Below are 72,089 nucleotides of genomic sequence, written 5' to 3'. Positions count from 1 at the left end.
TATCTGGTGGTGAAAGGAAAGTCCGATGCTGTAAAGACTTTTTCTCCATAGGAACCTGGAATGTAAGATCCATGAATCAAGGAAAGCTGGACGTGGTCAAAAAAGAGATGACAAGACTGAACATCGACATCTTAGGTATCAGTGAACTAAAATGGAAAAGAATGGGTGCAAGAAAGCAAAATGGCTGTCTGAGGAAGCTTTGCAAATAGCTGAGGAAAGGAGGGAAGCGAAAGGCAAGGGAGAAAAAGAAAGATACGCCCAATTGAATGCAGAATTCCAGAGAATAGCTAGAATAGATAAGAATGCCTTCTTAATTGAACAATGCAAAGAAATAGAAGAAAACAATAGAATAGGGAGGACCAGAGATCTTTTCAAGAAAATTGAAGCAATGAAGGGAACATTTAATGCAAAAATGGGCATGATAAAGGACCAAAATGGCAGGGACCTAACAGAGGCAGAAGAGATTAAGAAGAGGTGGCAAAATTACACAGAACTATACAAGAATGAGCTTAACGTCCCTGATAACCACCATGAGGTGGTCACTGACCTCGAGCCAGACATCCTAGAATGTGAAGTGAAGTGGGCCTTAGAAAAGCTGAGCAACAACAAAGCTAGTGGAGGTGACAGTATTCCAGCTGAGCTATTCAAAATCTTAAAAGTTTTGCCAGTAAATTTGGAAAACTCAACAGTGGCCACAGGATAGGAAAATATCAGTTTACATTCCAATTCCAAAGAAAGGCAGTGCCAAACTACTGCAACATTGCACTCATTTCTCATGCTAGTAAAGTTATGCTTAAAATCCTACAAGCTAGACTCCAGCAGTATGTGGATCTAGAATTACCAGAAGTACAGGCAGGATTTCAAAAAGGCATCGGAACTAGAGATCAAATTGCCAACATACGTTGGATCATGGAGAAAGCTAGGGAGTTCCAGAAAAACATCTACTTCTGCTTCATTGACTATACTAAAGCCTTCGATTGTGTGGATCATAACAAACTGTGGCAAGTTCTTAAAGAGATGGGCATACCAGACCATCTTATTTGTCTCTTGAGAAATCTATATGCGGGCCAAGAAGCAACAGTGAGAACTGGACACGGAACCACTGATTGGTTCAAAATTGGGAAAGGAGTCCGGCAAGGCTGTATACTGTCGCCCTGCCTATTTAACTTATATGCAGAGCACATCATGAGAAAGGCAGGGTTAGAGGAATCAAAAGTTGGAATTAAGATTGCCGGAAGAAATATCAACAACCTAAGATATGCAGATGATACCACTCTAATGGCAGAAAGTGAAGAAGAACTAAAGAGCCTCTTGTTGTGGGTGAAGAAGGAGAGTGCAAAACTTGGGTTGAAACTTAACATTAAGAAAACCAAGATCATGGCATCCAGTCCTCTCAATTCCTGGCAAATAGATGGGGAAGAAATGGAGGTAGTGACAGATTTTATTTTCCTGGGCTCCAAGATCACTGCAGATGGGGACTGTAGCCAAGAAATTAAAAGACGCTTGCTACTGGGTAGGAAAGCAATGGCAAATCTAGACAGCACACTAAAAAGCAGAGACATCACCCTGTCAACAAAAGTGCGTATAGTCAAGGCTATGGTCTTCCCAGTTGCAATGTATGGCAGTGAAAGTTGGACCATAAAAAGGGCTGAGCACCAAAGAATTGAGTCCTTTGAACTCTGGTGCTGGAGAAGACTCCTGCGAGTCCCTTGGACTGCAAGGTGATCAAATTGGTCAGTCCTAGAGGAGATCAACCCTGAGTGCTCTTTAGAAGGCCAGATCCTGAAGCTAAAACTCAAATACTTTGGCCACCTAATGAGAAGGAAGGACTCACTGGAAAAGAGCCTAATGCTGGGAACAATTGAGGGCAATAGAAGAAGGGGACGACAGAGAATGAGGTGGCTGGATGGAGTCACTGAAGCAGTAGGCGTGAGCTTAAATGGACTCCAGAAGATGGTAGAGGACAGGAAGGCCTGGAGGAACATTGTCAACAGGGTCGCGATGAGTCGGACACGACTTCGCATCCAACAACAACAACATTTTGATTAGATGTTAGCTTTAATAAATACAGTAAAAAACAGTAAGAAATAGAAAAAAATATGTTTTTGGACTTTTTTTCCCTAGAACAGTGCTTTTTTTCTGATTAGCAAAGAAAGATTTTCACATCACCCAGAATCACCTGGCCAGATTGCATTTAGGACTGATATGACATCTTTGACTATAACCATCAAGTCTTTTCTGATTTAGAATTTTTTATGTTTTATGGCTCCAGTTCAGTATCATCAATCATCTTTCCATTTGTTAGGTTTACTTTGGAACTCTGCAAAAGTGCTTGTTCAGGTGACATATCCCTCTGACAAATTCAGTTCACATGGAAGAATAAGCCCTCTCTCCTGTGGAATCTTCTTCATGCTGTATATACAAAGGCTGCCTGCTAAGCCAAAATTCCCAACATATTCATCTCCATTTTTATTTTGAAGTAAACCAATGTTAGTAAATAATTATGTTTAGAAATATAAATTTAAAAATATTTTGGGGAAAAAATTATATCAAGATACTTTCTTATCTGAAATGAAGATTATTAGCTGCAGCAGCAGCCCCCAAACTATCATGCTCTGTATGAGTTATTCTGACACCTGAGATAGAATAACCTTCCGTAGCAGAATTTTAATAACAATTTTCTGTTCTTTAAAGGAACCTCCTTAGTTACTTAATTATGAATTAAAACCACCAGTGGGATGCTCTGGACTCCAATGGTTTAGTGTCCTGCCTGATAGTTGATCTACTCTGGTGCTGCATTATTTGGAAGAATATCCTAAAACATTTGACTGATGATTTCAAGAAAAAAAAATAGTCAAAGGAAAATTGCCAAAATCTTTTGGGAATACAGGGATAGATATTTATTGTTGTGTGCATGGTAACTGGATTTTGTCTAATGAAAGTGAAATATAAGCTTACTAGTTTCTATTCTTTGTCAGTTTTGTCCCCTTTGAAACAAAAATATTTATGGAAGACTTTCAATTTCACACTTCTGTATTTAAGACGTCTCTGATAAAGAACCGAAGTTCTTTTGAATTCACATATTCTATATCCTTTTTTTGCTTTTGGGATCAATATCTTCCTTTGTTCGGAATAACGACTGTTGAAAGGGCTTATTGGAAAAATGATAAAAGGACAACTGTTCAGGATTAGAAAATGTTGTCTGGGACAATAGTGTCTTTCATAATAGCAATTTCAACATACTTTAAAAATATCTTTTCAATGATATGTTTACAGTATAATTTTCTCTTCAGGAAACCATATTAGTGAACATAAGTAAAGTAATATGTTGGAAATAAAATATGATTGAACATTGCTAATGTACTGTGATCTTTTTTTAAAGTGTTTTATTGATTTTCTATTATTACAAATCATAAATACTTAGTAAACAAACGTGATGTCCGGGTACATTTATTACTCAATGTTGTATCTTAACTTTACTATAAATCTATTCAATGTTACACAATCCACTGTTTTGGTTTTTTTATCCCTCTTCTTCTCCTGATGTTTTCATTTTCTCAACATTAAACAAATACAATTCCTACTACTATTAATATATACAAAATTAGATATACACATCCTCTTCATGTTTATCTAGTGTTATACAAATAACAATAGTATCAATTTATAACCTCTTTTCTAACCACTTTATATTTAAATTGTATTTGCAAACAAAGTCTCCTTATTAAATCAGTGCCCTGTTTTTTGAGCTCTTACTTAAGTTTAATTTCCCAACAGTATTCAAAAAATCTTTGTCCTTTATGATATTCTAAAAGTTAGTTACATTTGTGGATTGAAGCAAATATCACTTTAATATGGAAAGAAGATTCTGATTTGACCCAGATTAAGAACTATAGACTGATTTCATTGCTCAATGTGGATTATAAAATTTTAATTCAATAATGGCGGAGAGATTGAAAAATATTTAGTTGAATTGATACATTCAGATCAAAATGGCTTTTTACCAAAGAGACAAATTAAAAATAATCTAAGAGTGATAATAGATGTATTAGAATATTATGAGCTACATCCAGGGAAACAAATGGCACTAATATTCTTAGATGCTCAAAAGGCATTTGATAATCTTTCATGGCAATTTATGATTCACCAATTACAAATAATGGACTTTGGACAGAATTTTATAAATATGCTAAAAACAATATATAACAAACAAACAGCCAAAGTGATTATGAATGGAGATTGTACTGAGAGCTTTGAAATAAGAAAAGGCACAAGGCAAGGATGGAAGTTTTATATCGAAGTATCAGACAAGATACAGAAATTAAAGGGTTGGGGATAAAGGGTGAAACATATAAATTACAAGCATTTGCTGATGATTTAGTATTTATTTTGGAAGAACCCCTGGAGATGATTCCCAAATTGTGGGGAAAGATAGAACAGTACAGAGAAATAGTGGGATTGAAAATAAATAAAGAAAAAAAATAAGATAATAGTTAAGAATCTCACGGATAAGCAAAAGAGCTGATTGTCAGAATCAATAGAGGTACAGATAGTGAAAAAGGTTAAATATTTGGATATATATTTATCAGCCAAATGCTCAACAATAAAAGAAGACAATTATATAAGGCTATTGAAACAAATAAAGCTAGATTTGGAAAAGTGGAAGAACCTACAATTGTCACTATTAGGAAGAATTGCTACAGTTAAAATGAATATATTGCCTAAGATCTTATTTTTATTTCAAACAATTCCGATAAAACTTGAGAAAAAATTCTTCCAAGAGTTAAATTCATTAATTTTGAAGTTTGTTTGGCAAGGAAAGAAAGCTAGAATAAAGATGAAAATGTTGAAAGATGCTACCCAAGTTATCAACCATCTGTATTAACATGGGTGAAGGAATGGATAACTCTTAGTAATAAAAGGTTGTTATATTTGGAGGGACATGACTTACAATTGGGGTGGCACACTTTTTTGTGGTACGGGAAAAACAAAATTCATAAGTATTTCCAAAATCACTATATTAGAAATGCTTTGATAACAGTATGGGAAAAAATCAAAACTAAAATATATGTAAAAATTCCAGGGTAGCTATCAATGACAGAAACTTTTTCACATCCAAATTTGGTAGATTTTGAAAAAAATTGGGCACATAGAGATATTTTAAATACTGATGGGACATTAAAATCAAAACAAGAGCTGGAAAATCAGGGCATCAACATGTCATGGTGGGTACAGTTACAAATACAAAATAGATATGAAAAAGATGTGAAACTGTATGGGTTTTATAAAGAACAAACTGTATTTGATAAAATATTGTTAACCTCTGATGAGAAACTAATGAAGAAAATATAATATTTTTGTTAATTTTGGAGATTGAAAGTGAACAAACTAAAGAGTGAACAAACAATGACAAGGTGGGCGAAAAACTTTTGTTATAATATAGAACTAGAAAAATGGCAAAAGTTATGGGAGAGAAATTATAAACTGACAATGGCAACTGCGTATAAAGAAAATTTATATAAAATGTTTTATAGATGGCACCTGCCACCAGCAAGATTAGCAAAAATGTTTAAAAATATGTCAGATAGATGTTGGAAATGTAAACATAATTCAGGCACATACTATCATATCTGGTGGATATATGATAAAGCAAAGACTTATTGGGAAAAAATACATGCTTGGTTAGAAAAAATATTGGGAGAACAGGTAGTATTTAATCCTGAATTTTTTTCTATTTGGTATAATACCAGAAAAGATTAATAAGCAAAGTTTACATTTGGTTCTACATATTGCAACAGCAGCAAGAATAATCTTCGCGCAATACTGGAGAAATGAAGGAATACCACTAGAAGAAGAAGTAATTAAAAAAATACTGGAATGCGCTGAGATGGACAGACTATCTATGAGATTCAAAGATAAAGAAGAAACAGAATACTACCAAAGCTGAAAATTATTCTACAAATGGCTAGAGGAGAGAACCAAAGAGTAGGATTTGATTATATATTAGCATTTTTGAACCCAGACTGCACGCTGGTTGAAAAATTAACATATGTATGTAAAGAAAAAAAAGAATTAATAAAAAAAATTAATAAAAAAAATTAATAATATATAGCTTTTTATTAATTCTTTTTTTCTTTACATATATATATATATGTAATATATATGTGTGTGTGTGTGTGTGTGTCTGTGTGTGTGTGTGTGTGTGTAATTTTTTTTAGATTGCTAACAAAAAAAATTTACACAAATATGAGCTGTCACTGTTGTGACTACTGCCTGTTAATGGCCTTCGGTTAGGCTGAAAAAGGAAATAAAGATTTGTCCCATGTTTGGGGCCTAGCAAGGTAATCTAAATAGTTAACAAGCATTTAACACACACACACACACAGACACACATACACACACACGTATGTATGTATGTGTTAGAATATGTTGTTGAAAAAATGGTTTGTTTAACAGAGTATTAGTAATACACAGTGGAAGTTGTACTGGGACTCTTAGGCAAACAGTAATGCACTAACATGAGTTTTATAACTTATTTTTACTCAGACAACAAAAAGAAACACAGTAAGAAATAGTCCAAATATCAATCCAGTATCATGCACATAAAAGTCAGTCCATAAAAACATAGTATCAAAATACAAAAGCTGCTTACCAATATCAAAAACAATATACACTGTAGCAAGCAGTTGATTCTTGAGAGAATAAATATCAGGTTAGCAAACAAGAGAACAAGAGGTATCCAAACACTAACATCAAACACATATGCAAGAGCAAGAGAGACTATGTGTAACATCTAACTCTCTTTTATGTGGAATAATTACAGCCACACCCTTAGGCCATTTAACTCCTTAAAGGTGCTTTTACTCCATTATATAATATTGTCACCCAAACCAAGTTTAATCTCTAACAATCTCCCCTTTTTGGGTGGCATATTATACATATATTGTTACAATCTCAAATTACACATATCACAAACAGATTTATGCTTTATAGCACCCTGAGCTTTAGTAAACTGGTCAGCAATATTATCTTCAGTTGCACAATATTCCAGTTTAATCAAATTATCTTTAACACATTGTCTGACATTTAGATACCGTAGATCCGTATGTTTTGATCTAGCATTAGTTGCTAATTACCCTACCTTACTTTCTATTCCTGATGGAACTTTCATATATATATCATGGTTTAATGTTGCATGCAAATAAGCAGTTTCAATATCTACATGTTTTATACTATAATTCTTATTTGCTGCCCAAACTAAAGCAGCCCTAAGAGTGGAAGCTCTTAACGTTGGGGAAAATACTACATCATAATCACTATTATTCTGTGCAAATCCTTGAGCAACTAATCTTGCTTTATGTATTACCTCTCCTGTAACACTTTCTTTCAGTTTAAAAACCCATTTACATCCAATTAACTTTTCTGTTTTAGGTATTTTAACCTCTTGATAGACATTAAGATCTTGCAAAGATTTTATTTCTTTATCCATAGCTACTTTCCAATTCTTTCTTTCATTCTCAGGATACATTTTTATTTCTTCAACATTAGAAGGTTCAATATCTATTTGACAAATTAAACCTGCCTCAAAACGATCAGGCTGTCATCTTTCCCTGTTAGACCTTCTGAGAATTATTGGACTTATAGGTACATTTACATTATTATCTTCTTCCTCTCCTGTCTCCCCTATCAGTGGTTCTTGTTTGATCTCTCTAGCAGGTTCCTCCTCTTCTTTATCACTTTCATTTGAAGAGTTAGTTAAATCTTGTTGAGGAATATATACAATATCTTCTACCCTTTCCCAGCCTGACTGTTCTTGAAAAACAGCGCTAGAACTACAATAAATGTTTTTAGTACCTTTCTCCCAGAACCGATAAGACTTATGGTTTAACTCATAGCCAACAAAAAATAATTGTTTAGCTCTATGTTCTCCTTTATTTCTTATTGAACTTGGAATATGTACCCAAGCAGGTGTCCCAAATGTGTGAATATAACTAAGATTTGGTTTTCTCTTATACCATAAGGTATAAGGAATTTTACCTGTAGCTGAACTAACCACATTGTTTAAAATATGATTAGCACATTTTGCTGCTTCTCCCCATAAGCTATCAGGTAAACCAGAATCTTCAATCATAGATCTAATCATAGCTTGCAATGTTTGGCCCCTCCGTTCAACAAATGCATTATGCTGAGGTCTATAAGGAGCTGTACGTCTATGCTCTATTCCCTCTGAAACTAACAGCTCATTGAACTGTTTATTAACAAACTCAGTTCCATTGTCTGTTATTATGGTTTTTACATTTAACTGAGTTTTCCTTTGTACAAACTTGAGCCAATTAGATATTGTTTGTATAGTTTCAGTTTTTGACGTAAGGAGATAACAGAACCCATATCTGCTATAATGGTCTAGAATATTTAATATGTAGCAAGCACCCCCTAAACTGGGTTTCATAGGACCTATCAAATCCATAAATACTAGTTCTAATGGAGTTGTGGTTTTAAATCCATCTAACCTATTAGCTGGTGCTGCCCTGCTCTTTTCTCTACCACATACATTACACTGCAGATATTTCTTACAAGCCTTTAACTTCAACCCATTAGACAAAGCTACAGTTCTTTTTAGTGTATTAAAATTCACATGACCAAATCTTCTATGTAATAAATGAATACATTCATCATGTGGTTTTTGATTTGTACAAGTAGTAGCCATTATTATAGGATCATTGCTAATTACAAACAAACCGTCTTTCATCTTAGCTATTAAATTCACTTCATTCTTTTGAATAAGACATTCCTCCCCTTGGAAAGTAACTTTAAAACCTGCTTCCAATAATGCCTTAACTGATAATAGATTATAATCACATCTGGGAACATATAGCATTTCCAAATTTTGTTTCAAAAATGAACAGTAAACCTTACCCTCTCCAGAGACCTTGACTCTCCAGCCATTAGCCATAGAAATATATTTTTACTAGACCTTATATTATCAAAATCCCTTTTTATTTTTGAAATACAGTGTGTAGCTCCACTATCTACCACCCACCAATTGTGGTTATTAGTAGTTCTATTAGCTACAGCTACATTAATCAGCTTTTTATTCTTTCTATGGCTTTCCTTTCTCTGACAATTACTATTCTGACAAAACTTAGCAATATGTCCCTTTAACCCACAATTAAAGCATTTCCTTAAAATATAAGCAGATTCAGTCTTCTTTATTTCTTGTTGCAATGGCTCTCTCAACTGTTTTCTCTCCATACGACATCTTGACTCTTCCAACAACCTTCCAGTTATTGAAGAAACAGTTAGGTCTTCTTTGGACAAAACCTCCAAGGACGATACAAAGGCATCGTAGCTCTCATCCAATGATGATAAAATGATGTAAACCTGGTGAAGCTCTGAGAAAATAAGTTCTTTTTCTTGCAGTTCCAACAAAGTTGCTTTTATAAAGTTAAGGTGAGCTAACATATCACCATTCTTTTCCAGTCTAGCTCTAAATAGCTTTCTGGTAAGATTTATATGAGCACCAACACTGTCCCGAACAAAAATCTTTTTCAACTTAGCCCAACATTTAGCAGCAGATTCTTCTCCACGCACATGGACTAGCTGTTGGTCTCCTAATGTTAGCCCAATGATAGATAAAGCCTTATCATTGTCTTTATTGAAGTCTACAATCTTCTTGTTATCTTCTTCATTAGTTGGATCCCAGGCAGTTACATCAGGAGGATTATGGACTATTTTCCAAAGACCTTGATTTTGTAATAGCAAACTACATTGTGTAGACCAGGATATGTAGTTTGACCCATTAAGCCGGGTAATGCAGAATGGATTGAATAGTCCTTGTGCCATTGTCTGAATTTGAAAACTCAGTTAGGAAATATAAATACAATACTGTGCCTGTCCTCAGCACCACACTGGATCTGGGCCCATAACCATTGATAGAATATGTTGTTGAAAAAATGGTTTGTTTAACAGAGTATTAGTAATACACAGTGGAAGTTGTACTGGGACTCTTAGGCAAACAGTAATGCACTAACATGAGTTTTATAACTTATTTTTACTCAGACAACAAAAAGAAACACAGTAAGAAATAGTCCAAATATCAATCCAGTATCATGCACATAAAAGTCAGTCCATAAAAACATAGTATCAAAATACAAAAGCTGCTTACCAATATCAAAAACAATATACACTGTAGCAAGCAGTTGATTCTTGAGAGAATAAATATCAGGTTAGCAAACAAGAGAACAAGAGGTATCCAAACACTAACATCAAACACATATGCAAGAGCAAGAGAGACTATGTGTAACATCTAACTCTCTTTTATGTGGAATAATTACAGCCACACCCTTAGGCCATTTAACTCCTTAAAGGTGCTTTTACTCCATTATATAATATTGTCACCCAAACCAAGTTTAATCTCTAACATTAAACATTTGATCTAGCATTGTATGTATGTATGTATTTCCTTCTGAAAGATATTTACTTCTTCTTGAGGTGTCACACCTACAAATCCCTTGTAAACCTGCCTGGGGGCTTCAGATGGGAGTTGTGGTTTTGTTTTCCTACCATTTTTGGCTAGATATAAAGAATCCATTTTCCCCCCTCCAGATATTCTGTCAGAACTGTTGTGATCTCCACATACTAATGTTGTCTTATACCACCAATCTTAATGTCTATAAAACAAAGTCTCATCTGGTTCTTCTGGTCTTTCTATTCAGCCTTTATAATCCAATAAGTTCCAGGATATAAGTCCAACACTGAAAGCAATATTTGATAGTAGTCCTTCTGCTCAGACATCCAAAAATTGTCAATCAGCCAAAATTTATAATCCAAAATATTCAAAGTGTTCAAAATGTTCAACCACCCTAAGAGCAATCAAAAAACCTCCCCCAGACAAATGCAGCCAGAAGTCAAAAAAATTTCTCTCCAAATACTTCTTAAGATTAAAAATCAGAGCTCGCTGTTTGTTTATAATCCAAGAAGGTCAACAGGTTTCAAAACAATTAGGTTCTTACACTGTAGTAACAATGTCAAAATATATTTCTCTGTTGCCAGCTGTTCTCTGTCGAGTTAAAAGTCACCAAACAAGAAAGAAAGTAGGTTGTTATCTGTTTCTAGGTTTCTTCCCAAGACTGTATCAGTCATTGCAGCTGGGCTGTTATACTCTAGTCAACCACTAGATGTCATTCAATATCCATTTTCTGACTCTTAAAATAGAAGGTTGATTTCTTATATTTCACCCCAGTATTTTTTGAAAGAGAAAATCTTAACAATTTTCTCAGTTCTCAAATTTGTTAAAACTATAGCTTTATATTACTTCCACTTGAGTGTTAAATGTTTCTGTCCCCCATTAAAAAAAAATCTAAAATGCTGCTTCTGTTTCTCTAGAAGAATGGGGCTGCAATCCCCTTCCTTCTCATGTTTGGAGGTTTTTAGCTTCTTGGGAGCCTTTTCCAGGAAATCCAGTTGTAAAATAGTAAAGAAAGGATCAATAATCTCACCCAGTTCCAAACACACTGTTTACAATTTGCTAATTAGTACTTCTTTCTTCGGTTGTCAGTAGCTGGAGGCTGGCTGCCAGTTTGGAGGGCTTGCCTGCTGTCTCTCCATGATCGACAAGGCATCCCTCCTTCTTCATCTCCTGTCCGGGGTGATTTTAGGTCCTTTTAGGGCCCTCTGCAGGGCGAAATCAGGCATGGAAAGCAGAGCCCCATATGCTTGCATCCATGTCACTACGATGTCAAACTGGAAGTTGTATTGTGATCTTGTTAAAGTTTTATATTGTTCCTATTATCCTTGGTCACAAAATAACTATTATAAGAGTATTATAAGAGTACCTTGTATAATGCATGCCTGGCTGAAAATAAGGCTCAGTTTTATCTCCTTGTGTCCCTGAAATGCTGAATAACATTATGCCTTAAAGTTATCTAACAAAGGAGAGTATCCTCAACCACATCTCTATATAACTAGCTTCACTGTCAAATTTCTCTTATAGCTTGTTATTTCTCATGAGTATAGTATAAAATTTGCTGAGTTCAGGACAGAACAAATTAATAATCTGAGACATCAGATTGTTTTAAATTATCAACAAATATATGGACAGTAAACACTCCATAAGTAGTGTGTGTTTGATTTTGAAAAGGTAATTGTCATATTTATCAAAAACTCCTGAGCAAATTTAGATATTGCAATGGTTAAAAAGCAGCAATCAGAGAAAAGGAATAAATGGACAATTTCATTTAAGATATGTGAAGTAGAGTTCCTCAGGACTGATGTTGGGACCAATATCTTTTAATATAAATAATCTGGAATTAGAACAGTATGGTGAGTCAATGTAACATGTAATAAAAAAGTTCAAACTTCCCTTTTTCAAAAATGGAATGCTGCAACTGATCAGGAAAGAGATCTTGGAATCACAATAGACAGCCTGATGAAAATGTCAAGCCATGAACTTTCCAAATGCATTTGACTAGATGCCTCATTTAGCAAGGCCTTTTTTTCTCCTACTTACTTATGCTATCCTTGCATTTAAGGAAGACTAATTGGAAAGAGCAACATAGACAAATAAGCTTGCAGAAGTAAGTAAGTCTAAGATAATAATCATATTATTATATCATATTATCATAATAAGACAATAAATCCCAGAATGTACTATCTCAGTATTGTTAATAATCAAGAGCCAATTTAGTGTAGAGATTAAGGCATCAGACTAGAATCCAGGACACTGTAAGTGAATCACCTGGGTGAAATTCATCTGAGCCCTAGAAAAGAAGCAGTGACAAGCTATGAAAAATCTTGCCAAGGAAACTTCAGGGACTTGTCCAAGCAGTTGGCAGGAGTCAACAATGACTTGAAAGGACCAAATCATTTGCATTAATTTCAAAATGTGACATTGAGACAGTAAATCCCAATATGCACATTCTAGGGGGCAAAATGTTGGGAATTTAATGGTGGAATATCTTCTTCCCATCTTAGTTAGGTATCAGAATTATGCATTGGTCAGCCTTTTTATTGTTCATTGCATTATACAGCATAAATAAGTGTTTGCTTTGACTTTTCACAAAACATCACATTCACTTGCCTATAATGAATATTGCTCTCTATTTATAAAGCATAAAGTTGTATAAATATACCTCAGAGGGAGAGAGTTTGATTTATGTTAGAAACCTGGAACATAGCTTGAATATGCTCCTCCAGAGTATCTCTCTGGAATTACGGCACTACAAGGGCATGACAGCGAGCATAAATCAGGCTAGAATGAGACATTATGGAAGATGCATGGCTGCTGCCAACACATCTGTCCTCTGTCAGCTCCTCCTCTTCTTGCCTTTCTTCCCTTTTTAATATCCAATAATACAAAAGAGATTGCTGCATTATGGGCTTCCCTGAGCTTGGGCCATTTGCTTAATTGCAGAGCACTTTCCAGTATAGTGATATGTATTATTTTATTTATGCGGTATATTTTATAGATGCAATATAGTGACATTTATATAGAGCCTGCTTGGTCCAACAGTTAAAGCAGCAGGCTAAAAACTCATGAGATTCTGAGTTATATTCCCACTTTAGCCATGAAATCCTGCTCGGTGACTTTAGGCCAGTCAGTCTCAGCCCAACTCACCGCACAGGGTTATGTGTTGGATATGTTCCATGTCTTAAGTTATTTGCACAAATAACAAACAAAAATAGAATAGCTTTTACCAATCCAGTGCCCTTCTAATGTGTTAGGATAGCAAAGCCTGGAATGTTGGGTGAGCCTTCAGTTGGGAATTATGGGATCCGTTGTCACAATATTTTTGGAAGGCATAAATTGAACAAGGGTAAGTTAGCATTGTTGAGGGGCAAGTGAAAAGAATAGACTTATCCTTAATCTTTTTTTGACAGATGCTATATACCAGACATGTCAAACACAAGGCCCGGGGGCCAGATCCGGCCCGCGAAGTGGTTTCATGTGGCCCCCGAAGCCATCCTGGAAACAGTGAGGGAACGGTCCCCGCTGCCTTGGCCCTGGCCCAGAGACCCTCCTTCTGCCAGAGACCCTCAGATCTGTCCCACTCCTGCCCAGGCCCCCATAGGCACCCTTGATGCCCATGATGTAGAGCTGGCCATGCCCACCCAGTAGGCCATACGCACTCCAGCTGCACCCACCCAGTAGGCCGCGCCCACCCTGGCCATACCCACCCGGCCCCCCGAGGGCAACCACAATGCTGATGTGGCCCTCAATGAAATTGAGTTTGAAACCCCTGCTATATACCTTACATAATGTTTAGCTTCTAGAAATGGCCATCCAAAGTTATCCCAGAAGAAGAAAATCTGATCTGCCCAGAGAGTCACACAATGCAGAAAGCTGATTAACAGCAAGCAGAAAAAATGATTCTACCTCCTATTAACATATATGCCTCAAAATGAAGACTCCTATAGTTTTACAAAGCCAGACTTTATGTCAGTATAAGCAAAAAAGAAAAGAAAAGAAAGAGCAGGTGTCCTGCCCTACTTTTGGCTTCGGCTGTGCTCCCTGTTTGATCCAGCCCTATCCATCATGCTGCCCTGAATAATGTGATCACTGAGGGAATGTGGTCTTTGATGAAAAGGAGTTCTTGAGAAAGGAGAAAAACATATCAAAGATTAAGATGTTAAATAAGAGCAATAATTATATCGATTAAGCTCTTTCAGTTAATTGGACTGGAATTTCTTCAAATTAAAACATTGAAGAAAATTAACTTGGCAACATACTTCTGCTTGTGATTCAAAGCAGAAATCATCTATTGGTGAATAAACTGGGTAGGATATTTTTCACCTTTGTTTCCTGTTCACTTCTTTTTCTACTGCAAAACTATATCTGTAAATATAGTATTCTAAACCATAGATACAATGTATCTGATTACATCTTTTTTTTTAAACTCTGGAACATAAATAAATACTGTATTTTGTATGTTAAAAGAGATATTCATATTATTTGCATAATCAGTTATTGTGCATTCTGTTTCTAGAGAAACAGTTCTATAAAATTTATTCTTGCTAGTGTTAATTAAGATAATTTATAGCAAGACTGGCCAATCGATGATAACAAAGCAAGCATAGAATGCAAATGTATGTATGTACGCATGCATGCATGCATGCATGCATTCAATTTCTACAGCTGCCCATCTCAATAAATGACTGGATTAAAAAATATATTACAATTAAAACAGTAAAAACATTTTAAAACAATAAAAATAATAAAATATCCAAAATAAATATACTTGGCCAATTATCAATACAATCAGGAAACAGGAACCTTGAGACATTCATCGCCCAGGCACATAAAACATGGGCAGCTTTTTAGAGTCTTTTAGAGTCTTATGAAAGACTAACAGACTTGGTATCATTTTGCTCTCTGAAGGAAAAATGTTCCACAGAGGTGGGGCCATTGTAGAAAAAGTTTGCCTTCTGGTCCCCGCCAGCTGACCTTCTTTGGCTGACAGGATCTGCAGCATACCTATTTTGTCTTTTTTCAAGAGTGTCTACCCATCCAACTAGGTCCTAGTTGGATGGTTAGACACTCTTGAAAAAAGATGTTACCTCAAGTAACTGTGTCCCAAGCCATATATAGACCTGGCTGACAAGGTGACAGAACCTTGAATTGTATCCAGAAACATACTATTAACTGATGCAGCTCACCCAGAAGTGGTGTTTCATGTTCTGTAAATCTGGCATCACACAGCCTCCTTTTGTACCTGTTTGTTTCCAAATGCTCTTTGAGTTTTGCAGTAGTCTTAACAAAAGGTTACAGTGGCATGAGTTATTTTATTTATTTTATTTTATTTTTTATTTTAATTCCATTTATATCCCGCCCTTCTCCAAAGACTCAGGGCGGCTTACAAGCTTAGCAGTAGTTACTAAGAGCAGGGCCTCCCTGTCCAAGATTGTGCACAACTGGCCCACCATTTGCAGGTGTGCAAAGTCTACACCTACACTTCAAACTGAAGCCACAAGTCTAGGAGGATCCCCAGATTGCACACCACTTCTATCTGGGACAGTGCAATCCCATTTAGAACTAAAGATGGAAGAATCTTGTTTCTGGCGAGTCTAAATACCAAAGCCACTCCATTTTTCTAGGGTTGTGTGAGAGCCATTTTTGCCCCATCCATTCCCCAACAGCCTAAAAATGCCGAGATAAGGCATCCGAGATAAGCATAACTTAAAGACCTGGGTACAGATATAAAACTGGTTGTCATCTAACATATAGATATTCTAACCCAGTATGTCATGTAAATGTTAAAATAGAAGGGGAAAGAGAACCAGACCCTGAGGCACCCCACAGAGTAGGGGCTGAAGTTTGATTTTCTCTTTCTCTATCAACACCAACACCAGAGGGGAGAGGAGAACCAGCACAATACAGTACCATCTCAATTTTCAAGACCTGCGCAGAAGAATACCATGGCATTGAATGCTACTAAGAGGTCAACAAGCCTGGATGAATGCATTACCTTCATCTAGTTCCTGCAAGTGTCATCCATGAATGTGATCAGTGCCATATCATTCCCAAACCCTGGTTAAACCCTGACTGAAAGGAGACTTGATCTTTTGCCTCATCCAGGTTTCTCTGAAGCTTCCATGTGACCACTCTCTCTGCCATCTTTCCTAGAAAGAGAAGATTGAACATTGGATGAAAGCTGTCCAGGCTACTTGAGTGAAGCCATAGTCGACTCCCCTCCGCCCTGTGCGCGCCCACAGAGAGGGCCTCCTCAGGGTGCCTCCTGTCAAGGAATGTCGACTGGTGGCCCCCAGGGGGAGGGCCTTCTCTGTGGGTGCTCCGGCGTTATGGAACCAACTGCCGGTCGAGCTCCGGATGGCATCAGACCTCCGATCCTTCCGTCGCGGGTTGAAGACCCATTTATTTGAACTAGCGGGTCTGGCCTGATGGGGGTACTTGGGTTTTTTATTGGTTTGTTTTATTATTCTGGTTTTAACTTGGGCATTAATTTAATTTATTTTTTAATGTTTGTATTGGTGTTTATATTTATGCCCTGTGAACCGCCCTGAGTCCCTTTGGGAGAAGGGCGGTATAAAAATCTCAATAAATCTAAATCTAAATCTTTGAGGAGGGGGCACACCAACTCATCTTTAAGAACTGGTAGAACCACTCTCAAGAAAAAGTTAACTACTGTCTAGGCCAGGGCTTTTCAACCTTTTCACAGACTGTACCACCTTTAGGACATGAGTATATTCAAATACCACCAGTGACTTAGCCAGGTGACTTAATGACCAAAAAAAGAAGAAAAAAGCGATAAAGTACATGTACTTACCACACTTTTAGTGGGAAACTTGTGCCTGTTTCTCTGATATTAATCTTTGCACTCATGGCTGGAGAGTGCTTACTGATAGAATTAAGTCAGATTCCAGCTGAGACAATTCATTTCCTTAGTTGTTGTAGAAAACGCCTTCTTACACAAGTATGTGGAACCAAATGGCAGTAAGGCTACAATAGCTTTCCCCCCAACTTCCGTGTACAGTTTTGCAACTTGGTTCCAGAACTCGGTCAGTGCTTTTTCATTAAAAAGTTCCTTCATATTGCAGTTTGATGTCAATTCCAGAAGTGCTTCTTGCTCTGGAAAGGAAATGTCAGCATTCACAACATTGTCCATAATGAAGGGTGATGCAACCCAAGAAATTCTAGTATCACATCCTCTTGACATGAATAGAAAATACAGCAATAACTCGGTGTGCAATTTTTCCAAATGATTTTTGATGACAGTTTCAATGTCTTCAGTGTCAACAATAGAATTTAGTTCAATAAAGTCTGACACATCGGGAAATGATACTATATTTCCTTTTTTTACTTGTGCTATCCACATGGAGGTTTTTTTGTGGAAAGCACAAATTTTGTCTTCCACAACAAACACGTTATGACCATGGCCCTTCAGTTACTGATTAAGTTCACTTAGCTTTTTAAATATGTCAACCAATTAGGTAAGGCAGAATACCCAGAAGACATTTTCAAACTTTTCTACTGGGGTGATGAAAGATTTGACAGGAACAGGTGGGTTTCACCTTGTAGCTGAAATAATCTCAATAATATTTCACCTCTTGACAACCAACGTACTTCTGTATGAAAGAGAAGAGTGCTGTGCTCAGAATCCAAATCCTTGTATAATTGCTGGAATAAACGTCCATTCGATGGCTGGCTTTTGATGAAATTTATTATTTTTGCAGTATCCTCCAAAATCTCATGTAACACTGGGCTCATCCATTTAGAAGCAAATGCATTCTATGCAAGATGCAATGATTTGAAACAATGGAATTGTTTCTTGCCTTAGTTCATGTTATCACCTCCGAAACTCTTCCTGTGATAGCTGCTGCACCATCAGAACAAATTCCTACCCACCAAGTCGATAATATTCCATGTTCACTGAAAAAATTGTCAATTATTGTGAATATTTCTTTCCCAGTCATTCTGCCAGGTAATGGGCAGCCAAATCCAGTTTATCGTCCAAATCAGGAACATGCACAAAGACAATTAATTGTGCTTCACCAGTGATGTCAGTGCTTTCGTCCAGTTGAAATTCACATTTTTTGCTGCTGTGAATTTTTCCACCACTTGTTGAATAACATCTGTGGCCATATCTTGTATTCGTCTTTGAACGGTATTATCAGAATATGGAATATTATGAATAGTATCAGCCATTTTTGCATCAAAGAGAATTGAAGCAATTGCAATGGTGTGAGGCTTATTTCTTTTAACTGCTATCAAAGACAATTCATAAGATGCTTCCAGACACTTTTTCTAGATGATTGTGGACTTCACTAAAACAGCACGGCATTTTATAAATTCATCTCTTCTTCACAAAAAATGCTACTGGCTTTTTGATGTGCTCATTATGTTTTATTGTAAAAATGTGTCTGGAGCAAAGAAGGCTTTATGGACTGCTTGGATAATACTTCATTTCAGATAACACAAACAGAAAGCTGCTGATCATTTTCTTCCAGGAAATAAAATCCAAACTTCAAATAATTTTCACTTTGTGTATTTTCAATTCAGTGCCAGTTCTAATTTCTTCGGTGGCGTTTTTTTTTTTTTTTTTGCTGAATCACTTTCCCTTTGCACTGATGAACATATGATGAATTTCTCCATATTTATTATTATGCACCACTATCTTGATGGTCAGGTGGCTGGTTAGCCCTTCTTCCTCACCCTTTGCATTCAGTCACTTGCTCACCCCTGTCTCTTCCAAGGCCGCATGCTCGCTCACTTGCCTCTGTCTCATCCAAGGCCGCATACTCGCTCACCTGCTCACCACTGTCTTTTCCAAGGCCACACACTTGCTCACTTGTTCACCCCATTCCCTTCCAAGGCCACATGCTCACTCGCTTGCTCGCTAACTCCTCCTTTGCTCAGAAAGGCCCTTCTCACTTGCTCTCTCCTCACCACTTCACAAACAAAAAGCTCTTCCTGCCAAAATCTGCTCCTTTTATAGCAGGGGTGTCAAACTCGCAACGTCATGTGATGTGTTGTGACATATCATGACTTTTTTCCCATTGCCGGCAATGGGGTGGGCGTGGTTTCGCCATGACGCATATGGCTCATGGGCTGCCAGTCTGACACCCCTGTTTTATAGCTCCTCCTCTCTCTGCCCTCCTCCCCCTTTTCTCTTCCAGGTGAGCTGGAAGCTCCAATCAGCATGTAACCATGCACTGATCCTGGGGCTTCTGCAGCCCTGCAACTCCAGCTGGTCTCCTACAGGTCTGTGTGGCAACACTTTTAGCTGTTTCCCTCCCCTGCTACACTTGGCTAGGGGTCACATACCACCTGTCAGGTGCTAAAGTACCACTGGTGGTACGCATACCACCAGTTGAAAAGCCCTGATCTAGGCCATTCCAAAGGTGCTTTTTCAAGAGGCAGCTGGACTTTCTTGTTTTTCTTTGAAGACATTTCGCTTCTTCAGCTCTGACTAGACAGTGGGGAATGGAAGGATTTATATTCCTTGCAGTCAGCTGGTCATTTGCATTCTTTTACAGAGTTGTTGAGGCCACTTGGAGGTTTATCTGTGACCTCAAAGTCACCTGAGTGGTGCAAGTGTGTGAGGAACCTTCTTAGAACTGCTGAAAGGACTGTGTTGTAGATTGGAAATGGATGGTGTCATATTCTTCCCCCTCTATTGAGAGAAGGCGGTTCAATTTTGAGATAGATGGCCTCTTTGACCCCCTCTTTCAAACCAGCGGTCTTCTTTATCCAAAATATGGACTTCAAAAGAGTGGCCTTTGTCTTTTAAATGCAGATGGACTGCTGAATCTTTTCCTGATGTGTTTGTTCTCCTATGTTGTGCCATGTGTTTATGAAGTGGTTTTTCCCCCCTCAATGTACAGATCTGAAAAAGGCTCACTGCATTGTACCACTTCCACTTCCTGTGTTTTGATTTTGACCCAAGTATCATCAACATGCCTATGCTAGTGAGCTGGTAGAATTCCTGTGAAGGAGTTTAGGGCTTTGGTTTCTACCTCTTCCATGTAGAGATTAACCACAATGGGGGACACAGGTGAACCCATGTGGCAACCATGTTTTTGCTTTAGAAACCTTCATTGTATTTAAAAGAGGTAGTGATCAGGCAGAGGTTCAGCATGGCACATATGTGGTCTGGGCTGAGGTTGCTTCTGTCATGGTTCTTTGCTACCATGACAGCTTCAGTTGTTGGAATGCAGGTGAAGAGGAAAGTCACATCACAGGAAACCATGGTCTCATCTGGTTTTATTTTCTAAACCTTGCTGGCGAAGTCCTGTGAATTGTTGATGTGATGGGTAGTGTTGCCAACTAGAGAAGCTGATAAGGTGGTTAGATGTTTTGCAATGTTGTAGGTTAAAGAATTTATGCTGCTGACAATTTCTCTGAGTGGAGTTCCCTCTTTGTGGATTTTGGGGAGTCTATATATGCATGGGGTGGCTTCCTCAGAATAAAGATGGTACCCTTCAGTGGGTATTGCAAGAAATCAATGACCTTTTTTTGTAACTGCTGGTGGGATCTCTCTTCAGTGTCCTTCAGAAGACTGTTCACATTTTGGACAGAGAGGACTGTTGGTTTGAAAGAGGGGTCAAAGAGGCCATCTATGTCAGAACTGAAGAGCCAAAAGAGACCCAGATCAGAGGTGGCTGAGCTAGCTGTTGAAAGGTCCCTGTCCAGCTCCTTAGGTTCATAGGCTCAAACTCTTCCCTGATCACCTTGCTTGATGTAGCCCCATCACCTCCACTGATGATTTAAGATTGGAATCTAACACAGAGCAAATATAAGTGACTTTGTCTGCCAGATGTATTGTACATTCCTCACTGTGACTCTTTAGGTGAACTTCAGCATTACTCCCATGAAAGAAGTGTATTATCTGCTGTACTACATCACAATGAAAATAGTGTAGATAAGTAATGAGGTCTCTTTCTTCTCTTTATGTTAGCTGAGCAACTCAGGAAAGGCAAACTTAAGGTTAGTTCTCTTCAGGGCTTTTTTTCTCATAGAACGCTCAGAACGGAGTTCTGGCACCTTTTTTGAATGGAACCTTGTAGGGTAGGCAAGGTGGGTTGTATGACATGTGTGAGTTCCGGCACCTTTTTCTTTTACAAAAAAGCACTGGTTCTCTTTAAGAATATAGGGGGAGGGGAATGTAACCTGCTGCATCCTATAAGAGTTGGAGGGATTAATTATTCTAAATTCTAAAATATTGTTTTAGCCAACTTTCCTGCATGTTGAAAATCTACAAGTCAATCCAGTATTAACTGCTATCCCACTTATTCTTGTGGTACAAAGGCAAAAAAAATCTTTCCTGCAATTGGAATACTTGAAACATTCTGAATTTTGTTTTTGAGGTTTTGTTTTGTTTCATTGTTTTGTCAAATTGCAGTCAACTCAGAATTTTCTGACACAATGTTTCAAGTGGTGTATGAAAGCATGAACCTAAATACATTTCCATTTCATACATGCATCTAATGTTTTCTAATCAATTTTATTTGCTAATTTAATGTCTTGATGTCCTACTGCTATTGCTCTACTAATATAGTTTTATAACCATTGAACCATATCTCCTCTTTCATTTCATCTATGAGACTAAAACTAGCTAAGTAAATTGATTTATGACATGTATGTTTTGGTTCTCTTGACAGGTGTTGCTATATACATACACACCAATTATTTTATTAAACATGCCATATAATTAATTTCAGGATTAATAGCCCAATTTTTCCAATGAGGCTTAGAATATAAGTTTAGAATTGCAGACTGTTTCTATTTTTCTATGAAGTAGCATATGAAAATGTTCCCGATCCTTTTTCAGAAAACTTTTCTGTATAATGGATTGTTGCTTAATTAAAAGTGGAACTGGGCTTCCTAACTGAACATGGCAAATTACACATTATCTGTGTCTTCCATTTCACAAAAGTTCCCATTAGAGTATATAACTCTTTAAAACAGCTGAATAAGCATAGTTGTTACATTAAGTATTGGCCTAGATGTAAAGTTGGCCAGCTCTAGAATAGACTTAGAAAAAGCAATAAAAGTTTAGTTTACTTTAACCAAACCTGGATACAGTTGATTGATGGCAGTGATATATATCTAACCTATACTTTACTTAAAATATTCACAATATTTTTATTTTTTGTTGTTTCCAATTTAACAGCTCTATATTGTTTTCTAATAAGCATCTTTGGATCATATCCATTTGTTAGTCTTTAAAAAAAATAAAACTGCAGAAATGTGCATGTGTGTGTGTTTGTGTGTGTATATACTGCTAAAATTCTTTAACTGGGAGAAACAATGCATTTTAGGACGACAAGGTGCCTCAGATGGGCTAACCTACACAATGCATCCAAAATCTGGAACCCATGACTCTCAAGAAAATGACATTTGGGAAAGTTAGGGCTGTATCAGAGCTACTGAGTGCTGCTAAGTTCCTTGGCTGCTGGTCACATATACTTCATGTTCAATGTTCCGAGCAATATCCCTGACAGTTTTGCATTTGTTCACTCCCTCCCCCACACAGCAGAAGCCATTTCCTGTCTGTTTAAATGGAAGGAGAGGGGAGGGGAGAGGAGAGAAGAAAGTTGAATCATATCTGGAAACCCGGGGATTCTAAACAGCAAGTTAAGCACCGGCCCGGCAGGCTTTTGACAGTTGACAGCTGTCAAATGGCTGCCAGAAGCAACAGCGCACGCGCGCCGCCTCGCCGGCCGCCATTCCCGATGACAGCTGTCAAACGGGCTGCCGGGACCAAATACGCACGGGCCAGATTTGACAGTTCCCGGAACTGTCAAAGCGGCAGTCCACAATCTGGTCCTCCGAACCGAGCCGAGAGCTCAGCTGAGGGGAATTCCCCGACAGCCGCCGAGCTGTCAGATTGCAGCTCGTCGATTGGCTGTTGCCCGAGCGGCGGGAAAAATACTGTTACCTGATTGGTTGAAATGTTTGACAGTTCTCAATAAAAGCCGGGATTGTTTTGACAGTCAGCTGCCCGGAGCTGAACCGAATAAACTTATGAACCTTTGCCTACGGTCTCGCTCTTGTCTTTGTAAAGACATTTCACCTGGCGACGAGGATGGGATCCCGGTACTATAGAGCTGCCTGCTGAGCTAAGTCACACCGCGAAGGAGTTCCGATCCCTCTCACTGACAAGTCACTGCTGAAGCCACTTTGAGGGCAAAGGAACCCTTCTGCAGCTTGAACAGTACTGTGGACCCGGACCATGGAAAATTTAGGTCACGTCAGAGAATTTGACGTCCGCCATCCCGAGGGATGGGAGTCGCACTGGGGGCAAATTGAAGGCTACCTCGTTGTCAACAAGATAACGGAGGACCGCCACAAAGCTGCAGCCCTCCTGTGTCTCAGCGGGCCCGCCGTCTACGACATCGCTGTAGGGCTCTGCAGCCCAGACCCCGTCACGACCGTCCCATACGCTGTGCTGACCGACCACCTCAGCAAGCACTTCATGCCCCATCGGTCTGAGCTGTATTGGCGCCTCCATTTCGCCCGCCGCCGCCAGCAACCGGGCGAAACGACCACAGCCTTCATCGCTGGGGTACGTCACGCTGCCCGCAGGTGCCAATTTCCCGACCTGGAAGACCGCATCAGAGACCAGGTTATCGCCGGTCTCTCTAACGAGCGGCTCCAGCAAAAATTGGTAGCCAAACCCACGATGGACCTCGCTCAACTCACATTAGAGATCATGGCCTACGAAGACAGCCACCGTGTGGGCTCCCCAGTGTTCAGAAGCAGCCCGGCCGGGTCAGTCCACCACGCCTGGGAACCGGACAACGAGCAACCGGAGATCTACACCGGCGTCGACGACATCATGTCCCGCTTCAACAAAATGAGCGCCGACCATGGAAGGAACCGCAGGCCATTCAAGCCAGCCGGTCCTGGCCAAAGACCCACCTCCACCGGCCCAAAACCGAAGTGTGCCAGCTGCGGTGGGGCTCACGCCAGAGCCACATGCCGTTTTAGAAACGCCAAGTGCCACGGATGCGGGAAGACCGGGCACATTCGCTCCGCGTGCCGCAGCTTGAACCAGGAAACCCTCCACGAGCTTGAGGAAATTCCGGCAGGTAGGACCAAGGTCCCTTCCCCCGCCAAAGAAATTCCCCAGCCCTCAGTGTTGTCCATTCGGGCCAAACAAAAAATCTCGACCATCCACCATTTACAGCCCAAAATTAAGATCTGGGTTAAGATTCAAGGGGTGCCCTGTGAAATGGAGGTCGACTCCGGGTCCTCTGTTTCAATAATGTCATGGGACACTCTCAAAAAAATTGGGTTTAAAAGCAGACGCCGTATTTCCCTACAGCCCTCCAAAATTCTCCTCGCAGACTTCCAGGGGGCCGCTATCCAATTAAAGGGACAAGCACAATTGAAAGTAGAATACAAAAAATTCCTTGGGCACTTAACAGTACAGATCACAGAGGCACCCAGAACCAGCCTCATCGGATTAGACTGGTTCGAGGCTCTGGGCATCCGCCTGGAGGGCACCAACCGCATACAGTCCCAAACCCTAGAACAGGTCTGCCAAGCGTTCGCTGATGTCTTCGACGGAACGCTTGGCAAATATACTGGCACCCCTATCGACCTCAAACTAAAACCTGAGGTGGGTCCCATCCGCATTAAGGCAAGAAGGGTCCCCTTCGCGCTGAAACAAAAAATCGAGGCCGAATTAGATCGCTTAGTCAGCCTCGGGGTCCTAGAACCAACAGATGGGGGAACCTGGGAAACACCCATCGTGACACCAGTTAAACCAAATGGGGACGTGAGAATATGCGCAGATTATAAGGCAACTCTGAACCGCGCACTAAATCCCCATGCATACCCAGTCCCCGCAGTTAGGGACGTGCTCTCTGAAATAGGTTCTGGCTCAATATTCGCCAAACCGACCTGGCGCATGCTTTCCTTCAGCTTCCTGTCACCCAAGAAACAGCTGAGGCTCAAACCATTGTCACACACCGCGGCGCCTTTAAGGTAAACTGCCTTCAATTCGGTATTTCAGTGGCTCCTGGTATCTTCCAGGAAGTCATGGAAAAAACCTTAAAGGGAATCTCAGGGGTCTGCCCCTATTTCGATGACGTGCTCATCACAGGGGAATCAGAAAACAACTTAGCAAGCAGACTGCAAGAGGTACTATCCAGATTTGGAAAAGCGGGGTTAAAACTCAAAAGAGAAAAATGTTCCATAGGTGTCCCATCTGCAGATTTTTTGGGCTACAAAATCGATTTGCAAGGAATCCACCCCACTAACTCTAAAATTCTTGCAATCAAAGCCGCCCCCACACCCAAAAATAAAACAGAGCTCCAGGCCTTCCTCGGGCTTTTGAATTTTTATCATGCCTTCCTACCTGGAAAGGCAACCATCGCAGAGCCTCTCCACAGGTTGCTTGACAAAGGGGCAGCCTGGCAGTGGACAACAGTCCATGACAACAGTTTCAAAGCACTCAAACAAATGCTATCCAGCATCGCCACCATCTCCCACTATAAAGAGGACAAACCTCTCTGCATAGCCTGCGACGCATCCCCATACGGGATCGGAGCAGTTTTAAGCCACTTAGACAGCGACGGCACTCAAGCCCCGGTGGCCTATTATTCCAGGACTCTGTCCAACACGGAAAGAAATTATGCCCAGATAGATAAGGAAGCCCTGGCAATAGTGGCGGGAATAAAAAAATTTCACGACTACCTTTACGGCCGCCCCTTTGTGATTTACACAGATCACAAGCCACTGCTAGGATTGTTCACCTGGGACCGCCAAACCCCCCAAATTTTGTCCCCCAGGATGCTGCGCTGGACAACATTCCTCGCAGCATATTCCTACCAACTAGTATACAAGCCGGGACACCAAATGTGTCATGCTGACGGTCTCAGCAGACTGCCCTTACCCCACACGGAACCAGACCCTGCCCCAGCGAGCAACATCTTAGAAATTCAGGAACTCCTGGAATGCCCACTGACAGCGAACGATATCGCTGCCGCAACATCCCAAGACAAAACGCTTAGCAGAGTGTTAGCGTGGGTACATACCGGCTGGCAATCCTCCTGTCCAGGCACAGAATTCCAGCCATATTTTTCCAGGCAAAATGAATTAACCTCTCACCTGGGATGCTTACTCTGGGGGTGCAGGGTAATCGTGCCACCCAAACACAGACCCAAGGTACTGCACACGTTACATGAGGGCCACCCTGGCATCGTAAAAACAAAAGCCTTGGCCCGCAGCTACGTTTGGTGGCCAGGAATAGACCAAGACATAGAAAAACACATCGCTGGCTGCTATTTGTGCCAGGAATCCCGCCCGCTCCAACCCAGAGCTCCGATTCACAAATGGGAACTCACAAAAAACCCCTGGTCCCGCATCCACATTGATTATGCTGGACCTTTTCAAGGGCAGGTCTTCCTCATAGTAGTGGACAGTTATTCCAAGTGGCTGGAGGTTCTCCCGGTTGACAGCACAACATCCACCGCAACCATCCAAGCCCTCAGGGGAATCTTCGCAACACACGGTCTCCCCGACGTTATAATATCAGACAATGGCCCTCAATTTACTTCTCATGACTTTCAGATCTTCACGAGGAGCAATTGTATTAGGCACTCAACGTCGGCTCCCTTCCACCCATCGTCCAACGGCCTTGCAGAAGTTATGGTGAGGGCCACCAAAGACGCCCTCAAAAGAATCATCACGGGGAACTGGCACCGTCGCCTGGCACAATTTCTCTTAGCCAACCACGCCACGCCCTGCTCCTCAACCGGCAAAAGTCCTGCTGAACTACGATGGGGCCGCCGCCTGGTGACAAGGCTCGACAGACTCCACCCTGACAGACCTGCAGCCGAAATGACTCCCAACGCCCAGCCAAAAACATTCTCCAGCGGTCAAAATGTCTGGTCTCGGGATTACGGGGGAAGGGATAAGTGGGTTCAGGGGGTTATCCTGGACCAAACAGGACCGTTGTCATACACAGTGGACACAGGGACGGGACTTACACAACGCAGACACGCAGATCAGCTCCGACCCAGGTCACCCCTCAACCCCACTCTGCAACCAATTCTGGAGGAGCCTACGCCATCCGACACCCCCGGACCCAGCAAACTTCCCCTTCCCCAAGACCCACAACCGCCTGCCGAAATCCCTCCAGAAACAACTCCACCGACAACACAATCCGAGGAAAGCGCCCCCTGCCTCCGATGGCCCAGCCGAGCCAGAAGACCCCCCGCATACCTCGCGGACTTTGAATGGGAGGGAAACCCGTTGACAGACAAAAAACCTGTTAACAATACTTGTTTAAAAAGTTTAACTGTTGTTGCAAATAACGTACCAGTTCAGGGGGGGGGAAAGGGGGTGAATCATATCTGGAAACCCGGGGATTCTAAACAGCAAGTTAAGCACCGGCCCGGCAGGCTTTTGACAGTTGACAGCTGTCAAATGGCTGCCAGAAGCAACAGCGCACGCGCGCCACCTCGCCGGCTGCCATTCCCGATGACAGCTGTCAAACGGGCTGCCGGGACCAAATACGCACGCGCCAGATTTGACAGTTCCCGGAACTGTCAAAGCGGCAGTCCACAATCTGGTCCTCCGAACCGAGCCGAGCGCTCAGCTGAGGGGAATTCCCTGACAGCAGCCGAGCTGTCAGATTGCCGCTCGTCGATTGGCTGTTGCCCGAGCGGCGGGAAAAATACTGTTACCTGATTGGTTGAAATGTTTGACAGTTCTCTATAAAAGCCGGGATTGTTTTGACAGTCAGCTGCCCGGAGCTGAACCGAATAAACTTATGAACCTTTGCCTACGGTTTAGGTTTTGGTTTTATTTAATTTGTATACCGCCCTTCTCCCTGGTAGGGACTCAGGGCGGTTCACAGGGCATATATAAATAACAATACAAAAATTAAAAAAGATTAAACCAATGCCCAGTTAAAAACAATAATACAATTCTAAAACAACAATTTAAAACCCATAATCCCCCGTCAGGCCAGACCAGCTAATTCAAATAAGTGGGTCTTCAGGCCACGACGGAAAGTTCGGAGGTCTGATGCCATCCGGAGCTCCACCGGCAGTTGGTTCCATAATTCCGGAGCGCCCACAGAGAAGGCTCTCCCCCTGGGGGCCACCAGTCGACATTCCCTGACTGGAGGCACCCTGAGGAGGCCCTCTCTGTGGGAACGCACAGGGTGGAGGGGAGTTGACGCCGGCAGCAGGTGGTCCCCGAGGTAACCCGGACCCATGCCATGTAAGGACTTAAAGATCATAACCAAAACCTTGAACCTCACCCGGAAGACAACTGGTAACCAATGCAGCTCGCGGAGCAAAGGTGTAACATGGGAGTACCGGGAAACTCCCAAGACAACTCTCGCGGCCTCATTCTGTACCAGTTGGAGCCTCCGAGTGGTCTTCAAGGGAAGCCCCATGTAGAGAGCGGTCTCGCTCTTGTCTTTGTAAAGACATTTCAAAAGTAACACCCTTCACACACTATCCAGTACATGCCATCATCACCCTGCACAGTCCTCCAACCTGTGCTATTCTCATGCATGCCTTCCCTGACCCACACTACCTCCTTGTGGACCTCTAAACCATACAGCACCTCTTGCACACATTCATGCACCAGTCCTAACCACACAACCATCCCATGCACCTGCCTTGATCCATGCAGCACCTCTTGGGCATTTTCACATATCCTTCTCAAACTGCACTGCCCCTCTTGTATGCCATCCCCAACCAGCACAACATTGTGCCCCCTGCACACCCTACCTGATCCTTGTGATATCTTGTGGTACCTTTAGTCACCCCTATGCACCCTTCTTGTTCTGTGTTGCCCCTTCATGCCCTTATCAACTTGCTCAGCAGTTATTATTTATCCCCACATAATACTGTTGACCCACATTTCAACGCAACCCCTTGACCCCTTCCCTACTGAGTGGCAACCAGTAATTTGCCAGCCCAGCCCTTGATTTGGAACTTCTTGCTGTCTTCCCCACTGATTTATCCCTTTGAGAGAAGAAGGGATGGAGGGAGGGAGGGAGGGAGGGAGGGAGGGAGGGAGGAAGGAAGGAAGGAAGGAAGGAAGGAAGGAAGGAAGGAAGGAAGGAAGGAAGGAAGGAAGGAAAATTTCTGATGCTCCTAGCCAGCTTCCCACAAACTCAGTTGGAAAGCCAGACAGAAGTTGAAGTCATGTAGTTGGGTGAGATTCGGCAATTCTGTTTGAGTGCTTGTTATAGAGACTTCAACCTAGTTTTCAGAGAGCCCAAATGATAGATGGTTGGTATAGAAATTTTCCACACTAGTGATGTGTCATTCTGGCTCTTTCTGAAGACAGGTCTATTAATTTGCTAGAAGACTGTTAAATATGTTCTAAAAGTAGCAGGTGATAACCCAATCAAATGCTGACTTGAAAGAGGATGATGAGCTGGAACTCAAGCCACCAGATATGGGGACCCCAGGTCCCCAGGAGTGACCAGAGAGCCCAGGGCTTGAGTTAGGCATTGGGGAGGGGAGGCAATTGACTGGATGAATAGTTGCCTACTCAAGAAGAGGCAGAAGAGGCACAGCTGCTGCCTGTTAATACTGAAGAATGGCAACAGGCTGCCTCTAATAAGGCACAGCTGCCAACCTGTTTGATCTACCGACACAGAGTGGAGAGATGGGAAGCTCACAGGAGGTCAATGAGATTATTTGTGATAAAATCTTTATCTTTATCTTTATCTTTATTATATTTGTATACCGCCCTTCTCCCGAAGGACTCAGGGCGGTGAACAGGGCACATAAAAATACAGAATACAAAAGTTAAAAAAGAATTAAATAAGAGCCCGAGCTAAAAACAGTAGAGTAATAAAAATCCCCAATAAAAACCCCAGCACATCCCCCATCAGGCCAGGCCGGCTTGCTCAAATAGGTAGGTCTTCAGGCCGCGTCGGAAGGAGCGAAGGTCAGGTGCCATCCAGAGCTCAACCAGCAGCTGATTCCATAAAGCCGGGGCCCTCCTGAAGGCCCTCCCCCTGGGGGCCACCAGCCGACATTCTCTGACCGGTGGCACCCTGAGGAGGCCCTCTCTGTGGGAATGCACAGGGCGGAGGGAAGTTGACGCCTCACCCTCCTGATGAGGAACACTGGCTGATGGATTTTTTTTAACCAGGCACGCAGAATGGGGTGGTTGTCAGAGACAACTGTTTCCTGCATTTCATGTTCAGCTCCATGTTTTCTGTATCCTATTTTGTATCCTACTCTGCTCACACCTATTGCTGTCCATATGACTTGGGTTTGAACATAGCATGTCCAGCAGACTAGTAGAGAAAAGAAGTTGGAGATGAAGCAGGAGAAAGAAAAATATACTGGGAGAATTCCATCCCATTTCATCCAACACTCCTTCTCTACTCCGTTGACTGTCACTCATGCTAAAGCTGTTACAGAAAGAAATTTTCTTAGTTTTCCTCCAGCTCTCATACATCCCAAATGAATAGTGTCCAAGAAAATATGAGTGGGTGGCTGCAGTGACTGAAATATGACCTAAACTATCTAAATTCCAGAAAAGCACTAAATCTATGCATATATCTTTGGTCAGGTGTATCAGAACATATATATCAGAACATATATTAGTTGTCTAGTCCAAACCAAAATAATTATTGAGAATAATGTCCTGTGACTGGTGGGAAGTTGACTTGATGTTTGTGGCAATCTAAACAAAGTTTGGCCATGTGCAAATCTCAGCCCCGATCCATGTTGCTAACAACATCATCAATGAAATGATCTATCCAGTGACACAGGCATTGGGTAAAATAAAATAAAAAACCACTTTATTAAAATGGGAACAGCTCAAAAGACATTTAGGTTGTCTCCACAGCATGCTGGGGATGAATCAAATGTGAAATTATTAGCCTATGTTTTCTAGCAGTGATTTTTGACACATCTTCATATTGTGGATAGTGAAATGGAAGGATGAGCCCAGAAAGTGTAATAGGCAAGATAAAAATTAGGAGTAATTTATATCTTCATGTAAGGTATAAAATTTAGGAACAATTTTATGTATTTTTTATTGAAAAGTTTTGCAATACATTTTTGAATACAAAAAACCCCCCTCCTCCCCCTCTCCTCTCCCCAACCCCTCCCTCCCCTCCCCTCCCCCCTCCCCGACTTCCCAGAGCTGAATACAGAGTATAAAAATACAAACAAGCATAATCTAAAATATGCTAACAACAATAAAACATTAAATTCTGTCGCACTTTAACTCTCCATCGTCAAAATATTAATAAAAACTACTAACTAGTTTTTTATTATTATTATTTTAATTCCATTTATATCCCGCCCTTCTCCGAAGACTCAGGGCGGCTTACAAGCTTAGCAGTAGCCTTAGCAGTAGTTATACATCATATAGATCCACTACTTATTCAAATGCTAAATGAAACTTTTTAGTCCCATATTTATTCTGAATATATTCAATCCATCTCCTCCATTCCACAATGTATCTCTGTTGCGATTGGTCTTTCAAGTACGCTGAAATCTTTGCCATTTCCACCAAGTTAGAAACTTTTAAAGTCCACTCTTCTATAGTCGGCAGTTCTTTCTTCTTCCAATATTCCAATTTTATGTCTTAATGTAAGGTCCCCTGGTCAGCCAATGAATATGACAAAATACTGACATAATAAAATCATACTGACTATGTCTAAGTAGTATCTTTGTTTTAAAAGAGTTAATTTTCTAGAATATTGCCAAAGGCATGTCTGTGTAAAATAAAATTAAGTAGCAGAAATGGGCAGTTAGCAGAAAGTGAATAACTGTTGAAAAGTTAGGTAGAGTTGTCAAAGGGAAGAAATAAACATGCCTAATGATATGCTGAATCCAAAAATATGTTATAATGAAAAGGGTTTTAAAATCATTGCATAGTATGGACTTTTACACAGTGATGGGATTCAGAGGGTTTGCACCACCGGCAGAACTGGTAGCTATTTTTTTGATGCCCAAGCCCAGAATGGACTTCTGGAAGTGGCATCCACACAGAGAACTGGTTGTCCACTTATTTGAATCCCACCACTGCTTTTACATATAACTCTAAATCATAGCAAGAACACCTGTCAACATAAAAACATTTAAAGCCAAGAGCTGATGAAATCAATTGTATCTTGGAAAAGCATACAGCAGGGGTGTCAAACTGCCAGCCCATGGGCTGGACGCATCATGAGGAAACTGCGCCCACTCTATTGCCGGTAATGGGGAAAAAGCTCTGATACATTGTGCGATATCACATGACATTACAAATTTGACATGTCTGGCATACAGAAATATGTTTTCACACCCAATTTGAAGGCCAGTAAAGGAAGGAATGGAGACTGGAAAGATATTATTGTGTCTGGACACAGGCATTCAGCTCCAGCGGGCCTTTGCAAGGGCACAAACATTCATACCAAACAAAATCTGTTCATGTTTCTCTTTTGTTGATTAAAAAAATCCTCAGAAAATGCTGGATGAATACAAATATATTTTCAAGCTCTGTGGCAGAGAGATCCTACTTCATTTTATTACATATACTGGTAGCCAAGGAACCTTGGTATTTTTATTTTATTATTTAAAGTGCTCTGTGTACTCAAAACAAAACAGAACTTGTCTGGCAGCACTTCCTAAATTACATTTACAGTCATGCAGTTTTATGAGATCATTTAAGGTACAAGGTAGAGAAGGTACAACAAGAGAAAACACAGGGACCATAAGGATCTTCCTTTAAGCAAAATCAAAATTTTTGAAATGTCCAGTATTACATGCCTCCTGGACAAAACACTGAAGCCCGCATTTAGTAGCAAAACTGAACAAAAAATATTATTTATTTCTTTACTTATTCTAGGCATTTTATAACACAGCAAAAAAGAGAAAAAATATAATAAGAAACAATATACAACAACAAAATGTATTGTGAATCAAGTCCAATTGTCACCACTTATTTTAGGATTGTTTCCCAATTCTACTAAATATTGATCTCATTTGAAAAAAAAAACATTGCATTTAATAGAATCACAGAATTGAATTCAATTTCATTTAGACCATTAAAATACATGTACATACACTAAACACGTCTGACTTGAATATGTTTTATTGAAAATGATGAATTCCTTTTTGGTGCTGATTCAGTTTGCTGAATTGATTCAAAAGTTCAAAACTATCAAACCACATCAATTATGAATATTAAAAATTAAGTAGGCAGAAGAGCCCATCACTTGGCTGAAAAGAAAACATGCAGTATTCAAGGTATCAAAAAAAATCATGATAATGGCCATTACTGTGGGACTATTTTTAAATGTGCAGCTCATGTGTGGAGCATATGAAAGAGTTTTGAATCATCATCCCCCTTGGACACTCCTGCATACTGCATCATACTGCTTGACTAAACTGACCTGTTTAATTAGGTAGGAAAAAAACAATTTTATAAAAGGTTGGAAACCCTTTATGGATTTTTGCTGAAATGAACTGAAATGAAAACTGAACTGAGAATTTATTTATTTATTTAAAACATTTATATAGCTGCCCATCTTGAAAGGCTAAAACCCTGGGGCACCCCACATTATAGAGACTTAGGGTTCCACCTCTTTTCTTCTACCAAAACAGGAAGGTGGAGAACCACCCCAATCCCAATCCCTCAAACATTGACAAGTATGACCAATGTCATTTCAGTGCTATGCCCATCCTGAATCCAGACATGAAGAGCATCCAGATAATTGCTTCATCCATGGCCCTTTGTAGCTGAGTGTAGTTGTTAAGCTATCTTCTCAACAACCTTCCCTAAAAAGGAGATTTGAGACTTGATAAAAGTTGTCTAATACTATGTTGTCCAAGGAAGGCAGGCAGTACCAATCCTTCTCTCAAAGAGGCATTAATCATTGCCTAATCACAAACCACATGCCACCTCCCAGGAGGCCTTAACCAGCCAGGGAGAAGCATAGATCCAGAACACAGGTGTCTAAGATCATAGCCCAAGGCTTTGTGTCTTCTTCAAGACCCACCAGCTCAAAGTCTCCCAGGCAACAAGGCTCAAGTGTGTCTCCATTATCTCCAAGAAATCTGCATAGTTGGAGTCCAACTCTCTGAGTAAAGTCAAGTGACTTTATCCAAACAGATGCCAAAATGTTCTTCACATGGAAATCTCCCTCACTTCTTTTTTATCCAGAAGGGGCCTGGTTACCCAAAACAGGCTGTTGGTTGGCTACCTGCAAATGCAATAAGGGACAAGAAGTAACTACACTTTGCCATTCTTGTCACCACAAGGTAGCACCTTTTATTTGTGTTTGGTCAGCGTACTCTTTGTCTTCCTCCAGTGGTGTCTCTTATGGTGTTCCATCTTTCTGAATTGCTTGTGAACCATGGGGCTCTGTGAGATCCACATACACAGAGAGTTTGTACAGGTGTGATTCAGCCCATGGGTCCCTGTGCCTGTTCTTTCCAAGTTGTAATAAGGGGCTCTGCCCAGCCATGTAACAAAATTTCAGTAAAAACCCCAAGTACCTTCTGAAACTGCATTGAGTCCATCAGGTGCCTGGGAAGAGTCAATGGAATAGTTTTACCTCCCTGTGGTGGGAAGTGGCTGTGGAGAATTCTAGGGTCTGTCCATGCCAACATTCCCATGAATTATTTGCAAATCCTAAATTATTTTGTTTTGCATAGATCATTTTTACTTCCATTTCTCATATTGTAAACTTCAACAATTGCAACTGTAAGAATTTCATTTGTTGTAAAATAGTTCTTTTTATCGGGGATTTCTTTAATTCTTCCTTGTTCATTTTTATATCCTCTAAAATTGTTTGTGTTTTCTCTTGTCGCTCTCATTTTTTTCTGAGCCTGCTATTATGTTATATAAAATACTGTATGTCCTTATAAAAGTATTCCAAACCATTTTTATGTTTGTACCTTTATTAAGATTGTTACCAAAACATTCTTTCAATTTCTTTTGCAGTCTTCCATTACTGTTTCTTTCTATAACAAGACCTCATTTAACCTCTATCTGAAATAAATGGTTTTTCCTTTGAATGCTAAAGTCACTGCATTTTCAGCTGAAAAGGATTTTGGCAGTTGTATCTCTTCTTAGATATCTAAAATATACCAATTCTTGAGAAAGATCTATTTTTCTCAAAAAAATAACTACTATATTACTTTGACTTTTTCCCCCGTGAAAAAATAGATCCTTTTTCAAGCACTGGCATTTTGGAATTCTAAAAATTTATATATCTAAACATGTTTTATATTTTATATCTCTGTGTATCTACAATCTCTAAATTGTTATGTAAAAAACCTTTTTGGCAATTTACCTTGTGTTACTTTAAAATCTTTCTCAGAAGTTTCATCTTTTTTGTGGACAGATTAGTTCATTCCACTATCCTATAAAACACCAATTTTCATATGGTGAATCCATTAAATTTATCCACTAATTTATCCGCTTTAAGGTAAAGGTAAAGGTTCCCCCACACATGCGTGCTAGTCATTTCTGACTCTAGGGGCCGGTGCTCATCTCCGTTTCAAAGCCGAAGAACCAGCGCTTGTCCGAGGACGTCTCTGTGGTCATGTGGCTGGTATGACTAGACGCCAAAGGCGCACGGAATGCTGTTACTTTCCCACCGTAGTGGTCCCTATTTTTCTACTTGCATTTTTACGTGCTTTCGAACTGCTAGGTTGGCAGAAGCTGGGACGAGTAACAGGCGCTCACTCTGCTACGTGGCACTCGGGATTCGACCCGCCAAACTGCCGACCTTCTGATTGACAAGCTCAGCGTCCTAACCCACTGAGCCACCGCGTCCCTTTTATCCACTTTAAGGTATGCATATTAAGGAAGTTAATTAAAAAGATGTATTAGAAAATTTGATTTCAGAAATGTTTTTAAAGAAAAGTTTAGTCTTTTAAAATGGATAAAAAACATTTTTCCCTCTAAGATTAAAGAATCTGAAAGAATAAAGTGAATTTTGTTAATATAAATGGTGATATTTATAAAAATTATTAAGTGCAAATAGAAATATTATTTCCACAGCAAGGAAGATAGAGTAGCAATGGTTAAATTGATTATTTTATTCAAAGAGGAGAACATATGTTTTTATTTGGATATCACTTTTAGATTTTGTGCTTGTGATGAAAAAAAAAGAAACTTTGACTTTGATTTTGCTGATTAGATAGATTTGTTGTTATAGAAATGGCTAGTTATATACTAATGTGTAAAAGTAAGAAGTTGAGGCTGTAATATTGTTATCTTGTACTGTGCTAAAAACAGTCGGAAGTCAATATTTTTTTTCTTTCTTCCCTTGTACCTCATATTTTCTTTCCCAATCTTTTTTCCTTCCCTCAGTTTCCTATTTTTATTTTTCTTTATATTTTATACATTGATATAATAAAAGTCATAAATGAGAAACATGATTAAAACAATGACAGTTTGGTAAAAACTTACTGTCCTTTAAAAGGCTGTACTTGCCTATGTGAGCAAACTGTTTCTTTTTTAACTAACTGTCTTGACCTCTTGACCCCCTCTCACTCATGAATAAACCATAAGATTTTCATCCAGGGTTTCCTAAGAGGAGCAGCAATCCAGGATGCAGGTGGTCTTTCTATTATCCAAATGGAGACTAGAAGTCACCCAGTGGTGGGATTCAAATATGTGAACAACCAGTTCTCTGTGTGGATGCCGCTTCCGGAAGTCCATTCTGGGCCTGAGCAACAAAAAATTAGCTACCGGTTCTGCTGAAGTGGTGTGACTTGGCTGAATCCCACCACTGAAGTCACCCCTGGCCACCATTCCCTGCTCAGTGTCATTTCTGCTTCTTTGGAGACATCTACTGTATCATAGAACCTTACCCAGAAACTGATAACTGTTTGATTCTCAAGAGAATCTTTAATACTTAAATCAAAATTCTTGTGCCTTATTGAACAAGGCTCTGATCTTAGTGAGCTACAACAGCATTTCCTTTTGAAATTATTATTATTATTATTATTATTTATTGAACTTATATACCGCCCTTCTCCCATAGGACTCAGGGCGGTTCACAAGGCAATTAAAAATAACACTACAATACAAAAAAGTTAATAGCAATTAAAATAATTAAATTATCCTTGAGTAAAATATAAAACCCTGTAACTCTAATTAAAACCCAATTACAATAAGTTAAAAATTAAAATTCTCAGTTCTGGCTGGAAAGCTCAAAGAGCCAGGTCTTCAGGTCCTGGCGGAACGAATGAAAATCAGGGGCAGTCCTGAGCTCTATGGGTAACTGGTTCCAAAGGGCAGGTGCACCCACAGAGAAGACCCTCTCCCTGGGTGTTGCCCGCCTGCAATCTTTTGCCAGCGGCACCCTGAGAAGGCCCTCTCTGTGGGAGCGCACAGGACGAAGGGAACTTGATGCCGGCAGCAGGTGTACCCTCAGATATCCCGGATCCAAGCCATTTAGGGCTTTATAGTTCATCACCAGCACCTTGAATAGGAAGAAAGATTTAAGTATGTCCTACTATCAGATGTTTGCATGCTGCTCTGCCAGCTGGAAATACAATATTTAGAGGTCACTCAATATGAAGGAGGTCACTGTACATCTTTCAGAAAAAAACCTGTTAAATGTGGCAGACAGGTGCTTGACTAGCAAAATATCCAAATTATTTAAATCTGTCAACTCATATTTACATTGGTACTCCCACAGAGAAATGTCAGAGTTCTTCTTTAAATGATGAATTTCAGAGTTAGTACTAGTACCTGGAGGTTAGAAATAATAATGATAGCACACAAACATTCCTATTTTGCATTATATATCCATAGTATATATTTCACCTTGGGAAAAAGGCATTGATTATGAGGAAACTACAGCAAAGATTTTCCTGTGTTTTCCCCCGGAGATCAAGTGGAAACAAATGAAGTTTTTATTATTTTATGAAGCAATGAGGTTTAGTGAAGAAACAGTCTCTTCACTTATTTACATAAACCCAATGTATATAGGCAATAGGGATACAAATTCAGCCACAAACCTGTAGGGCCATGCTACTTTTGGGGGGTGTATCAGCACCCTTCATGTTGGGGACAAGTGACGTTACAGGTATCATGACTTAATTGAATCTGATATACCAGACATAGAGCTAATCATTTGGATCATTTTTGTGCTGATGTCATAACCCATGTGACATATTTATAGCTTGTTCAGGATACCCATGTTTGGATGGTTTTTTTAGATCAGTACAGGAATCTAAAAAGATCTGTGCAATATCAAAAATTATTTCAGACTCATTTTTTCCCAAAGATCATCTCAATCCTATTCTATAAGACTACCCACATTTAAAATTTGAAGGAATATCAAAAATTATATGCCTTCTTGAACATTTATATTGCAATATCAAATATATATGGTTCATAGCTACTGCTAGGAAAGAACTATTCTAACTTTGTTCTGAAAGAAATTTTGTCATTTTTTGAACCTATATGTGAACTGAAATTTCATTATCTGGTTTCATTTGTTCAATGTTCCATATGTTTGTTTTCTTAAACTGAACAATCTGAAATTAGCATGGAAAAGATAAGAAATTCAAACAAACTGAAACTGGTGTATTTGTCCATCTCTATTTTTATTATGTTCTTAAAGCTGGCAAAAAATCTTATTTGCTTGAAATAAATTATACAGTCATTCTTTGTTGTGTGTGTGTGTGTGTTTGCGTGTTTGTATGTGTGTGTGTGTGAGAGAGAGAGAGAGAGAGAAGAGGGAGAGAATTCTGTGATTTAGTAATTATTCAAAGAAATAAGAGAAAAGCTTCAAACCCCAGTGAGTAATTTCATGACCTTGGTTATGTCTAAAGAACTTCTCCTTCTCCCTCCAAAACAAATTTGTATTCATATACTTTGGGGTTTTATGATTTTGTTATTCTAAACATTCCCAGTCCTACTCCTAACACGGGCCATCTAGTCTGGATAAGTAAAGAGAAACAAATTTAGAAAGAAAAAGAAAACATTTTAAAAAAGGTTAGGAAGAAGTTTGAAAAGCTAGGAAGGGATGTTGTAAAAAAAGGAGGCAGAGAAATTAAATCTGCCTATAATTATCTTTGTCGCTTTTCATCTTGAGGGGAGGGGTGAACAATCAAGAAAGAAGAGGCCAAGGATTTTCAAGTAATTAATTCATTGTTAAGATTGTTTCCTATTCTTCAGCTTAGGAAAAGAACTCTGATAAAAGAGGGAGGGAGGGAGAGAGAAAGTTATTAGCATAATTAGTCATTATTCTAGTCACAAAACAGAATAAAAGTGTGGAAAAATAATTACCACGTTGGCTAGTTTTCTCTTTTTAAAAAAATATTATAACTGATGGCTGGGTTTTAGAATGAATCAGTTGAATGGTATATTGGAAAATCTGCAGTCCTGGGAAAAATCAAAAAGGATTAATCAGATAGTTAATTCACATGTGAGACAAACATCTCAGATAATGAAAATTTTTGACTCTCTTTGTCTAATATGGCTCATCCCATAAAATATACAATCTGGCACAAACATGGGCAAAAAAATCAAATGTTTAGTTAAACAAAATTAATACCAGAAGGACATACTGTAGTGAAAGCATGGTAGTTCTAAGACATTCAGCTTCTTAGGGAGAAAGAAAAAAGTTCTCTATCTACTGATTCCCTCCCTCCAATTATACTATAATTATCTGTCAGACAGTGTTATCAAATTTGGTAAAAGGCTATTCTTTTGTTTTTATTTAAGCTACGCTGTACAATTAGAAGTCAAACTAAACTTATCTTAACATGCTGCTACTGCTGCTAAACTGAAAAGGATTCCCCCACCCATTAATCTCCCATTCCCCAAATCAATGAAACTGAAAATAAAAATAGCTTGATGCAATTTGCACCATCTTCACTGAAAATAAAATTGAGGTCATTTTAAAAAACACAATTAAAAGAAAGATATCAAACACATGTCACATATTTTGATTCATTTAGAGACAGTTTCCTAATAAAAATAGTTAATTTTCAACCAGCATGGAGGTATGGACACACTTTACCTATTGATAACAATGAATATTCTGATAAATATTCTAGAGACATCTTTTTTTTGGAGATGAACCTTATAATGAGTTTATGATTTTAAATTCACTCCGACATCTTGATCCATGTTGACTGCATTTTGGCACATTTCCTTACAAATTTATCAGCAGTATCTCTTCTTGGCAAAGAAATGAGGACACATTCTGAGAATCTTTCTATTTAGGTACACATACATAAAACTAATAATGTTTTAACATAAAACATAGTCTCAGAAATCTCAGAAATTAAAATACTGAGATAAGTTCATAAACACTAATAACATGATGCTAATAATGAAAATTGCAGAAATATTATTTTGATACCAATAAAGTAGAATATTTGTAATTCGGGGTTGAAAAGAGGGGTTCTTGATGCTGTCAAAGCTTGGTTATTTTTTTGCAGAAGTTTCATTACCTAAACTAGGTAACATCATCTGTTGTTATTTTGATAGTTACATCATCCAGAATACGCTGATCTTAAAAGGCGGCTAAAAGAGCAGTTTGAACCCAAGCTTTCTGTTATTGCTTGGCAGTATGCATTTGAGCAAAGAGAGCAACAGGCAGGGGAGTCAGCAGCTGAATTTGTGGCTGCACTAAGACAAGTATCAAGACTATGTGAATTTCCTGACTTAGAGGATCGACTAAGAGACAGACTAATGTGTGGCCTGAGAAACTGAGATTTGCAGCAGAGGCTTTTCACAAAAAAACCACTTACATTCCAGGATGCATTAAAAGAGATCATGGTAGACAAGGCCGCTGGTGGAGCAGTGAAGGCTCTGTGACCTCAGAAGACTCCCCTCAGCCAAACAGCTGTACACCACGAAACTACAGAAAGACTGGATGATCAAGACGAGGGTTATGAGATCGACCGGTTACAGAAGCAACCCTTCAGATGGCAATGTCCAATTGACGAGACAGTTTTATTCCCTAGCTGTGCCAGTTGCGGCGAACAGCATCTGAGGTCTGAGTGCAGATTCCACACTGCAGTGTGTCATGCTTGTGGCAAACAAGGGCACACCACCAGAGTCTGTAAAGGTCGCCAGAGAGAAGCTCCACCTGAAGACGTCCAACATAGAGGTAAATAACACGATGCTAATAATGAAAATTGCAGAAATATTATTTTGATACCAATAAAGTAGAATATTTGTAGGGGTTCTTGATGCTGTCTAAGCTTGGTTATTTTCTTGCAGAAGTTTCATTACCTAAACTAGGTAACATCATCTGTTGTTATTTTGATAGTTACGTCATCCAGAATTTGCTGATCTTAAAAGGGCCTCGGGACAAAACAGGGTTGGTTACTGCTCTGGCAGGAGAAACATATTAGGAACAGGAGCCCAACGCCCTCTCAAAGAGAAGCTGAGGCTTAAGGTCAAGGGCTTAAGGTCCCTTGTCCTATGGAACTAGACACTGGGTCAGCCCTTTCCGTAATCTCTCACAAAATATTTAGCTACATCTGCAGACAAGACAGGAAAGGAGTCCCACTCAAACCATCAAGCCTTGTTCTGACAGACTTTCAAAATTGCTGCGTAGCAGTGAAAGGTGAAACCATGGTAAAAGTCAGCTTCAAAGAGTTTGAGGGTCCCCTCAAAGTCATAGTTGTTGAAGTCCAGAGCTCCAGTTTGATTGGGCTGGACTGGTTTGATGCCCTGGGCATTAGAGTAACCAGCATCAACCACACACAAACAGTGGACCTAGCAGCTCTGTGCCAAGAATTTGCTGATGTGTTCAGCTCTCAGTTAGGTCAATACAAGGGAGCACCAATCTCCCTTAACCTTGATCCAACAGTAACTCCTATCAGGATCAAACCTCGCAGAGTGCCTTTTGCACTTAAGCCTAAAATAGATGCAGAGATAGATAAGTTAGTACAGCAGGGAGTGCTTCAACCTGTAGATAGCAGCAAGTGGGAAACCCCCATAGTAACCCCAGTAAAGCCCAATGGGGACATATGGATTTGTGCTGATTATAAATGCACAATCAACAAAGCCATGCAACAACAAGCTTACCCAGTTCCAGTGGTAAGCCACATCCTGACATTATTGCAGGGAGGTCGTGTATTTGCTAAACTGGACCTTGCACAGGCATATCAGCAACTGCCTATGGATGATGCCACAGCAGAGGCATAGACAATAGTTACACATAGAGGGGCATTCAGGGTTTGACGCCTGCAGTTTGGGGTCAGTGTTGCCCCAGGGTTGTTCCAGAGTGTGATGGAACATACACTTAAGAATATTTCAGGAGTGTGCCCTTACTTTGATGATGTTCTGATTGCTGGAGAATGAGCAGCAGTCTTAGCAGAATGTCTCAGAGCAGTTCTTCAATGGTTCTGCAAAGCGGGGTTGAAGTTAAAAAGAGACAAGTGCCAAATTGGTGTGGAATCTACTGAGCTCCTGGGATTCAAAATAGATTCTGCTGCAATCAACCCCTCTGACTCTAAGCTTAAAGCTATACAACAGGCTCCCAGACCTAAGTCAAAGGGGGAGCTGCAGACTTTTTTAGGGCTACTTAATTTCTATCATTCATTCCTGCCACACAAGGCAGCATTGGCAGAGCTGCTTCATCAGCTTCTGGATAAAAAGGCACCATGGGAGTGGACAAACACCCACAAAAACCTTTTAAAGCAGTCAAATCACTGCTGTCATGGAGCTCAGTACTAGCTCACTTCAACGAGAAATTGCCTGTCAGTTTAGCATGTGATGCTTCACTTTATGGCATAGGAGCAATTTTAAACCATCTAATGGTTGCTGGGCACCAAGCATCCATCGCTTATTATTCCAGAACGTTATCCCCTGCATTATGCGCAGATAGATAAGGAGGCTTTAGCCATTGTTGCTGGAATTAAAAAATTACACAATTTTCTGTATGTGCTTCACCATTTTCACGGATCATAAGCCTCTCTTAGGTCTCTTCACTGCAGACAAGCAGACCCCACAGATCCTTTCTCCTAGGATGCCGTGATAGTCAATATTCATGGCAACCTATTCTTAAAGGCTAGTTCATAAGCCAGGCAAGGAAATGGGCCATGCTGATGCACTCAGCTGACTGCCTTTGCCTCACACAGACCCCAACCCAGCACCTGCAGCTCGCATCCTGGCAATCCAGGATCTCCCTGAGACTCCCCTTCATGCAGGAGATGTGGCTGCTGAAACTGCCACTGAGAAAACACTCAGTCATGTTCTAAACTGGGTGTTGAGGGGGTGGCCTGATAGCAGACCAGGTCCAGAATTTCATAGTTTCACTAGCAGAAAAGATGAGCTATTAACTCATAAAGGCTGCATACTTTGGGGTAGTAGGGTGATAGTTCCACCCACATTAAGAGCAAGAGTTTTAGAATCTCTGCAAGAAGGTCATCCAGGCATAGTTAGGATGAAAGCACTTGCTAGGAGTTACTTGTGGTGGCCGGGTTTGGATAAAGACATAGAGGCTTAAGTAAGGAGCTGCCAGGCCTGCCAGGAGACCCAACCTGAAATGCCTCAAGCACTTGTGCATTGCTGGGAGACCACACAAATCCCCTGGTCTCATGTGCACATAGACTTTGCAGGACCCTTCCAAGGACAAGTGTTCCTCATTGTCATAGACAGCTACTCTAAATGGTTAGAGGTAGTACCTGCCCAACTATGACCATCCAGGAACTGCGAAAAATCTTTGCCATGCATGGCTTGCCAGATGTGATTGTATCTGATAACAGGGTACAATTCACATCAGCAGAGTTCCAGTCCTTCTTGAGGACCAACATAATCCAACACGCTACCTCAGCACCCTTTCATCCTGCCTCGAATGGTCAAGCAGAATGAATGGTCAGATGGTTTGGGAGAAAATAAAGAGGAAGCATTACTTGAGGATTCCAGATTGGTTCTCAACGATGGAAGCGTTAATACACTGCCATATATTTAACATGGGAAACATTATAAGATATAAAGACCTACTAACAGACACGGGGAAGCTAAAAACCAAACAACAATTAGAGGAACAAGGAATAAAGATGGATTGGTACATGAGAATGCAAATACAATCTAGATATGAAAAAGATGCTAAACCAGATGGTTTTAATTTGGGGAGAACAGAGTTAGATGAAATACTTATGGGAACTGAAGAGAAATGGATTAAAAATATGTATAGCTACTTATTATATAGGGAATTAGAGTAGGTGCAAGTTAAGGAGTCAATGATAAAATGGTCAAGAAATTTTGGATATACGATTGAATTAGATAGATGGCAGCAATTGTGGGAAAGAAACTATAAACTGACAATGGTGACAGCATATAAAGAAAATATATACAAGATGTTCTACAGATGGCATATGTCTCCAGAAAGACTAGCTAAAATGTTTAAGGACAGATCTATGAAATGTTGGAAATGCATCAAATACCAGGCTCTTTCTATCATATGTGGTGGACGTGTGCAGAAGCTAAAACCTATTGGAACATAATCAAATCATGGATAGAAAAGATGATACAACAACGTATAGAATTAAGATCAGAAATATTCCTGTTGGGTATTTTACCAGAGAAATATAGCAAAGAGAACACATATTTGATTATTCATATAACCACTGCAGCTAGGATTGTGTTTGCACAAAACTTGAAGGCACTGAAAGCTCCTCCAGAAGAAGAGGTGATCAGGAAAATAATGGAATGAGTGGGAATGAATAGATTAACAATAATAATTAAAGATAAGACAGAGTCAGAGTATTATGAAATTTGGGGAAATTTTTATGAGTGGGTGAAAAAGAATATGCTTAAAAGACAGCTAACACTAATTTAGATGGAAGAAAAATGAGGAGATAAGGATATTATCATACCTAATATAGATATTGAAAATCTAAGGAGAGGAGCTGCTTGGACATCACCCCTGAATTGTATCGGAAGAGGAATGGGAGGGAAGAAAGGAGAGGAGAGAGGGAAGAGAGTAGAGGAGGGGGAAGGAAATAGGAAGGTTGGAGGGAAAGAGGAGGAGAAGTGGGGAGAAATGGGAGGGGAGTGGTGAGGGAAAGAGGAGAGGAGAGGAAGAAGAGGGAAGTAGGAAAGAAAGGAAAAAGGGAGAAAGAAGGTAGAGAATGTGGATACAGTGAAAGGGGAAATGGACGAGCAGCACCCAAACTTACGAGTATGTATTTATGTATGACGATATATTTGTTGACTTGTTTGTGGAAGAAATGGGAAAATAAAATTGAATATATAATAATAATAATAATAATAATAATAATAATAATAATAATAATAACAACAACAACAACAACAACAACAATAATAATAATAATAATAATAATAATAATAATAATAATAATGAGTAGAGTGGCACTGGTCTACCTGGCAATATCGGACATGACAGCATCGGTCTACCCAGCACAAATGATCAACAAGGTCCTGGTCTACCCGAAGCGATCAGACTAAAGGACCCTCGTTGATCGGGAGCCACCAGCAACATTGTGGCGTTCCGAACGGACACGCAATCCACCTGCTTATTTACGCGATTATGTGTATTAGTTATGTGTATAACTTGTCCAGGGGTAAGGGGTGTTATGTATTGGTTTGAAAAGTTAATGGTTGTTATGAACAGTTGTTGTTTTACATTTGAAAAAGTTGGAATACAAGTGAATTTGAGGGCTAATCCACATGGAGCCCCATTTCCATCTGTCCTGTTTGCCATCGTTCACTCCCTAGAGACTAAAATGGACAATGTGAAATTTGAGCGGGCCACGAAAAAGGAGTATATATCAAAGGTGGTGACCCTTTGAGAGCTGTATGCAACAAAATTTCATTTTGATGTATGCCGATTGGTGTACATTCAAAGTGACAATAAAGTTATCATCATCAAAATGAGCGGGAAGATATTCTTTAAACTGATTGGTCACCATCTAGTGACAGCAATGTATAAATAGCTGTCAGTGTGACAGGCACTTCTGTGTTTCCTGCAATAAAGAGCAGTTGTTTAACCTTCCGTCTGGTCAATCCCTCTACGAACTCAGTATTTAACACTATCTATCTCTCTATCTCTATCTCTATCTCTATCTCTATATCTGAATATCTGTCTGTCTGTCAGTCAGTCTGTCTGTCTGTCTGTCTGTCTGTCTATCTATCTATCTATCTATCTATCTATCTATCTATCTATCTATCTATCTATCTATCTATCTATCTATCAATCTATCTATCTAGTATAATATAATATAGTATCCTTTCCCCATCTTTTGATAGTATGTAAATATAGGAAGGTCAATCTTTCTTATATTAAATACTCATATTCATCTCTATATTCTTACAGGAAAGCCTTGAAGTCTTTTCCATTTGTTAAAATGTGCTGTTTATCTTTCCAGATTTCTTAGGTTTTAAAAGTTCATTTCTTAAAAGAAACAAGAATGAAAGAGGTATAAAATTGCTCTAGTGGTGTCTCTGTATGTGTGTATGTGTGTGTGTGTGTGTGTGTGTGTGTGTGTGTGAGAGAGAGAGAGAGAGAGAGAGAGAGAGAGAGAGAGAGAGAATGAGAGAGAGAGAGAGATTGCCTTAGGCAGCAAACCCAACAGGGTTCCTGGGGAGGTGATAAATTTATAAATGGACACAGAAGTGGCACAACCCACTGAGCAGATGTTAAAGGGGGTGTAGTTCCTGCTGTCTTTTTCTTTTTAAGGAAAGCAGAGGAGAAAGTAAAGTGCCAGTGACTATAATTTCAAAATTATAGAATCGTCTCCACAATTCTCTGCACTTATATCTACTTTTTTCATTTGTTATTTGTTTGGCAGAGAGCCATAGTACTTTCCAAAAGGCTTGACTTAGACTTTTCAAAGAGAATAAAATCTTCTGCCCTTCAACGTACATAAGTTCAGAATCAATAAAAAAATGGAATGGAACAAAACATTAAAAAGATTTCAGATAGACTTGGGAATTGGAGAACCCTAGAAAGGGTGAATTGTGGCCCAACCAGCTAATCCTGAATTATAACTCCCATTGACACAAGGAGTGTTGGCAGTTGTACTTTGGCAATACTTCATGGTTATGGCTTTCCATACTTTGGTTCATTTCAATTATTTGTGATATAAAACGCAGCCTATTAGATGAAGACTTTTTAATCAGCAAATTTGAGTACATTCAGTTCCCAATGAACTTCACAGTACCAGGAAAGTAATTAGAGTAATTCATTTCTTTGATGTCACCATATATAATGATAGAATTGTACTAGTTTTTATCCCGTTCTTTCCATTTGTGTTTGTTATTATCACTCTTATATTGATTTGTTTGTTTAAATGCCACTTCTGAGCTACTGCAAAAAAAATGAAGGTGAAATTACTATATATTGTTTTGCCTTGAAAAATCATGTAAAAGAAACCAGTCAGTTAACTATTAAAAGAGCTTCTGATTTAGTGGGTTTTATATTTTGACTGTAACATATTCTTATGAAGTTCTGATGAATATTTATGAATGAACGATGAAGCCAAAATATACAGTACAGTAAAAATATCACTAATGAAAAAGAGATACAGAAAACTTTCTTTTCTGTCTCTAAGCGGTAGTTTGGATTTTTATAGCCAACTCTAAGAGGTCTAATTTAACTTATGCGTAAATGCTGACAATTATTGTTTATTTAATAAACAACAATTAAACCTGATTTGGCATGATGTGTAAAGCCAATCAACCAATACAAAGAAAGTTCACATTTTTTAAAAAAAAAGATTTTTTCCCCCATTGTTTGGAAAGCAAAACAAAACATAGATTCCCTGCAATTCCTTGAGTCTTCAGGATAGAAAATGGGCTGGAGGTGGAATTCAGACATCATGCTGAAACATAATGTGGTTTGCTTAGTTTGGGTTTAGTGCACTTCTGCTGCTGGACTGTGTTCAAAGAAATAGAGAAGTCCATTGAAGCATCAGTGAAACTCCAAGCTGTGCGAGTTGATTTATTCTTCAGATGATTTTCATTACCTATATATTGCCAGATACAGCAAAGTCTGAGCAATTTGACAAGTTATTATTATGACAGAAAATATTTACTGGAGGTTATAACAAATGATAATAAAAGTAGCATGAAATGCCCTCCTTATACTGTATTTTGCTGATCTCAAACAAACTCTAGCTAGTTGTCTGAGTCAGGGTTTTTATATAATAACAAGCCAGAGTTTAGCAAAAGTTTGGTGGTGAGAGCCCATCAGTCCCACACTAGCCATCCAGAAATAACCAGGTCAGAATATTGCTGTATCTTCTCACTAGCTGAGTTCTAACAACATGCTGACCCACAAACTATCCAATCCAATGGTGTTCCAGTGTTATGGGAATCCAATCATTAACTTAGTTAGCTCAGCATTTGAGTATTTCAGAAAATGCTTCAAGGATAATTTTGTAACATTAATGCTCAATAAAGTTCCCTATAGCTAAGAACCCTCATGGTATCCAGCCTTTTGCGTTTTCAGATTGTGTTTCTTCAAAACCCAGATGCCATGCCACCATTTCAGTGTGCTGTTCAAATTACCTGATTTCATTTTCTTCATTGCAGACACAACTGCAGCAAGGGAGCAATGCTGTTGGTATCTGAACATTAATTTTTTTATTTGCTTTGCCCTCATCAGAGCCCCTATGTTTAATTCATGAGGAATATTGCATATTGTGGAGATGGAGACCCAAGACCCTTCTTCAGTAATGTAAAAAATATTTCTATGGGTTGCTGTATGGAAGTGCCCCATCAAACCAACACCAAAATTGGAAATCTCAAACGTGTAAATAATTCCATGCTGCCATATCATTAAATCCATTTTTAAATCCACCACATATTAAATCCATTTTTAAGAGATAGCCCTCTCTTCATATAATACTCATACATAACAAAGAATAGCTGAAATGTTTAGATTGTTTGATACATCCATAGCTTTTCCCACCTTGTCACACTGTTGAATTTTGGCACCAAAACACTGAAATAGCATTGCTGGAAACAAAAAGCAAAGTAAAAGGGCTGTACAAAACTTTGGATTCTGTCTCTCTAAATTGCTTCTGACCATGTGGGAACTTGAGCATAACACTTCCCTAAAGCATCTCAGAGCAGCAGTCGTTTTTCTGGGGAAGTAAGGATGTGCCGCAAGCCTCTTATCAAATAGACTTCAGTATACCTCTGATAAACATAATGTACCAAATTTGACATGTTTGAAACCCCTCCATCTCCCTAAGTGATGCATATTTTTTTTAACTTCTCTGTTTTGAGGCTTGATTTTCTTTATATAATGAGAGGTAATAGTCTCACCCTAGCCTCCAAAAGATATGATTGTAACTTGTCCTGGCTAGATGCCCTGCCATTAGCCTTAATGAGTATGCACACCTCACAAAACTTAGGGCTTAAGTCACATCGTGTTATTATGAGTTAACTTACATGTACTCCATTGGGAGTTTCAGTAACTAAATTATATTCAACCTTGGGTCATGAATCTTGCTTATATATAACACTTGATTCTTATCTTGCACCAGCAGAATAAAAAATGTCCAAAGATGAACATTGGCAATGGATTTTAAGAGAATTTATATAGTTCAGGGTTGAACTGAGGAGTCCTTGGTGGCTCTGAATTTGGTTGTTTGCCCTCACAGTGCTTGTGAGTATTGGATTTGTTCTCTGTTATACAGGAGTTTGTCCTGCTGGCATTGGTGTGGGTTTCTTGTTAACAGAATAATATAATAAGAGTTGAAAGGGACCTTGGAGGTATTTTAGTCCAACCCCCTGCTCAAGCAGGAGATCTTATACCATTCCAGATAAGTCGTTGTCCAGATTCTTCTCAAAAGCCTCCAGTGACAGAGCATCCACAATATATAATAATAATAATAATAATAATAATAATAATAATAATAATAATAATAATAATAATAATAATAATAATAATAATAATTTTATTTATATACCGCCCTTCTCCCGAAGGACTCAGGGCGGTGAACAGGGCAGATATATAAAAAATACAAAAATACAAAAGTTAAAAAGAATTAAACATATGCCCAACTAAAAACAGTAAATACATATATTAAAAATGACAATAAAAACCCAACCCATCCCCCATCAGGCCAGGCCAGCTTGTTCAAATAAGAGTGTCTTCAGATCGCGACGGAAGGAGCGAAGGTTGGGCGCCATCCGGAGCTCAACCGGCAACCGATTCCATAGCTCCGGGGCGCCCACAGAGAAGGACCTCCCCCTGGGGGCCACCAATCGACATTCTCTGATTGGTGGCACCCTGAGGAGGCCCTCTCTGTGGGAGCGCACAGGGCGGAGGGAAGTTGACACTGGCAGCAGGTGCTCCCTAAGGGCAAGCTGAGGGCAAGCTGTTCCACTGGTTAAATGTTCTCACTATTTTGAAATGGCTCCTTAATTCTAGGCTGCTTCTCTACTTGATTAGTTTTCATCCATTATTTCTTGCTTTGCCATCTGATGCATTGGAAAATAGATTGACCCGCTCTTCTTGGAACACTGTTATTGTTTGGTTCAGGTAGACAATGACTCAGAGTGGTTCACAACGAAAAGAGTTTATTCAATACACATAAGTCAACTGACAACTGTCAAATGTTTCAGGCTTTTATACTAGAACTGTTTAAACTGTATCCAATCATCAGTCACTATTTTCCCGCTTCTTTACAACTTTAACCAATAGTTGCACCAGAATCTCCTGCTTCAAAGAACCTTCTTTGCAACCTGCTATTTACATGTTTGCAACTATCTACTGACATAACACCCCTTACCCCCCAGTTGTTGTTATTTATTGACATAGTCTCTTAAGTATTTGGGTGGCCTGTGGACCCTTGATGGATATCTACTGCTTTGAATACCTAAGTCATCGCTATCAGATTGTCTGCTTGGCTGGCTTACACTGGTGGATCTGGACTCTAGAATTGTTGGCTCAGATGCTTCTCTGCTAACAAGTTGTGACTGTTGTTGTGTTTGATGTTGATGTTCAGCTAATGCGGGCCTGCTCAAAGGGGGCAGCTCCCAGGCAATTTGACTGTGTTGTTGGTTAGCTGTGGATGCACTGGTTTGAATTTCTGCTTCCCCACTTACTGGCAGGTTGTTATAATTAAGCCGTGATGCAATGTTCCCCCCGTGTATACTTTGATCCCCCTCAACTGGCATGCTACCAATAGTTCTCTTCCTTAGCTGATCTATATGTCTTTTGCTTACCCTATTCCCTTCCCCCTCAATAGTGTAAGACAAAGGCCCCATTATATCAGTGACCACCCCTGGGACCCATTTGTCCCCCTGTGCATAATTCCTGGCCCAGACTAGATCTCCAATTTTGAATGATCTGTTGGGAATGTCCGGTTCAGCACTTGATGGTAGTCTGTCAGGATGTAACCTGTCCAGTTTGGTGGTTAGCCTTTTTCCCCACCTCATCTCTGCCGGGCTTTTTCCGGTAGCCGTGCAAGGGGTCGTATGTTGGGTCAGCAAGAATTCTGCCAGTCTTTGGTGCCAATCGCCACGGATGATTCTCTTTAATGCATCTTTGGTGGTTCTCACGTTGCGTTCAGCCAAGCCGTTGGTGGACGGGTGGAAGGGTGCTGATGTTGCGTGTCTAATCGAGTTGGCCCTGAGGAAATCCTGGAATTCAACAGAGGTGAATTGGGGCCCATTATCTGACACAATTACATCAGGTAACCCATGAGTGGCAAAGAGGCCCCTTAAGACTTGTATTGTTTTACCTGAAGTCATTGAACTGACAGGTATTACCTCTAGCCATCTAGAGAAACTGTCCACCACTACTAGAAAGCTTAACCCTTGGAAGGGTCCAGCAAAATCAATATGAATCCTAGACCAAGGATTCCTGGCCAATTCCCACTTATGAGTATGTGTGTGTTGCAGCTCAGGTCTAGAACGCTGACACAAATAACACCCAGAAACACATTCTTCTATGTCCTTGTCAAGTCCAGGCCACCATAAGTGACTTCTAGCCAATGCCTTCATACGTACTATTCCAGGGTGGCCCTCATGTAACTCTAATAAAATTGTAGATCTGTGGATTTCAGGAATGACAACACGGTTGCCCCAGAGAATACATCCCAAATGGGATGATAGTTCATCCTTCCTTCTAAAATATGGAACGTACTTGGCATCCGGGTTAGTACTTGGCCACCCACTAAGGACCCAGGCCATGATTCTTTTTAGGATATTGTCTTTATTGGTGGCCTCAGCTATCTCTTTAGCAATTAAGGGGCATTCAGGAATGTCCTGTAAAGACATAATTTGTCCCACAGGAGCAGGGTCTTCCTCAGTGTTGTTTAATGGCAGTCTGCTAAGGGCATCTGCATGTCCCATTTCCTTGCCAGGTCTGTGTTGAAGGGAAAATGAATATGCTGAGAGGAAAATTGACCACCTCAGCATCCTGGGTGACATTATTTGGGGTGTCTGTTTATCAGTGGTAAACAGTCCCAATAATGGTTTATGGTCAGTGAGTATGGTAAAGTTCCTACCATAAAGGTAATCATGGAACTTTTTTACTCCTGCCACGATTGCTAATGCTTCCCTATCGATCTGTGCATAATTCCGCTCTGCTTTAGTAAGCGTCCTGGAATAATATGCAATTGGCCTTTGAATACCATGACTGTCCAAGTGGCTGATAACAGCCCCCACACCATAAGGTGAAGCATCGCATGCTAAATAAATTGGTTTATTCTCAATAAAATGGGTTACTGTTGATTGGCTAGAAAGAATATTTTTTAATGTTTGGAAACTGACTCTATGTTTGTCAAGCCACTGCCACGGGGTTTTTTTTATCTAAAAGTCTATGTAGAGGTTCTGCTATAGCAGCTTTGTGTGGCACGAATGTGTGGCAAAAATTAACTAATCCAAGGAAGGCTTGTAATTCAGCCTTGTTTTTTGGTTCTGGTGCCAATTTAATTGCCTTGATTTTATCAGGGGTAGGATGAATTCCATTTTTGTCTATCCTAAATCCTAAAAATTCAGTGGATTTAACCCCAATACAGCATTTCTCCTTTTTTAATTTTAGTCCAGCCCTCCTAAACCTTTCCAATACCTGTTCCAGATGCTGAGCTAATATTTCTTCATTTCTTCCAGCTATAAGAACATCATCAAAATAAGGGCATACACCAGGTATGCCCTTTAAGGTCCTCTCCATCACCTCTTGGAAGATGCCTGGAGCTGCTGCAATACCAAATTGCAGTCTGTGGACTCGGAACGCCCCCTTGTGGGTAACTATAGTCTGAGCTTCAGCAGCCTCTTCAGAAACAGTTAATTGCAAATACGCCTGCGCCAAGTCTAACTTGGCAAATATGGCGCCGTCCTGTATCGTGGCGAGGACCTGCTTCACCGTCGGGACCGGGTAAGCATGTTTTTTCATTCCAAGGTTCAGGGTGGCTTTGTAGTCAGCGCAGATCCTCACATCCCCATTAGGTTTAAGGGGTGTGACGATCGGCGTTTCCCACAAACCACCCTCGACTGGTTCTAGGACGCCTTGGCCTACAAGCTTATCGAGCTCGGCCTCGATTTTTTGCTTAAGGGCGAAAGGCACCCTTCGGGCCTTAAGCCTGATGGGTTTAACCGATGGATCTAAATTAAATTTAATTGGGGGCCCTTTGTATTTACCTAAAGACCCATCGAATACGTCTGTGAATTCATTGCAGACTGATTCGAGGGTCTTATTTTTAATAACTGTGTTTATTCCCCCTATCCAAATTCCCAGGGCAGGGAACCAGTTAAGGCCTATTAAACTAGTTCTATGGCCTTCAGTAACTATTAAATCTAATGCTCCCTTAAACCCCTTATATTTAACACTAAGGGTAATTTTCCCTTTAATTTTTATTGGGGTTTTTTGGAACTCGGTCAATTGGATTTTGGTTGAACTAAGTGGAATCTTTCTGCCACTTTTTTGTTCAATTTTTTAAGGGTTTCACTAGATATTATGGACACTGAGGCCCCAGAATCTATTTCCATTTTGCAAGGAATCCCTTGCAATTGGATTATAATTTTTAATTTTTCACCCGGAAAATTGTTAATTTTTCCCTTCCTAGTATGATTGACTCGCGCCACCTCCCCGCGGTTCGGGAATGTAACCCTCGGTCTAGGGGTCTCTTTGCCACTATAGTAAGGGGTTACCTTACCTTCGGGCCAAACGTCGACTTCATGTAAGCGATTGTCGCGGTCACGACCCCTGCAAATGGCTTGAATGTGGCCGGTCTTCCCACACAATCTGCATCTGGCGGTATGGAATCTGCAAGTTGCACGGGGATGATTGCCCCCGCAGCTGCCACATCGGTTGTCGTTGTCGCGCGGTCTCGTTGCAGTGTCTCTCAGTTGTCGTTGGGTTGCGGTTGCTTGTCGTTGCGGTGTTGTGGTTTGGAATCGGCGGTTTGGTTCAGGGCCGTCGCTTCGGGATGGTTTTGCCGCCATTTTTCCAAACCGTCTGGTGACTTCGGCGATGTCAGCTTCCCATTGCTGGTCCACCTCCCCGCAGTCCACAAGGCCTTCTTGATTAATTTCGGCAGACGCAGCCATGCTATTGCGGGGGGGGGTCGCGATACCCGGTGGATTCATAAGTCAAGAGTTCATCCAGTACTTCTTGCAAATCGCCGGTGGGCTTGGCAATAATTCTATTTTGTAGTTGCTCATCTCGCAAGCCTAGTACCACTCGGTCCCTGATTCTTATTTCCAAGTTGTCATATTTGCATCGTACTGCGGCTTCTCTGACTGCAGCAACGAATCTTTGGATCGATTCGCCCGGTCTCTGATTTCTTTTTTCGAAAATGCGACGCCAAAAGAGTTCTGATCTCCTTGGTGTGAAATGCACTTTTAATTTGGCTAACAGATCGGCATATGGAACGCTTGAGACCGGCTGTGGTTGACAAAGTCCTACAGCGATCCGATACACCGGTGTGCCGCATATGGTCAGTAAAGCTGCCGCCTTTTTCCGGTCATCTGTTATCCCGTTAACAAGCAGGAACCCTTCGACCTGTCCAACATATTCTTCCCAGTCCTCTGGGAAGTTTGGGTTGAATTCTTTCAAGGACCCGATTTGCGCCATTCGGAGGATTGTTGATTCTGCCGCAGCCGCTTGTGGTTGACTGTGACTTCTTTTCAAATTTGCCGCCTACGCGCAGCTGTTCTGCCGAACCTTCTCTGGTCCTCCGTCTATCCCATCCTCGTCGCCAGTTGTTTGGTTCAGGTAGACAATGACTCAGAGTGGTTCACAACGAAAAGAGTTTATTCAATACACATAAGTCAACTGACAACTGTCAAATGTTTCAGGCTTTTATACTAGAACTGTTTAAACTGTATCCAATCATCAGTCACTATTTTCCCGCTTCTTTACAACTTTAACCAATAGTTGCACCAGAATCTCCCGCTTCAAAGAACCTTCTTTGCAACCTGCTATTTACATGTTTGCAACTATCTACTGACATAACACCTATCGTGTCACCCTCTAGTCCTGCTTTTTATTAGACTAGACATATACAATTCTTGCAGTCTTTCTTCATGTTTTACTCTCCAGCCCTCCAATAATCTTTGTTGCTCTTTTCTGCAGTCTTTCCAGTGTCTCAACATTTTTTTGGTGACCAAAACTGGATGCAGTATTCTAAGTGTGGTCTTACTAAGACTTTATAAAGTGGTACTAAATACTTCAGGTGATCTTGATTCTATCCCTCTGTTAATGCAGTCTAGGATTATATTGGTTGGTTTTTTTTTACTGCTCCTACATACTGCTGGTGCATAGTTGAGTGATGGTGCACTTGGACTCCAAGATCCCTCCTGTATTTACTGCTATTGAGCCACATTTTACCTAATCTGTATATGTACATTTGGTTTTTCTTGCCTAAGTGTAAAGCCTTACTTTTCTCTACATTGAATTTCATTTTGTTAGATAGAGTTCAGTGATCAAGTCTGTTGAGATCCATCTAGATCTTAAGCCTATCTTCTGGGTTTTTGGCTATTCCTGCCAGTTTAATGTCATCTGGAAATTTGATAAGTTCCCCTTCTATTCCTTCATCTAACTTGTTTATGAAGATATTGAAGACTACTAGGTCTAAAATGGAATCTTGGGGTACCCCACTGCTTCCTTCCTTCCTTCCATGTAGATGTAGTTCCATTAAGGGCTACACATTAAGTGTGGTTTGTCAGCCAGTTACAAATCCATCTGGTGGTGATGCTTTCTATGCCACATTTTTTAGCTTACCAAGAAATAGGTTGTTCTCTATTTTGTCAAATGCCTTATTGAAATCCAAGTATATTATGTCCATCGCAATAAACTGGTCCACTAATTTAATCATTTTGTCAAAGAATGAAATAAGATTTGTTTGGCATGATCTGTTTTTGACAAATTCATGTTGGATTCTGATTACAACTTTGCTTGCTTCTAAATGTTCACAGATCTGTTGCTTTATTATCTTTTCCAAGATCCAAGTATTTATGTCAGGTAGCCTTAATTAGGATAGTGTTCTCTGCTTGATTGTTTGTCTGGTGTTAATATCTGCTTATCTGGCCATTGGTTGCTGGAGAGGATGTATTCTCAAATAAAAACCAGAATATAAGCCCTACTAATTCAACATCTGTTAAATGTGCTGACCATGCACGCAGTATTTAATCTTATTCTTCCATGTGACAAATCAAATAACTTAGTTGTGGTCATTAACAATAGAAAGAAAGCATAAAAGCAGGAATAGCTTGTAGTGCTGGTCATTATATCCTGTTTTACTGGCCAGGAGTGGGGCAATTAGTGTTTCAGGATGCTGTGTAAAACTGGCAGTTCAAAAGAACGTGTTCAATAGTTTCTACTTATCCTAAGTCGCAAAGGCATACTCCCAAAGGGTATTTGTATCTTCCAGATAGAAGGGCTGTAGGTAGTACACTACAGTGGGCTAAGGTAAATGTCATGCAGACATTCTTTGAGTGTGGTTCTGGCTTGCTCCTAACCCAGAAACAATAAATAAGTGGGGGAGATTCCTAAGAGGGAAGGCTTGTTATAAACTGCTTGTTTCCACCTACTTTGAAACTTATTTTCTATACCAATAGAGAGAAATATCAGCTTCATCCAATAGAATAGCATAGCTTGCCAAATTCTGACCTTTTGCCATTCCAACCTCCAGTCATAATGAGGTATTAGAGACATACTATGGAACTTGAAAAAATGTTTTTGGGAATTTAGACGGGAGAAATTCTAATGGTGCAAGCTCAGAAGGTAATCCAGGTTGCATACCATATAATTGAGCTAGAGACTTAGCGTCAAAAAGCTTGATGGCTGCAGGTATGTATTGATCACAATTAGCATAACTTATTTATTTATTTGTAAAAATTAAAAGATTTTATTAATAAAAACTTAGAATAGCTGTTGCATTCATAGATGCATTTTGTGAAGCATACCTGACATGAGCTCTTTTATGTCCATTAGCCTGCAACATTAACCCCAGGTATCAAAAGCATTGCATCTGATAATAATAATAATAATAATAATAATAATAATAATAATAATAATAATAATAATAATAATAATAATAATAATAATAATAAATAATAATAATAATAATAATAATAATAATAATAATAATAATAATAATAATAATAATAATCCTTTATTGTCAAAGTACAACATGTGTACATTGAGATTAGCTGAGTGTCCCCCCGTGCTCTCTCCCCCCAACACACAGTGACAACAAACGCTCCATCCCACCACACTATGTGAACCAACTACACCACACACCGGCCTCCCAAGTCAATTCTGCATAAGATTATTTCCCATTCAAAAGCCTAACAGCCCACGGATAAAAGCTATTTTTCAGCCTGTTGGTACGGCTGGCTATATTCCGGATGGTAGGAGAGTAAAGAGATACCGTCCAGGGTGTGAGTCATCCCTGAGAATCTTCCTCACTCTTCCAAGGCAACGAGCCCTGGCGATGTCATCCAGTGGTGTCAGGGAACAGCCCACAATGTCTTGTGCTGTGCTCACTACCCTCTGTAATACTTTCCTATCCACGGCTGTCAGACCAGCATACCAAACCACAATACCATACGAGAGGACGCTCTCTATAGTAGACTGGTAAAAGAGGGTCATTAGCTGTTGTTCTACCCTGTTCTTCCACAAGACCCTAAGAAAGTGAAGCCTCTGTTGGGCCTTTCTAGCCACCTGAGTTGTGTTAACTTTCAGATCTTCACAGAGGTAGACTCCCAGAAATTTAAAGGAGGAAACTCTCTCTACACAGTTCTCTCCGATGTAAAGTGGGGCAGGTTCCTCCTTTTTTCTCCGGAAGTCTAACACCATCTCTTTTGTCTTGCCGATGTTTAGGTGCAAGTTGTTGTTACTACACCATATGGATAGTTTTTCTACCTCCGCCCTATATGCTGTCTCATCCCCACCTGTAATAAGACCCACCACAGTTGTATCATCTGCGAACTTGATTATCGCAGTGGATGGGTCAGATGATACACAATCATAAGTGTATAAAGAGTACAGGTAGGGGCTAAGCACACAGCCCTGTGGCGTGCCGGTGCAAAGCTTCAGGGGGGTGGACAAAGCAGAGCCAACCCTCACTGTTTGTAACCGATCCCTAAGAAAGTCTTGAATCCAATCGCAGATGGCAGGGGAGAATTTCAAGTCAGTCAGCTTCTCGATGAGAATGCTCAGCAAAATGGTGTTGAAAGCCGAGCTGTAGTCAACAAAAAGCATCCTGACGTAACTTCCAGGCTTCTCGAGATGACTTGCTACAGAGTGTAAAGCAGTAGCTATGGCATCGTCTGTCAACCTATTTCCCCTGTAGGCAAATTGATGTTTATCAAATATTGGAACACTGCTATCATGTCACCCCTCACCCTTCTCTTCATTAAACTACACATACCCAATTCCAGCAACTGTTCCCTATATGTTTTAGCCTCCAGTCCCCCAATCATCTTTGTTGCTCTTCTCTGTACTCTTTCTAGAGTCTCGACATCTTTTTTACATCGTGGCGACCAGAACTGGATGCAGTATTCCAGGTGTGGCCTTACCAAGGCATTGTAAAGTGGTATTAGTACTTCATGTGATCTTGATTCTATCCCTCTGTTAATGCAGCCTAGCACTGTGTTGGCTTTTTTGGCAGCTGCAGCACACTGCTGGCTCATATTTAAGTGATTGTCCACTAGGACTCCGAGATCCCTCTCACAGTTACTACTACCGAGCAAGGTACCACCTATACTATACCTGTGCATTTGATTTTTCCTGCCTAAATGCAGAACCTTACTTTTTTCACCATTGAATTTCATTTTGTTAGATAGTGCCCAGTGTTCGAGTCTGTCCAGATCCTCCTGTATCTTAAGCCTATCTTCTGGAGTATTGGCTATTCCTGCCAGCTTGGTGTCATCTGCAAATCTGATGATTTCCCCATCTATCCCCTCATCCAAATCGTTGATGAAGATGTTGAAGAGCACTGGGACCAGAACAGAGCCCTGGGGCACCCCACTACACACTTCCTTCCATGTAGATGCGGTTCCATTGAGGACCACACGCTGAGTACGGCCTGTCAGCCAGCTATGAATCCATCTGGTGGTGATGCTATCTAACCCACATTTTTCTATCTTATCAAGTAGTAGGTTGTGATCTACTTTATCAAATGCCTTACTTATCTGTTTGATGGAATAGTTGTTAATAATCCAGGTATGGCTTTTTAGGATGATTTGTAAATGCTTTTTATTTTAGATTTAAAGTAGCTGATTTCCAACTGGTTCTCTTTACAATAATGTACAAAGTGTAAGTGTTGGAGAAATAATGTCTATTAGTAATCAAGCTAGCTGTTGTGTACATTCTCATTTCATTAACTACACAGGCTGTGCTGTGATTGCTATGGTTGAGACCCTAACAACCTGGTTAGGACAGATTCTAAGCTATGATAGAAGGATGGTGAAAAAGAGGATCCTTCATCATCACAAGTATTATGTCACTTTGAAACCTGGATGTTATTTGAGCTGTGGAGAACTTATTTATAAGACATTACCTGGCAAGATGGAGGTAAGTAGCATCTTGGGGCACATAGCTGTTGATTTCATTTACCATAATGAAATTAGTGGCCTCATTACTTTCAGTTCTCATGGTATGTAGAAAAGCCTTTGGTTGAAAGACAACATTGAGGATCCACAGTTATAAGAGATCTGCTGCCAAACCTAGGAGTTTATGAGTTCCATAAAGTTATTATGAATATTTCTATAGAAATATTGTGCTGGCCTTTCATGTTGTTCCCAATGGAATTGTGGTGTGCAGGGAGTCAATATATGGGTACATTAAAAGATCTTTTTTTGACTAGCAGATGCTAATATTAGTAGAAAGTACAGGGTTGGAGACTCTTTAGAAAAACAGAATGTTGAGTTGCTGGATCAACGTATAGTATACCTTTCTGCTATAATGGTCAGGTCACAATTTGCATTGCTTTTGAATCATTTTCCGATGGTGTATAACTGCCTTATATAAAATGAATGTACAATGATGTATAACCTATGCAAAATGTGGCAGCATGAGCAATGTATGAATTTCAATTAATGTATATTAAATATCTACTGTGTGAGCTTTATTGGTTGTTATGGGTTCAATTCAAGGTGCATGTAATGACTATAAAGTCTTACATAGCACGAGACTGGGTTATTTGAGGGACCTCCTTTTCCTAGCTATATCTACGCATGCCATTAGGTTCATCAAGATACTACATACTATAGCTGTTGTCTACTAAGAAGTGTCATCAGCAGGGAGCATCATTCCACCAGGCAGTTAGATTAGCCTCAATTCTTTGGGTCTTTTGGAAGGCTCTGAAGCTATGGCTTCATCATTGCACTTCAGCATCTGGCTGTAGTGTACATCTATTTAGTAGATATATTGAAGGTTATAAATAGATTGTAATTCTGTCACTGATTATATTCTTTGGGTTTTTTAATATGGTTTTTGACAGCTCTTATATTTTTAATGTTTTTATTTGTGCTATGTTTATTTGGTACTGTTTTAGCTGTTCTTTGACATGGAAGATTATATAAATTGAATATATAAATAAACTGTAACCTAATGGGTTTAAGAGCTCTTCTGCATTACTTTGGTGGGGACCCCAGGGTATATGTAGTTATGCTTGCCAATAAAGAATACTTCGTTCCATCTATCGCCAAATATTTTGCTTCCTAGCTCACAACAGCCTAAATATTTTGTTCAATGCTCTTAAGCCCTCTAGATATAAACATTTATATTTACTTAGACAAATCTTTAGATATGTGAATTTTGGGGGGGTGGGCTTTGTTCAACAATAATTTACTTGGATATTTAAATTTTCCTCTAGCAATGACATCTTGCTTCCTGCTATTCTGCTTCCTGCTATTTTAATCATCTCCTTAACTGCAAAAGTCAATGGAACTATTGTAGATGATTGTTCCTGGACATCATGCCTTTCTTGCAATGAATATAGCTTTAAGCAGAATGTGGATATCTGACTACTGTATTGCTTCATGGCAAAAACAAACAGAAACAATATAGACACATTCAATATCTGGAAAAATGTATAGCTATAAGCCCATTGTCAAGAGAAATTTATTCCAGTACTTTGCAGTTGTGTTAATGTTTGGTTGCTTGCCAACCCATTTTCCTCTTGAAAATTATTGTAGTCATTTTTGCCAACAGCTTTTTCATTGCAGATTTTAATCCACATCTATTGGTTCAGTCAAGCCAAACAGCCTCATGTGAGTCAGTGTTGCCATTGTATTTCTGAAAAAAAATCTAAATTTCTCTGTCCCCCAAGAATTAATGATTCATCATTTATAATCCCAACTGAAAAGGAAAGGGAACCTCTTTATCATTTTGAATTTTGACCTCATGTATTAAAATAAGTAAAAAAGCAGTGGTGATAGGATTTGGGAGATTTTTTTGTTATAATAAGACTTTAGTTTAAAGTGGAATTAACAATGAAATTTCCTTTGCTTTAGACTGGAGTAGGTTTCTTATAGGCAACTTAAGTGTACTGTGTTATAACTTTGAAATTCTAGAGTTCACACTATTACTTCTTTCTTTACATAATAATAAAAAAAATCAAACACTGATGTAAAGTTATGTCCTTGAGAAATCCTTGAAGAGCAGTCCCTCCCTCATTTGTAAGGAATATAAGAGAGATAAAATCTCCTTGTTCTCTATGTCATACCAATGGATTTAATTGTTAGGACTTTGTAGGGTTTACATTAACAAGCAGTAAATATCACATTTTGTTATCAATAACTATTTAGATCTTTTATGGCAAACATGTAATTGCAAAAAAGATAATGCACTCAGTGCCCTAGAACAGATGGAGAAAAGGTGAGGTACCAATTAAGTTATGTGATGAATTATCTTCACATCAAGCCATTAGGAGAATCAATGAAAATAAACAATTTTAGTTGAAGCTAAGCATTTTTCTCTGTCAGACCAAGAAATTCAATTGATCTACTGCTTATTTACAAGGTAGTTGGATTTTCTAAAGCACTTGTTCTTTACACAATCTGTAATCTATAATGTCTAAAGAAGGGGAACAAAATCCTTAAGCTTTCAACTAAGCTTTAAAAACAATTCTTTCTTAATCAAGGCTAGCATTTATGCCCAATTTTCAGTCATTTGTAATTGTTGGTATTATCATATTAGTGTTTTGAAAAAGGGGTGTGCATGTGACAGTAGTTTGGTAAACGTACAGTAAACCTGAGGAAATCAAAGGGAATTTAAATCTATAAAAGTGGGAGAGTCTGGATCCTACCCTTTAATTATAGACAGTATCCACCTCCTCACAATCAAAGCAGATGGGATAAGCAATCACTAGCAATGTTCAAATGGAACCATTTAGAATGTAGATGCTTTGCACTGAAAGACTGAGAATTGGAAACTTAAATGTTGGGATAAATTTATAAATGCTATGACTGAGGTGAATATCCCATAATTTATTAAAGACCAATCAGAAAAGCTGAAAGAAATGGTGGTTCTTAAAGATGAAACTGCTACTAGCACTGATGCTGTTATGTCTGGGACTCAGAAGCCTCTGTTTAACAGCATCCCCTCTAGATCTTGGATATTAAATCCAAGAAGCACGCTTAGGTTTGTGAATGGTAGATGAATAAAAACAATGTGAAACAAGCAAAAGAAGTGTAGTTTTTATTTTATAGTAAGGCAGACATGTCTGAATACACTGATGATGGGTTCGTATTTCAAGCCCCTCCCCAACATTATGTTTTTTATAAACTAGTTTACCACTTGGTAATTTTTAATATTGCCCTCAGAATACAGCTTTAAATTGTTTTCATCAGCCATGCCTTTAAACCAGACATGTCAAACACAAGGCCCGGGGCCCAGATCCGGCTCGTGAAGTGGTTTCATTCGGCCCGCGAAGCCATCCTGGAAACAGTGAGGGAATGGCCCCCACTGCCTTGGCCCTGGCCCAGAGACCCTCCTTCTGCCAGAGACCCACAGATCTGTCCCACTCCTGCCCGGGCCCCCATAGGCACCCTTGATGTGAATGATGTAGAGCTGGCCACGACCACCCAGTAGGCCACACGCTCTCTAGCCATGCCCACCCAGTAGGCCACGCCCACCCAGACCATACCCACCTGGCCCCCTGAGGGCAACCGCAATGCTGATGCGGCCCTCAATGAAATTGAGTTTGACACCCCTGCTTTAAACTGATTCAGTAGAAAAAACACAGTGCTATCTGCAGGTTACTGTGCAAGGATGTTGCAGCTGAACTGGGTGAAATGTGTGCTTCTCAAGTTGCAGCTCTAAAAAACTTCACTATCAGTCAAGGAAATTGGAGCAATATTCCAAAAGAATAAAAAAAAATGTTCACCACATTTAGGAGATGGGAAGTAAAGTGCCAGCAGATTTTAGGATGAGTGCTTACAATTAATCCAGAAGGTCTTTTGGAATTTGTTCTTTTGGGTAGCAGGTGACAGGGATGAACTCCTAGGAAGCCAATATTTCCAGAGAACAAATGGAAGAACTGTTGGTATCTGTTTTTATATATAATCAAAACCATGTTTTTTGTCTGACACATTTTAATCATGTTTTTAAAGATTGCATAGAAAACCATGCTGACAGAATTGTGGGGGACTGTGCAAATTTAATTTCTGCTCTGAGATTACCATTCCTGATCAAAGAATAGCACTCAGAGCCTTCTGACGAGTTCAAGTCAGAACAATGCTGAGTATAGATATGACTAAACTCTTCCTGCCTGATTAAAGGGGCTGCCTTTCACACACAAAAGAATGCTCATAGCTTTGTGACTTGGGGGGGGGATCTATTTATCATCACAATATACGGCATAAAAATTGACATTATAGTGTTGAGAATTGAAAGGATTTCTTTTATAACCCCCACTAAAGGCTGCATTGTCCACATACCTCTACCTGTTTAGGTAGCTGGCCCCAAAACAGGTTTTCCTAATTATACACAAGGCAGCCTACTGAAATGCTGTAAAAATTTGTTCCCATTCAGCCTATGGGGTATTTGGCATTGGAGATAATCAAAGCTTCTACTTGACCCAAACACACTCCTGCTGATACTTCTACATATTTTACAAAGAGAGAAGCCACCAGGAACCCCACTTTGTAATTCTGGTTACCATCCTTCATCAAACAAAATTTATTCCTTCATCTTGTGAGTTTGACTTTCACACTAACCTCTTTAATCAGCAGCTTGCCTTAAAAAATGATATAAAAAGGCCCAAGCAGGTCCCATTTATGACTGCCAGCTGTGTGTTTTGCATTTGCTCTGAAACCCAAGTTGTCTGCAAGTGTCACCATGGTAATCTCTTTTTTGTTTCATAATAATTTTATTAAACTTCACAAAACATGCGCATAAAACTAACAAACTGTTCATCAAGAAAAAAGACAAAGTTAAAAAAGGAAATTTGGTGGAATATGCAAAAGATATTTAAGAAAAGGATAAAGTTTTCTCCGCAATTGTTTTTATTGGGTATTACTACTGTTATAGATATACTACTATACTACTGTTATAGATATTAAGTTGATGTTGAATTTAATTACGGCAGCGAGACTTTTAGTAGCGCAATACTGGAAGAAGGAAGAGCTGCCAACTATAGAAGAGTGGATTTTAAAAGTTTCTAACTTGGCGGAAATGGCGAAGATTTCAGCGTACTTGAAAGACCAATCACAACAGAGATACATTGTGGAATGGAGGAGATGGATTGATTATATCCAGAACAAATATGGGACTAAAAAGTTTTATTTAGCATTTGAATAAGTAGTGGATCTATATGGTGTATAACTAGATAGTAGTTATTTTATTATTATTTTGACGATGGAGAGTTAAAGTGCAACAGAATTTAAAGTTTTATTGTTGTTAGCATATTTTAAATTATGTTTGTTTGTATTTTTATACCCTGTATTCAGCTCTGGGAAGTCGGGGAGGGGAGGGGAGGGAGGGGTTAGGGAGAGGGGGGAGGAGGGTTTTTTGTATTCAAAAAATGTATTTTAAAACTTTTCAATAAAAAAAGGAAACAGAAATATAGCTGCAGAAAGCTATACAGAAAAAGGAAAACAAAAACATATACAAAAAAATGATTTCCAATTTCCAAGGAAATAAATAATGCTTAGATCAATCTCTTAGTTAAACACTTATACTATAGTATCCATTTTCCCTGCAAAAGAATTTTTCTTTTTAACATTTTAACTATCATCAAATCTATATGTCATAATTTGATTTTTCCCCGTCTCCTACAAAAAGTTCATAAAGGGCTTCCAATTGTAGATAAATTTCTTCAGTGACTTTTTTCACAAGGATGATTAACTTAAATGATATTGACAACGATTCTCTTTATTAACCATTCCTCTATTGATGGTATCATATGGTGTTTCTAGCATTGAATATATAAAAACCATGCTTTTATTATCATAGAAGTAAAGCATAATGTGAGTTATTATGAGTCCTTTATCCATAAACCCTAAGAGAAAAATGTCTGGTTTGAGTTGTATATTAATTTTTGGGATTTTTAAAATTATATTATTAATTTCAATCCAATTTGCTTACCCTTTTTGCAAGTCTATTAAAAGATAATAAAAGGTTCCTACATGAGTTTTATACTTTCAGCAACTATTTGGAGATCCTTTATACATTTTAATCAATTTGTCTGGAGATAAATTTGTAAAGTTTTCATTTTGTAAAAGTTCACTTTGAGGTTATAGCATAATGTAAATTTCAATTCCTTTATGTACATGTTTCCCATTAACAATTTCATGCTATATTGAATTTTTTTTGCCAAACTTATTATACAGTTTTTAATAAATTCATCATCTGTAATTTTAACAAATTATACATTTTGAAGATAAAATGGTCATAATTTATACATAGTTCCATTTCAAAGGAAATTTTATCATGTTTAAAGTGACATTTTTTAAAATCAACTTATAGTCTTCTAAGGCCAAGTCTTCTCTAAATTTCACTTTGATATCACACGGAGAATATCCAGGAGAGTATTCTCCATAAATGCCAAGTCATCTTTGTAAAATCCACAGATTGTAAATTGAGTTCCCCATTAAAGGTCAGAATCAGTTCCATGATGGTCTGATAAGAATAACAATGGTGAGTCAATCTCTCAAAATAACATCCAGTTGGTTAAACAGTGATGCTATAAGTTAACTGGTCAGGGCCACCCTTGCACCATTATTGACATCTGTGCTGACATCCTTTACAATTTTACACTTCAAATTTAGCCAGGTGTTTAAATCCATGCAATGCACATTATGTCCTGTGATGATAAAAATAAATAAAACCAGACGAGTGCAAAACCCTGCCATTTCAGATGATGACTAACTGTTGAACTTATCTGGCTAGCCAACCCATTTGACTAGAATCTCTCTGTCTTTTACCCAGACAGTACCTCTTTTCAGATCATTTTTTAAAAAATTCTATATGCATGTTGTTGGTCATCAGGAACCTTTTTTGCATACCTCAGGATAAAAGGAGTCCTTTACAAGGTCATCTACATAATCTTTTAATCTATACGCCTTTTGATGCATAGATTTTTATCTTTTTAAACTTCACCTTCATTCTTGATACCCTGATGTAATCACTCACCTTGGTATTTTTCTTTTCTTTTGCTTTTTTAAAATTTTCCCATCTAGACTTATCCACACCTTCTTTTTGTTAGACAAATTTATGGTATTAGGAAGAGCCCAGATGATAGCTATAAAATACCTCCCAAATTTATTTTTCAGGGCACCATTAAATCTCTATAACCGCTGCTTTATTCTCACTATGGGTAACAAAATGATAAATGCTACCACATTCTAAAAGTTTCTCCAAAAAATATTTAAGGATTCTTAACCCCAATTTCTATATTTGAAGGGGGGCACTTTTTCTGAAGATGTTCTGGAAGGTTGATGTATTCTCTTTCCCCAACCTAATAGGTATAGGGGGTGCTCAGGTATATTTGGAAAGCTCTACATGGGTCAGAATTTGGATACCTGTGAGAGAGCCTCATAGGATCTTATAGGGAAACCACTCTTTGCATTCCATCTGTTATGTATATATGGGATGTTTCTGCTGTAGTGAGCCACTAACACCACCAGGTGGCAGGGTACCCTGTCCAGATTGGCAGGGTAGTCCTTGGCGGGAAATCTAGATAAGGGGATTGGTCCCAGGCTAGGTATATAAGAGGGGCTAATAGCCCTTTGTCTCCAGTCATGTGTTAACTTCAATAAAGGTCTATTATGTTGATCCCTGTTGTCCGGAGTCATCCATGCGGTCCAGAACCCACTACCATCCCTGAAGATCTGCTGATATGTGAGACCATAAAGGCATCCTTTTTTCTATATGTTCCTCTCTCTCTGAGCAGAATGCCATCTGAGCTCTATTTAGCACCAATCCTATTGAAGTTCAAGAAAGGAAATAACTTAACAGATAACTGTTAAGATTAACATTTTTTTGATGGTTTCCCTTAAAAAATTTGGAAACATCTATGAGATCTGTCTGTCACTGCTGAGCTAAGCCAGACACCATTGCTTTAGTTTTAGGAAAATTAATTCTTGTGATTTATGAAGGGTAAATGGATCATGTCCTGAAAACCAAGTCTTGACCTGCTTCTAGCTTTTATCATGTTTCCTTTCCTACTGAAAAAAAATCCCATAGTTCCCTACACAACAATGTGCATATAAATGCCCTTACTTCACTATATCAAAAGACCTCTAATGAATGATTGCAGATTTGTCTTTGACACATTATTTTATTGGTAATATTGAGGTCAGAGGGTATGTCTATACCAGAAAAATACACGTAATCATCACCACAAGAGATAGTATCATAACTTGCTATTTTACAGTCTGTATCCTGTAAATCATGTCCACAATTTGCAAGCAATCAGGTCTCCTTCATTTGAATTGCAGCTCTTTAAACTACTGTACAACTAGCTTAGGGTTAAGGCCTTTCTGATAGAACAAAGTTGCTGCTATATTGTAGATCAGAAATTTTTTTAGAAGATTTGTGACCATTGTATCAGTTATATGCTTTATACTGATCGCCATCCAGGGAGCATTAATTCTAAGTCTGCAATATCTAAAATATATCCTGTTAATGTATTTCTAGTTTATGTGCATTTACATAACAATAAATGAAAAACAAGTCCTTTACTGGAAGCTAAAAATGAACCATTCACCGTTTCACAGTCTGCCTGGTAAGTATTACAAGATATGTCTTCTGTTTTCCACTACAGCTCATCACTAAAATTACAATTTGACTTATCACATCCATATAAAATCAGTCTGAAGAAATCATTTTTTTTATCAAAACCTTTTTTCATTCCGTCAAGAGTCCTTGAGTTGCCTTATATTTTGGTAACTAACAATGTACTGTAAAAAGGTTTGCTGACCCTTTACTTCTTTGCAATCTGAGGCTTGTACGTTATTTTCAAAAGCAGACAGGAGTTGAAATCATTGAACTTCAGAGCAGCCAGTGGCTGAGACTAAAAAACTCAGCCCCTCCAAAGAATCACAATTATGGCATTCCTGGATACACCTATAGATTTCTTTGCCCCTCACCCCCCCCCCCCCATAGCTGACACAAACATACCTGTGCAGAATCACAGCTCTGACATTTTTCCATTATAAGTCTAAGTGGCGCTTGTTTGCTTGTAAATTTTTAGAATGGCTGTGGTTTTATATATGTGTTGAAAGTTCTTAAGTTTGCTTGGAGGAGCTGGAATAAATTTTATAAAGGGCATGCTTCACAATGTTTACATGTATTTGTAAAAGTATATATTTTTGCTTTAAAATAGTAAAATGCCCTGTAAATTTCACTTTACCTAGGCCTTATTTGAACCCATAAAGGATTAGGGTTAGGGTTAAATTAATCACTCTGGGGCTGCTGTGATTTAAAACGTTTTTTTCCTGTATTCAAGGGAATGATTTTAAAACTGAAAATAAAACGTTTTTGCAAAAAAGGGGAGGAGGATTAAATGCTTATGTGTGTCAGGCTAAAATATGCATACATTTTAGTTTTACAAAGATGGGTATACTCTCTCTCTGTGTGTGTGTGTGAGCGTATGTTTGAAAATATGTAAGTTATGCTTGTTAATTATATGAAAAGATAAGGGCTAAGTTTACTTAGCTTTTATGAGTTAAACTCTTCATGAAGAATATCATTCCAAGACTGCATGTCATCTAAATATTGATAAATTATACTGAACACATTATTTCTAGGGAAAGGAGGATTATGTATTATGTGAGTCATTTCCAAGAGAAGGGTTTATGCATGTCACTTCAAAAGTAGGGGTTGTGCAACCTGGCGGTGTCACTTCCAACTTCACCTGATGATCTCAGGAAGATGAAAAAAGCAGCAGGTGGAAATGAGTTGGGCGAATGGAAATACCTGATGGTGATCCATGGGCTTTCAGTCTAGAAACTAAAAGAGAAGTTCAACTGGCTGGAAGTCAAGAGGGCTGCCCTGAGCACGTAGTGCAAGGTCTCAACTGGAACTGAAGCCAGAACCAGGGAGCCACTCCCCCTCCAGCGAACTCCAAACCTGATTATAATGGCCCGTGCAGCTTCACCGTTCCCCAGACCAATAGCAGCATCAAGCCCAGGGCCCAGGCCAAACCCTCCCTGATTCTGGCAAACAGGGAGCCCCATGGGTCAACTGAGAGGATTCCAGAGGTGGGCTCAACCTCAGCCAAAAGCTCAGTATCAACAGCATGAATGGCCCCTGCCATACTGGGCACCTTCTCCCCCAGTGGCCCCACTGCTTATGTTTAATGTGGACCCAGACAAGCTGCCTTTCTTTCTGAATCAGGTGTGGGCTCACCTGGATTGCTATGCTATTGCCTACCTCGACAAGAGGATGATGATAAACACGACAGCTGTGAACCTTCGGGGGGAAGCAGTGGAGTGAATGATCAGCCTTCACGATGAAGATGCACTGGAACTGGGAAACATAAACCTTTTCCTGGAGGAACTGAGAGCCAGATTCAAAGACAACTCCCAAGCCCTGCAATCAGAGAAAGCGATCCGCAATCTAAAGCAGAGGAGGCAACTAGAGAAATAATTTGTTCGAGAGTTCTGAAGGGCCACTGGAAGATTAAGGCAGTGGCCAGAACGATCCCTCATCCACCACTTCAAAGAAGGATTAGACCATGAACTGCACCTACTGGGGGATCCCCAAGCAGCTTCATGAGTGGTATTGAATGACATTGATTCTTGATATTGAATTGGGCTGCTACAAGAAACCCAGTGCTATTGAACCAAAGCCAAGGTGCATTCAGAAGATACTGTACATCAGTTCTGATGGTGTCTAGCAACAACTTCCATGGCCAGTGCCCCCCAGAGCACCTGCCAGGGCCCCTATTAAGTGCTACCAGTATAGCCAGCAAGGGCACTGAGTGGCTGAATGCCTGGTGTCAGCTCCTCTGACAAAGAGCACCACTGCCACCACCTCTAAGCAGAAAAAGTCACATCAAAAGGGTTGGGAGAAGTCAAAGGGGGCTCATGAAAATCAAGCCATGGAGGTCTCTTCCTGCCCATGGGGGAGAGATGGAACTCTGGTTGAATGCCTACAATTACCAGTGCCCTACGACAGTGATGATGAAGGCAAGAATGACCCAATGGTAAGTCAAGCCATCCCTCCTTTCTCATCCCCACTAAAATTATAGTACCAAAAACCAGGGTTCAGGCAAACCTAGATATCCTAATAGACTCAGGTTGCACACAATGCTTAATCAACCTTCCAACTGTGTTTAAGTTGGGAATCCATGGCAAGTGATTGCCCCTAGCCCTAATGTTTGAGCAGGCTGGTAGGTCATTGATTGGTGGGTCCCTGGCAACACACCTAACTGAATTGGTATGACTAGAGATGGAGCAGCATTGGGAGATCATCCATTTTTTGGTAATTTCAAGAATGACTGAGACTATAATCCTGGGGCTTGACAAGTGGCAATCCACCATATGGTGGGAGAATGGAGTGAGAACCATGAGATTAGGAAAAGAGTCCCCCCCCCCTAAACAAAATGGTCAGGAAGGGAAAACTGTCTCCACTGTGATGGGATGTGAACCCGCCAAACCATTGAAAGTCACAGTTGAATGATTACCCAGGTTCCAGCTCATCTCTAAAGAATCTCGCAGAAGCCGTTAGTGAAAGACAGTGCGACATACTCCTGTTGTGATTCAGGGTCAGCCTGTGGGTTCGGCAGTTGGGTCGGATGACTCAGAGGAGGAGGGGGGGTGTTGAAGA

The sequence above is a fragment of the Vipera ursinii genome, assembly GCF_947247035.1.
Source record: "Vipera ursinii genome assembly, chromosome: Z".
In the NCBI taxonomy this organism is placed as follows: domain Eukaryota; kingdom Metazoa; phylum Chordata; class Lepidosauria; order Squamata; family Viperidae; genus Vipera; species Vipera ursinii.
The sequence above is the reverse complement of the archived record's forward strand: the minus strand, read 5'-3'. Positions refer to the sequence as shown.